The 72,089-nt window shown below is 41.9% G+C and overlaps 3 protein-coding genes and 3 long non-coding RNA genes across 6 annotated transcripts in view; 2 read left to right on the top strand and 4 right to left on the bottom strand.

Moving 5' to 3' along the window:
- Positions 1-116, top strand: part of LOC124286767 — a 9,164-nt gene extending 9,048 nt beyond the window's left edge. The window contains exon 3 of the long non-coding RNA XR_006901113.1: positions 56-116. This is a non-coding gene — a long non-coding RNA (uncharacterized LOC124286767). The remainder of the gene's footprint in view (positions 1-55) is intronic.
- Positions 117-13,884: 13,768 nt separating this feature from the next.
- On the top strand, positions 13,885-15,800 carry LOC124286792 (sulfotransferase 1B1-like). Its single transcript, XM_046723233.1, has 3 exons — positions 13,885-14,047; positions 14,735-15,052; positions 15,643-15,800. Exons 1-3 carry the CDS (start codon positions 13,885-13,887, stop codon positions 15,798-15,800), a joined length of 639 nt encoding a protein of 212 aa, XP_046579189.1.
- Positions 15,801-20,738: 4,938 nt separating this feature from the next.
- LOC124286695 (sulfotransferase 1A1-like) lies at positions 20,739-33,770 on the bottom strand. Its single transcript, XM_046723114.1, has 6 exons — positions 33,748-33,770; positions 29,856-30,048; positions 24,406-24,726; positions 23,643-23,743; positions 22,669-22,822; positions 20,739-21,999 (listed from the first exon to the last, which is right to left on the bottom strand). The coding sequence occupies exons 2-6, from the start codon at positions 30,016-30,018 to the stop codon at positions 21,884-21,886; spliced, it is 855 nt and encodes a 284-aa protein (XP_046579070.1). The 5' UTR covers positions 30,019-30,048; positions 33,748-33,770; the 3' UTR covers positions 20,739-21,883.
- A 7,772-nt stretch (positions 33,771-41,542) lies between these two features.
- On the bottom strand, positions 41,543-51,775 carry LOC124286786 (serine-rich adhesin for platelets-like). Its single transcript, XM_046723221.1, has 3 exons — positions 50,620-51,775; positions 43,741-43,851; positions 41,543-42,326 (listed from the first exon to the last, which is right to left on the bottom strand). Exons 1-3 carry the CDS (start codon positions 51,773-51,775, stop codon positions 41,557-41,559), a joined length of 2,037 nt encoding a protein of 678 aa, XP_046579177.1. The 3' UTR covers positions 41,543-41,556.
- LOC124286751 lies at positions 51,776-66,676 on the bottom strand. The gene is made up of 3 exons (XR_006901100.1): positions 66,446-66,676; positions 52,436-52,475; positions 51,776-51,861 (listed from the first exon to the last, which is right to left on the bottom strand). It is a non-coding gene; the product is annotated as an uncharacterized LOC124286751 (long non-coding RNA).
- A 224-nt stretch (positions 66,677-66,900) lies between these two features.
- Positions 66,901-67,948, bottom strand: LOC124286760. The gene is made up of 3 exons (XR_006901105.1): positions 67,803-67,948; positions 67,413-67,542; positions 66,901-67,074 (listed from the first exon to the last, which is right to left on the bottom strand). It is a non-coding gene; the product is annotated as an uncharacterized LOC124286760 (long non-coding RNA).
- Between the last annotated feature and the right edge of the window lie 4,141 nt (positions 67,949-72,089).

Here is a 72,089-nt window from a genome sequence, read left to right as displayed (position 1 = left end):
TACAACCATATTGTTGCTCATGCTCCATGATGTTGATCACTGGATTGTTGGTCAGACTCGATTATTTACAGACGGCAGTCATATGGCTCGAATATTGCTCGACTGCGGCGTTTAACACCAAACAAGCAAACCAACAAAACATAAACCCACACTTACACCCTAAGCGAAAATCAAAATTATTAGGTACAATTACCGACAAGCATGTGTTATGTACATAACTATACAGCGTGCACTGTAATGGTTACTGCTAAAAGTCATATCAGCAACGATTCGAAACATTCCAGGGGGGTGGGGGTGGAAGTGTGGGTGCTGTGGAAGGCCCGGGTGACACCAGAACTTTTGTGAAGAATCGTACGAAGGTGCTGGCATGACGAGCGACGATCATTACGCTACCTTTCAATACTTTGATAATAGGTCATCTTCTATAGCGCCAAGTCTCTGAAATTCACCAGTGATTGCTCCGCTGGCGCTTAATCACAATTTGGGCCCTTATTCTGAAGAACGTTCGTAGTCTCTAAAGAGTTACTTAACTTAACTCTTAGCTAATGTGTTAAGAATGGGCTTTAAGCAGTTCGTAGGGCTACGAACTGCTCTTGGAAAATAGCTGCTTACCTGATTATTAGATGCCCCCTGATAACACACAAACTGCCCGGTAGGGCGCTAGGTTATAGTCACGTGATTTTTTATCAGCCGGGTACCCATTTTCTGCTGGGTGAACAGTGGCAATTTGAAACAAACTCACTTGCGAGGTGTAAGGTAAGACCACGTGTATCACATGTGCTTCCCTACCTCCCGCTATAATGATATAGAATGTGTTTCTTGGTTAGGGATTCCATCACACATGCACGCAACAAGAAACAATCTGTTTTGCAAACAGGCAAATGTTGGACACAGACACTTCTGTTAAGCAGTGTGCAATTGTTAGAAAAATATTGTTGTACACTGTATTTACAGGTTAACTGCCCTCCCGGAAGTGCCCGGCTTTGGTCGGAGTAGAAGAAGATAATCCTGATGGTATCGATAGTTGAGGAGGGATAATCAGCATCCGGGACTCCACGTTTCCACTTCCAAACCAGGTCAGCATCTGTTCTATAGGTCTGGGTCTGGGTCTAGGTTTTAAGCTCCAGGTGAAGGTCTGGGTCTAGGAGTCTGTGATGAAGGTCTAGGCTTAGATCAAGGTGAAGGTCTGGATCTGCTGGGCCAGGTGAAGGTCTGGAGTCTAGGGTTTAAGTCTAGAGTGAAGGTCTGGGTCTAAGGGCTAGGTGAAAAGTCTGGGTCTAGGCTTAGAGTCCTAGGTGGAAGTCTGGAGTCCTAGGTGAAGCTGGGGTCTGGATCTAAGGCTAGGTGAAGGTCTGGGTTCCAGGTGAAGTTTTAGGCCTAGATCAAGGTGAAGGCCCAGGGTGTAGGTCTAGGTGAAGGTCTGGATCTCCATTTTTAAAATCTCATTAACACAAACATTTAGTAAAAATTCTGCTTCATTTGGCTCATTCATTCATCCATTCATTCATTCATTCATTCATTCATTATCCATTCATTTTAGTACCAAAAAAAAGACTTGGAATTGTTCTCCATTTTAACATATCATTAACACAAACGTTTTAAAAAATAATATTTAAAATATATGACGCTTATACTTAATTTCTTTTACCTATTTGTTATTGCTTTGTTTGGTTGTTGTTGTTCTTGTTGTTGTTTTGAAGCCTGGGGGTATGTATTTTGTAAAATTACATGGTACTGAGTTTTGTCTCGCCTACCCGCATTCTTGTAGCTGTGATGGAGATGAGAAACACAAATACTCATCAGAAGGGAAATGCCCGATGGTAACACAAGTCAATACCGAGCCTATGCCTCTTATACCATACCCAGCTTGCTGAAGACCAATTTTGTTATAATACAGTAATATTAACTTATTTTTCTTCAGGATGACAAAGGCGTGGTGTATTCAGAATGTTCGATATCGGGGAGAGATATCTGCAGCAATGATTGCCATGGCAGTCGCCTCTCTATCCTCATTCTCCTCTTGTATTGTGTTGATTGCACGTGCTGTGTCGTCACGTTTCCATAGCATATTGCATATTGATACCATTGGCACAATGTCATCAGCAGTGAAACGGTTTTGATCAACCAATTCTTCCTAGACTTATCGAAGCATGAAATCATCAAAACAAATCCTAAATAACCCCAAGTGCTTCTTGATGGGCAAGGATACAACATATCATCGAAGCCTATGAAGAACTAATCAAACTATAGACTCTATAAGCATCCAATCAGCTTGTTATTACAACTTTAATCCCCCTTGTTTTATTGGCTTCGTTCCCTAGCCGTCCCATTTGTTGTTCTTAGTCTCCACTGGCCTCCTCATAATTATGTACCAGTTAAGCTATTCAATTACATGTTGTTGTTAATGTTAATCTGCCGTTGTCAAATACATTAACCTGTGTATATATACTCCTCTACATCTTGGTTTGTATTCACTTTCTCAGCTTTGATAACGATGTAAGAATCTACATCAAAAACGTCGCTCTGTTGCAATAAATAAGAAGTTGTCATCCATAAGAGTTGTATATTCTATTTCTAAATAACCCTGTTATTAAATATTATTATATTAATCTTTGCTCACAAACCCGATAACTCAGATTTTAGTAGTAGAGACTGTATTCAACTGTAAAAGAAATGATGATCGAATTAAAAGGTTTTGTGTCATATTGTAATTAATAGTGTTTTGGTGATCCTTATAGTATTGCCTGTCAGTGAAAATAATAAAACCGTAGTTTATTTTGCAATCAAGGTTTACAAGTTAAAGATGGCGGTGGGGTAGCTCGGTGGTTAAATCGTTCGCTCGCCACCCGAAGACCGGCCTCGATTCTCACATTGGTACAATACATGTGGAGCCCATTTCTGGCGTCACCCGCCGTGATAATTGTTCGGGCTGTATATTGGCAACAGTGACTTTAAAGCGAAACTCCCCGCCTGACTGACCCTGACTGACTCACTTACCTCAATCACGCGAAGTTACGGGTTTACACTTTGATTCTTTACAGTAAAATCAAACTCAGTAACTCATATTTCCATTCCTTCTAAATGGAAGTATTTTATCTGATTATTAGGATAAATGAAAAATATTTGATAATATGAATTCAAATTTATGTCTCATTACACAAGTGTAACTCGTTGACTACGTAACTTGCACTTCAGATGCGACACCGCATAAATTCACTCCAACTCTCCTACATGTCCATTTATATGAGTTTCTCGAATTTCTTTTGGACAAGGGTCGCCCAGGAACCCGATAGCCTCAGTTACCTCCTCTTACCAAAGAAACCTCTGATTATGAGTTCCAATCCCCCAAACGCCCAGTTTCTTGGTTTGTCCACACCAGGCGGACTGGCGATGTGTGTGTGTGATCCAGAGGGGGATTCAGGGGCTTCAAACCACCACCACCACCTCTCAAAACATTCACTGGATCTTGCCCATTATTCACACACAGACACGTGCTATTGATTTCTGCAAGTAGGTAACACCTTACGGCATGTGTTACTTCGGGTTTCCTCCCCACATCAAGCGACGAAGTCACGCATGTGATAAAACTGAAATCATGTAACTGTTCATAGTATGGTATGAAGCCGGGCCTCATAGCATTCAATACAGTTGTTCTGACCTGCTGTGAAGGTCCGAGTTAGAATTCATCTCAGCAACCCATGCTTGTCGTAGAGGCGACTAACCGGATCGGGTGGTCAGGCTCGCTGACTTTGATTGACACTACGTCATCGGTTCCCAATTGCGCAGATCGATGTTCATGCTGTTGATCCCTGGATTGTCTGGTCAGACTCGATTATTTTATACAGACCGCCGCCATATAAGCTGGAATTATTGCTGAGTGCGGCGTAAAACTAAGCTCCACTCACCCAGTTCTGTTTGCGATGGTAATGATTTGGAAATTTTACGTGCGCCTCCACACATAATGCGTGTTTGGCACACAGGACCAGGCCATATAGTGTTTGATCGAAAAAGGGTGAAGTTTAGCCGAAAGATATAGCAAAATATGAAGGGGGATTAGGGTTACCTAATTAAATTTTTATGGAATGTGATGCGAGGTACCCATCTCTAATAGAATCAAGTCTCTAATGGACGGAGGTATGGTCATCGTGATGCTCTTGGAATCAGCTTCACCCCAAAATCATCTCACTCTCCCTCTCCTCACTAAATTTCTTAATTTACTCAATTGCCTCCAACGTTGCCTTTTTAAGGGCTTCTTCTTGTGTGTGTGGTTTTGTGTTTTATTATTACTAGAGGGTTCATTACGATTACATGCGTTTGATGCAATATTTCTTTTAATGAACTGGAAAAATTATCACTCCTGTTTGACCCATGAGAGGTATCAATAATCACCTCTAATTGTAACTTCTTCGACAGCCTCCACAGGGCAGAAGCTAATATCAGTAGAACCACTTACCGTTAGGTCTATCATTTGTGAGTTGTTTAACGCCGCACTCACCTCAATTCTATGGAAGCGTATTACTTTCACAGCCCTAATAGAAAATCTACGTTTAAGATACTTACATCTGCATTACAAATACTTACATCTACATAGATGATAATGGTACCTCAATATATATTATAATAATCATGCATACATGTAGAAAGTATGTTATGCATCTACAAACATGAAAGTATCTTTCACGTATAAAGTTTAAAAGCATCATCTACGTGTATGAAAGTCGCTTCTACGTATACGGAAGTATCTTTTACGTAGGTTTAAGCATCATCTGCGGGTATAAAAGTATCTTCTACGTATATGAAAGTATCGTCTACGTAGATTTAAGTATCATCTACGCATATGAAAGTATCTTCTACGTAGATGAAAGTATCTTCTACGTATATGAAAGTATCTTCCACGTAGATTGAAGTATCATCTGCGTACATGAAAGCATATTGTGCGTAGATGTCTTATCACCTAGGTAGATGAAAGTATTTCCTACGTGTACGTAGATAAAATCTCTTCTACGTAGATTTAAGTATCATCTACGCTTATGAAAGTATCTTCTACGTAGATTAAGGTATCATCTTCGAACATGAAAGTATATTGTACGCCGATGTCTCATTATCTAGGTAGATGAAAGTATCTTCTAATTGTACTCAGATTAAATCTCATCTACGGACATGAAGATTTAAGTACCATCTACGTACATGAAAGTTCATTGTACGTAGATATCTTATCATCTAGGTAGATAAAAGTATTTTCTACATATATGTAAATGAAAGTATCCTGTACGCAGATTTAAGTGTCGTAAGTACGAAAGTATCTTCTTCGTGTATATGTAGATGATATTTGTTTAGACCGTGGCACTCATACGCTTCCATCAAAATCACGCTATATGTTGGTGGTACACAAATTATCGAGCCAAGACCAGATGACCCTCGTGAAGTCAAGGGGATTACTTCTTTAAGCGGTATATGTAAGCTGATATGATGACGTGGAACAATTTGTTTAGTTCTATAATACTGACACTCACTTGGTCGATCCGGTCAAAGGTCAGTAGCATGATGTTACCAAACATCTGATATGAAGTATAACACAGTGTAATATACTAGAACACATAAAAAAATGACACAATACGCCCTAAAATGAAACAGGAAATTCATATAAAACGTGAAATCTGAAATGTCTAATATATTCTGTAAATACCTGATGTGAAAAAATCCCCTGATTTGATGTTGGGTGCAAACCATGATGTTTGTTTGTTTGTTTAACGCCGCAATCGGCTGTATGGGAGCCGACTATAAATAATCGAGTCTGACCAGACAATCCAGCGATCAGCATCATGGGCATCGATCTACAAAATGGGGATACGATGGCATATATCAACCAAGTCAGCGAGTCTATCTTACCTGATTCCGTTAGTCGCCTCTTACTACCGGACTGACTGACTGAGTTTGGTTTACGCCGCTTTTAGCAATATTCCAGCAACATCACGGCGGGGACACCAGAAATGGGCTTCATACATTGTACCTATGTACATTCGAACCTGGTCTTCGGCGTGACGAGCCAACGCTTAAAACCATTAGGCTACCCCACCGGCCCTCTTACAAGAATGGGTTACTAAATACTGGATACTAACCCGAACTTCAATAATGTGAATCAAACAAAATTGCATTACAATACTAGATAAACCTATCAATACACCTGCTGTTATAGATATTTATTTACGATGAGGTTTGCTACAATATATTTCTCTATAACAGTTACCTCTGTCGATAAATGGATATTCTTGATCAAAGCTCTTACTGTCGCACGTTTGTTGGTTCATTGTGCAGATGTCGGAACTGATAAAAGGGAACGCATGTTACGATGTCCATAAATTCAGCGTACAAAGTTACCAACTGGTGTCAAGAAACCTACTTTCTCTTTGAACAGAGACTGAGAAGAAATGTGAATTTTACATGTCATTAATATGGGTACTGAACAAACTGGAACAGTAAAATATGCATATACCATGCCAATAATGGTTTGTCAAATTCCCCTTCAAATTATTTTGTATTTTTTCACCCTATTAATTACCTGTTGTGTTCAAAACACCGTCAAAATATGTAATGCAAGTGTTGATGGTATGAATTTTACACAATTGCATATAATTATTTTCGCTTGGTTCATTATTACTTTCTTCTTTCGTTGATTATATTAAAGGTCAATATAAAACTAATATATAAAACAACGATTTAGTGGCATATTTGTGGCCTTAGCCGTACATCTTTCTTTGCAGGAGTTTTGATGGAACTCTTTAATTCAAAACGCAAAGGGGAATAACAATTACTTCCAGATTTTAGAGTCAAGTGAATAGGCGATAGTTCTGACGCATTAACTTGGCATATTAACATACCTCGATCCCAACTAATACAGATGAGACATCACAAAACGTGTATTACACCAGATGATGTATTGTTAACCTTCCACCTCCTGTACAAGTCTCCAAAAACTCAGGAATATAATCACACTCAACAGTCGTTGCTAATACAGAACAATGACGTTTCTGAAAACACTCCATCCCTTTCTTTGGTTGCATTAAAATCACTTGTCTACGAATGCACTCTGGTGGGCTCCACGTTGTTCAGTCGTCAGAAACGACGTCGAATCCATATAAAGGAGTGAGTGAGTGAGTTTAGTTTTTACGCACTGCTCAGCAATATTCAAGCTATATGGCGGCGGTCTGACCACAGACAATCCAGTGATCAACAGCATGAGCATCAATCTACGCAATTGGGATACGATGATGTGTCAGTCTGTCAACGAGCCTGACCTCCCTATCCCGTAAGTCGCCTCTTACGACAAGCATTACGGGTTGCTGAAGATCAATTCTAAGTCGGATCCGCAGGGGTCACCTATTGTGTAGATCGATGCCTCGCGATGTAAATCACAGGATGTTACTTAAAGACCGCCGTCATGCATCTACAACAATAGCTGCGACACACAAATAAATACCAAGTTCTAATTATAGTCGGCGATATACGTCATTGCCGCTATCGTGACAGTATCTGATAAAGATAGCCACCCAGAGGAGGACGCCGCTGACGTTGTTGGGCGTTGAATCTGCTGACGGCTGCGTTGTGGTTTCAGCCCACACGTCTCCGCTTTCTGCTCAGCAACAAAGCGTAATATCTTGTCTGTGACTGGCCTGCAATGAAGTCCCTTCGTCCACAACATGACGTCAACTTGTACTATTTTGGCACATACAGGGGCTGCTAGTATGGCATGACTAAGAAGATGAGTCGGCCACAACTTGGGGAAGGTGATGCACAGAAAAACTTTCATAGTAATCCTCAATAACATCAGCTGCTGTATCAGCAGGTGTCTTTCTGATGTTGGGAGCAGCCTGTCTCCCATCCTCGTCAAAGCCAGGTATCTACAACACTGAACATTAGAAAGGTACCACATACATTCTGGGTAGAATACATTATTCAGGATCCTGTGAAGATAACGTAATATAGCCACGTAGCAAGTCTTTGATGGTTTTCGTTCCGTGCTGCAAGTCCTGCGACACCCTTCTGTTGCAAACAGCAATCCAAGTAGGGCTTGTAATAAGATCGCCCTATCTTTTGGGAAGTTTCAGACTCTCAAGTTTCTTTTCAACCTTCCGTGCAAGGTCCTCCATTAGTGAGCTTTGTCTCTCCCATAGTGGTACATCCAGAGCAACAGGTTCCAGTAATGCATTCAGAGTATGACTGACATTGTAATTGAAGCAATCGTACAAATAATGACACAGGTCACTCATTCTCAGGAATTTCGACAAACCGCGTAAAGGTGTCCCTGAAAGCCTTTTGGGTGTCAATGATTGATGCATTCAGTGATAACTTGCATCTTCCCCAAGTACCATTATATCTGCATACGATCTTACTAACACTACCGCACCAACTCTATCCAAGAATCCTTACCCACAAGGATGACTAAAGATGGACGGTGCCAGCTGCAATCCTCTGTCGGATATCTAGCCAATAATCTTCAAAGTGATATTTACAATCAAAATCATTCAGATAACCCGGTTCAACATCCTTGAACATTATAAAAAAATCTTAAAATGTAGGATTCCTTGCATCAAATGATGCAGTCCTACGTTAAACAATGTCATTTCAATGAACCTTGGAAAGAGCACTGCTAACTTGATGAATAGAGCCTTAGCATCGTCATCGTATATGTCAACCATCTGAAAGACTGATTTGTGGTCAACAACATGGGCTTGTTATACGAGATCGTCAAATTCGAAAACAGCCACATTTCGTATTGCATATTTGAGGAGTCCTATAGAAAGAAGCTTTTGTTGCAGCTTGATTAATCACATTCGGGTGACACAGAGTACTGTTTCTGTAAATACCACATCTGAAGAGAACCTTGTGGAACACCTTGTCTCTGCAGAACAATGTCTGATGTGACCCATGGGGCTTGAAGTGTGTTCTTGCAATACAAGTCCAAAAAAGCTAGCTGAGTTGATGACTTGAGTGAAGCGGACTGCAGCTCGAGAGCAGGACAGAATAGTTTCAGGTGTCAGATAGAGGAAGATGGATTCCAGCAGCCCGTGGGTAGTTCCTGGAGATTAACTGGTGGATGACGTCTAGTTCCTTGCACAGACTGGGGGTCCTCAGGGTCTTGTGGGATGGATGTGCCATGGAAGAACTCTGACCAAATTCATAAAACTTTAAAAGGTATACAAAACAATTAGGTATAATATCAGCTTCCTTTGATGAACAGGAGAGTTATGACTCGGATATCAGAGAAAGATGGATCCAAACCATGAACTCCAAAGTTATATATACAAATAGGGTAATATATCAGCCTGTTTCACGAACAGGACAGTTGTGACTCGGGTATCAGTGAAAGATGGGCTCAATCTGTTCCGTCGGCTATACCGAGAGATTTATTTGTGGAGGAGATTCAGCTCCAGCCCACCTGATGCTGCCTTTTAACGACAGGCAGTTGCAAAGACCATCGAAGAATCCGGACGAAATGAATCTATATTTACACAGAGATCCGTCTTCTGTTCTTGGATGGAACATCACCGTCTATCGAGACTCCCAGCTCCGGTTGAATCCTAAGTAGCAGTAAGTCCCCTCACAGTTCCATAGGACGCATTCCTATAACTGAAATGTGAGTTTTATTGTTATAGTGATGTTTTGTTGCATGATAAAATAAAAATGAAATATAGTGAAAGCATTCGATACAAAGAAAAGAATGCATGCATTTCGAGATACACCAAATGAGATATTTATATATGCTTCCACATATTATTTAAGTACATAATTTTGAAATCTATTATTCTAAATTAAATTGCCTATGCCATGATGGCTCAAAGCCACATAACAAAAATGTATAACAGCATTCAGAAATAGTATGTTGAGAATGCTTGACCGTTCAATTAACGATGTTATTATGTTTTTTAACAAAACGTAAGTGATGAAAACATTCTGCTGTGGATCATCAGGCAATTGAAGAATTAATGATAACATATTTACTGATTGTGTAAAACAATACGTATCACAATCTCTTCTGGCAGACCAGTCTTATTGATCAACTGAATCTTTACAACCTGCAATCGAATGTAAAAGTGAGTGAGTGAGTTTAGTTTTACGCCGCTTTTAGCAATATTCCAGCAATATAACGGCGGGGACACCAAAAAATGGGCTGTACCCCATTGTACCCATGTGGGGAATCGAACCCGGGTCGAGTGAACGCTTGTGGGAGCGAACTCTTTTACCGACTATAGGCTACCAAACCGCCCCCATAACTGTCATCAATCATCTTTACGGGTGACGTTTGTAGAGAATATGTGTCACGAAATCTCTTGGCAGTTCAGCCTATTGTAGCCACAGAAACCTAGAGAGCGAGTGGAGTGAGAGAGTAGGCATTGGCTTTAAGGCCGCATCACCAGTTTATCCAGCTATTCGCGGCGAGAAACACCTAGAGAGGTTGCATGGCCGTAACAACGGCACTAACTCAAAAGTGAGTGAGTGGGTGAGTTAAGTTTTACGCTACACTCCAGCAATATTCCAGCTTCATATGGCGGCGGTCCGTAAAAATCGAGTCTGGACCAGATAATCCAGTGATCGACAGCATGATCATCAATCTGCGCAATTGGGATACGATGACATGTGTCAACCAAGTCAGCGAGCCTGACTACCCGATCCAGCTATTCGCCTCTTTACGACAAGCATGGGTTACTGAAGATCAATATTCTAGCCCGGGCCTTCACGGGTATCAAAAGACACCGTTTCCAGTGAACTCGATGAAGAAATTTCTGGTTTAACGCAGTTCGTCAGGGCACATGGGAGAAACATTACCGCCCTCGACGTGACTTAAGTTTAGTAGTTTTCATGCATCCACATACAAAATCCGGAAAGACGTGTTTCCTGATTTAAAGAGTTTGAACTAACGAGGTGTCGCCGTGGTACGACGTCTTGTTTCCCGACCGCCTCGGTGTATCAATGTTTAGAGCGTCCACCCGGAGAGCGGAAGGTCGGGAGTTCGATCCCAGGCGGCGTCATACCAAATGACGTTAAATATGGTACTTGTTGGTCCCCGCCTGGCGTTCGGCATTTATGGGTACAGCAAGGACAGGTCGGCGCGGAGTCAGTATAATGATAGTGGTTTGCTCTTAAAACATTTAGTTTCGAGTTCAAATCTCGGAATTGAGATACTAACCAGCATCTACATGTATATTCACAAACAGCTTCTTTTTTCGACACGAAATATAGATTGAAACGCAACATAAACACAAATAACTCTAAATAGAAGATTTTACAAGTAAATGTTGACATACCAACGGTGAAATAGGCAAATACAGACGAAGGTAAGGTGTTCACTGATTCAATAGTTCATATACAACATGTATGTACCGCTTTCTGTGGCTGTAAGTGTAATATGTATTTACAATAAACATATTCTACTTATGTATACATTCGATTAAATTTTTTATTTCCAGATGAATATATTTGATACATAGTGATAGGACTGAACAGTAGGACGATTTATGTTTCACCGCTGTTGTTTCCAGATTTTTGAACTTCGTTATTTCTAACTTCTTTGTAGTGGCATTTTAGAAGTTGGGAAGTAAAATATAGAACAAACTTTATGGATAACAACTTCTTTTATTCGTGAGTGCGACGTTTCGATACAGAATCTTGTACCGCTGTCATGCAGGAATAGAAAAGGAATAAGGGCGATGTATATAGATACTGAATGTAACAATGTAACAAAGAAAACAACATGATTAACATGTCAACGGTACAAGAATCTGTATTGAAACGTCGCACTCACGAATAAAAGAAGTTGTTATCCATAAAGTTTTTTCTATGTTCTATATTTGTTATTTCCTCAAATATTTTCATGGACACCCTCATCGTCTGTAGATATAATCAAAAAAGCAGAGTGCTTGTAAGCCGATCGTCATGTTTCACAATTCACACATCTCCCATAGCCGAAAAATGTTTTAAGCATTGCAGTGGGCACCTCACATAGACTGGCTCCTTGCCCGCCATGCGCGGCGTGATCGTAATGATGTGCATATGCTTATATAATAAACGGATAAATATCAAACCATATTGACCTGAGTGAGTTACATGGAGGTCTCCCTCGAACATCGGACACCCGACACCCGACACCCGACATCCGACAACCGACATCCGACCTGAGACTCACTAAAGCTATATAATAACCTGATATCGAAGTTACGTCCCTTGTCATGTTCATTATTAGAAATCTTCTACGTGTTGTGAATTGAGCAGCTTTCCGGAGAACGAAAGGTCAGTGTTTCGATGTTCAGTCCGCTTCAGACCAAAAGGCGTTAAACGACGGCAATTGTCGTTTCTGTCAGAACAGGGGGAGCCTAGTGGTTAAAGCGTTCTCTTGTCACGTCGAAGACCCGGGTTCGATTCCCCACATGGCTACAATGGCTGAAATATTGCTAGAATTCGTTCAAACCCAACTCAATCACATGATCACGATAGCTTTCCTGATATAACCAATAATGTGATATAGATCATCAAATATTTACAAATTTAAAAACAGCAAGTACGTTACCACTTTCTTTCTTACAACGATCCAGTATTGACCACGTATATACATGGAAATGCACTTCAATAACAGGGCGTTATGACATTCAGGTTGATTCGTGTTCATGCATAAGGTCAATTTGATTCTCACTGAACCACGTTTCTTACTCACTATTTAAGATTCAGTTTGCATTGTGTGCATTCTGTGACGTATAACAATCAAGTTAATAGTCACATGTTCTAAATGAAATTTAAAATACACTCCGAAAGTTAAAAAATGTGCACGTAAATTTATGACGGATCATTCGTAATACAAAAGGAACTTCAGCGTTCAGCTGTGATACCTTTGATGCATGATTCATAAAGCTGGTGATTTTGTTCGAGTTAATCGTTGTTGTCTACACAATAGCAATGAACGTGTTTAGAATTAATTCATGAGTTTAAATTTGTATTGCAGAAATTAGGTCTGTAGATAACTGAGTTTGATACAGATGATCTACGTTTGAAATAACAGAGCGACGCCATATATCTGTGTTGTGAACGCATTGTATAGTTTACCAGAAAAGGTTTGAAGAGAACTCGGTAACTCTGCAACTGCTTACCTACAACAGCTACTTGTGTGAGTCACCAAAAGATCTAAAGGTAAGGGCAGCTGTTTGTTTGTTTATTTATTTATTTCAATGAACGTCACAGCCAACAATATCCCAGCTATCTGACAGGGGTCTGTAAATAATCGAGTCTGGAAAAGACAATCTAGTGAGTGACATCATGAGCATCGATCCATGTAATTAGGATACGATGACATGTATTTGCCAAGTCAGCGAGCCTGACCACCAGTCACCAGTTGCCTCTCCTTGCACATGAGTTGCTGAAGACCAATCCTAAGCCTGTTCTTGACGGGTGTTAAACGCACGTCGTTTGCAGTATAAAGAGCTTTGAATTTTCAAATCACTAGATCAACGAGATTATTGAAAAACGTCCAATCAGCACTATCTTTAGTCTATAACTTTGATAAAACTGGAAATTTTCCCCGAAACTGTACTGTCCGGGAAAACGAGGTTTCACTGTATGTTTATCATATAAAATAATACTACTATTATCAGTGCATGTCTTTAACATGAAAGATGTGTTGCTACACTGTACATAGTGTCATTCCAATGTACCAGGTACCTGGAGTGCCTATTTCTATTTTTAAAGATTTCATCCTCAGACCTATATACGGAAAACATTGAAACATTGACCTATATACGAAAACCATTACCTGTATATGGAACCACATGTGTCAGAGGTAAATCTGTTTAATCGTTTCTTTTAAAGCCAATGATTCAATCGTCGATTGCACTAGCTCAGATGTCACGTGTTAAGGTGGAGGACGCCGGTGGCGACACCATCTGGCACACTGAACACGACGGTATCCGCTACCCAAACTTCCTCAACATCGACTCTTTCACCAACATCCACAACCTGCCCATCAGAAACGATGACATCTTCATCTGTGCTTACCCGAAATCAGGTAACCCTTATTAGAAACACAAACCCGTGAAGATCCGGGTTAGAATTGATCTTCAGCAACCCATGCTTTCCAACCCGGGTCCTTAGCAACTCATGCTTGTCTCCCGTGAAGATCCGGGTTAGAATTGGTCCTTAATAACCCATACGACTATATTCCATCTACATGGCGGCGATCTGTCAATAATCGAGTATGGACCAGATAATCCTCTGATCGACAGCATGAGCATAGATCTACGCAATTGGGTTACGATGACATGCATCAACCAAGTCAGCGAGCCTGACCACCCGATCCCGTTCGTCGCCTCGTACGACCAGCATGGGTTACTGAAGTTTGCTTTTCCATTGTAACCCGGAACTTCAAGGGTTCTATCCTTCTATTAGTGCCAGCCCTTACCATTAGAATTTGGTGCACGAATCTGTTCTTGCCCATGCGATTGTGTTAGATGTGTGAAAGAGATGATGTGTACATTGCTTCTTGTAATGTTCCAGACATATCATTGTCGGACACCAAGATTTGATTTCTCACAATCTGGGAATCGAACCAGCTATTTGGCCCTGAGGCACTGCATTTAGAACAGACTACCCTTCCGCACCACGTGACTGATCCGTGGATGTGCTAGGTCTCGTCTGCACATTATGTGATTACAATGTCAATGATCCCATCTTCCTTGGTCTCCAACTGTTTCAGGCACACACTGGGTCAGCGAGATGGTCCGACATCTTGTCGCAGGTCATACAAATCTGAACAGTGTGGAGACGATCACAAGGGTGACTGAATACCTTCCACAGAATGTGACGTCACTTCCGTTACCCAGAATTCTCAACAGTCATGACAACGTGAAGCTGCTCCCGGCTGACATTTTCAAGAAGAGATGTAAACTTGTGTATGTGATGCGGAATCTTAAAGATGTAACAGTGGCATCGTACAACCACACCCGAAACACACGACAGTGCAGGTACCAAGACAATTGGGAGAATTACATGGAATACTGCGTTCTCGGCAAATGTAAGAATGTAATGTCATTTTCTATTTTATATAATCCTTCAAACAGTCGGTGAAACTTGAAATGAACCAAGGCCTTTCGGGAAATCTTTGAACTGCTCCAATCCGAAATTTGAGATACTCTTTCCTTTTATATCACAATAGTGTTAGAGTTAGAACTGAAGTTTTCAGGGCGAAGTCTTGTAGAAGTGTGCAACTGCATTTAAGTACATCTGTGATAATCCGTATCAATTATTCGTCCGTGTAGCCGCATTGTTCAGAAACTGAAATTTGTTTGATGGGCTATGCATATTGTTTGGTTTGGTACTAAATGATCAGGCTATGGACACGTGGGATATAAGAAGAGGCTCTTTGTTACCCTTTAAAAATCTTTAAGAAACTTCATTCAATTTCGTAATAAGCACATTGCGCATTTAAGATCCGAGTTAACGCTGGTCTTTAGCAACCCATATTTGTCGTTAGATGCGACTAACGGGATCGGGTGATTGTTGTTTAGTGCGGCGTTCGTTAAACAACATACTTAAACACACACCATATCAATGAACTGACTGTTTCATAGGGTATTGACCATACGTGTTCTTCTTTTGCCACAGTTCACTATGGGTCTTGGTTCGACCACGTCCTCGAGTGGGAATACCTTAAGAAGACGCATCCTGATCTTCCGATACTTACCCTCCATTATGAGGACTTACAGGAGGCGAGTGATTATTTCTCAATGCTGCATATGCACTTTTGGAACTATTTGTATTGAGAAATGTCTATATATTTATCAAATTTAAACAAACGCAGTTATATATGAAACGTCAGTGTCATTCGAAACAGATTCCATTGAGTAGAATATCATGTGAAGCATTTCGAGTCGGAGGTCATGTCATATTTTCCTCTAGTTTTTATCTTAAATCCTCCCAAAGACACGAGGGCCTAAGGACTCGACTGGTGACCCCTGGTGCTTTAGACGGTTGGGTTTCCCGTGTCCATTCCGGGATCCATTCATGTTTTGCCCCTTTTTCTTGTCCGGTGTAAACTACAACGACACGTTCAAACACTTACATTTCAAGGTACACATGTATATTATTAATCAATGAAAACAGTCTAGGTCTTGGTAGTTTGTGTGATTTGATAATCGTGTTTACTTTGATTTTTATTGTTTCTAGGATCCTCTACGAGAGATTAGGAAAGTGAACGAGTTCCTGGGATCATGTCGCAGCACCGAGTTCCTGCGGGAGGCGATTGACCTCGCCCGCATTGGGAACATGCAACAGAAGAAGTCAAGATCCGCAGCCTACAGTGGAGGTATGTTTTACATAACTGGTCTGTTTGAGTGGAGGGTTGCTTGGTGGCCTCGTGGTTCGTCCCGAACTGTCAGGTCAAACGGGTTTTATTCCCACAAGTATAACTGCAGTATATCGGAGTAAGTTTTTACTTGAACAGAATGTTTCTTGTCGGTGTTTTTCTTGATGCTTCGAACTAGAGTTGCAGTGAACAAACTGTTATCTATTGTTTAGAAATCGTAAAGTTCTACTTTTAGTGTGAGTGAGTGAGTGAGTGAGTGAGTGAGTTAGCAATATTCCAGTAATATCATGGCAGGGGACACCAGAAATGGGCTTCACGCATTGTACCCATGTCGGGAATCGAACCCGGGGGTTCGGTGTGACGAGCAAACGCTTTATAACCACGTGCACTAGGCTACCCCAACGCCCCTCTACTTTCAGAAGTTCCCAAAGATATGAACGCACAATGTCTTTTTAGAAAGTGGTCAAATGTTCTATGAGTTATATGACACTTTCTCAGTAAGTAAGATTATAGTTTTTTAGGGGTTGAGTCTGGGAATGGAACTAACAAACAGACTGAAGCACATACTCGCAAGCACATATGTTTGTTCACACATGTTCCCAAAGCTGCTACAAATGTTCAGTATTATGACATCAAAATCATTAGTTTTTGTAACTTTCCAGGTGAAGTTGGTGACTGGAAGAACTGGTTCACTGAGGCCCAGAACGAGTGGTTTGATCAGCTGTACCAAGACAAGATGGCGGACTCTGACATCAAAGTTAGATTTACGTTACCGTAGCTCTCACAGAGATGTTTACCCTATGGTCATTATGTACCAATACTCATATACACGTAGATCAAATCACAGAGGAGTGAGTGAGTGAGTTTAGTTTTACGCCGCTTTTAGCAATATTCCAGTAATATCACGGCAGGGGACACCAGAAATGGGCTTCACACATTGTATCAATGTGGGGAATCGAACCCGGGTCTTTGGCGTGACGAGCGAACGCTTTAACCTCTAGGCTACCCTTAATCACAGAAGATGTATGTGGAAACGCGTATGTTGTACAGTGTAACGTGATCTGAAATTTCCAACAGGAGAGCCCTAGTTAAAGAAAACCACAGCTTACTGTACCAAACCAATCGACACGTACACTTACTGCAGACCACAATTTTACCCCGCTTTTAGCAATATTCCAGCAATATCACGGCAGGGGACAGCAGAAATGGGCTCCACACATTGTACCCATTCTAAGAATCGAACCCATATCGTAGGCGTGCAGCGTTAACGCTGTAACTATTGGGCTAGCACTGGTTAACTGTGATTATTCTTCAGATCTCAGGTGTAATCTTTTGAAAGAAATAACTAGTGTCCATCCTTAGTTCCCGTCTATATGTATGTCATCAGTAGACAAAATGGTTTTCTTACTTACTAATAATCAGGTCATAAAGCCCCTTGCCGCACTCCTTTGCGCGTGTGTGTATGTTTGGGTGGGTATGACTTTATTATCAATGTGTTTACGTAACTGTTATATTTGTGTCTCATAGACCATATGGCCGGATGCTGTTTTTAAATCTCTGGAACAACGAAATGTCTTTTATTGTAATTCAGCATGTGACACAACAATAAACTATATTTCTTCTTCCTAAACTTCATAATGTTTAACGACGGATACTCATATTGCAAATGATGATCGCCTTTGGTCGTTGCATGTGTATATCTAGAAAGCAGTGCTTGGTGGCCTGAAGGGGGAAAATAATCATTCCCCCCCGTGCATTGTTAGAACTGATCTTCAGTAACCCATGCTTGTTGTAAGAGGCGATTAACGGGATCGGGTGGTCAGACTCGCTGGCTTGGTTGACACATGCCATCGCTTCCCAATTGTGCAGATCGATGCTCATGTTGTTGATCCCTGGATTGTCTGGTCCAGACTCGATTATTACAGACCGCCGCCATATAGCTGGAATATTGCTGTGTGCGGCGTAAAACTAAACTCACTCACTCACTGTAGAAATACACGTTTGTTCGTAATCACCGGATTTCCGATGTGGTTCTCACATCCATGATAATTCACAAAAGGGAGGTAACTCCTGCGATTCCCACTGCCCACTGCTAAACAATGGGTCATACTCGATAAACTTACTGAAAAACAAAACAAATATGTAACAATAAGACCAGAGAATAACCTGTCTCGGAACAGATTCCATTGAGCGCAAACCTGCAAATTAGCAGTGAAAACTGAATGGATAATTGAAAATCAGTAACGAATGGTTGCACAATGTCTTGTGTTCATTGCCTGACTCCTAAAGGTTAGTGAAACAAAATGTTTTCCACAGACTTCTATAGTGACAATGTATTGTATGTAAAACAGCTTGGCATTCAACAGCTTTTATATATACGCATGTGCATTCTGGACCTTAAGCAGCAAGAAATGAAAACCAGACGTATTCTCTTTCCACGAGGTACTCGAGCCAGCCTCTCACCGAATATCACCGACTTGAAAACATGTGATCACATTCAACATAAGTAATAACGTCAAAACAGATAGCACAAATGTCAGTTTTAATTACCGGATGGTTGAACATTTAAAAGACATAATACTAACACAACACCATTTAATCGAAGCAGGTGAGGTGAGGTGAAATTGGGTTTTACGTCGTGCTTGAGAATATTTCGCTCATATGACGACGTGCATGCGTGTGTATGTGTATGTGCGGCTGCTTGTACTAGCCAAGACTGAAGCCGGTTTTATGGTGCTAGCCCACTGAGATACCATACCGCAGTGAAGCATGAATACCCCACTCAGACACATTATACTGACTCCGAGCCGACCAGTCCTTGTTGTACCCATTAATGCCGAGCGCCATGCAGGGACCAACAAGTACCATATTTTAACGTCTTTTGGTATGACGCGGTCGGGGATCGAACCCGCGACCTTCCGCTTTCCGGGCGGACGCTCTAACCACCACACCACGGAGGCGGTTAATCGAAGCAGAACGAACGCTTCAACCACTGGGCTACTCCCAGCGACCCTCACAAGAAATCCCGGCCTGTTTAAGCACTTTCTCACCAACTCAAGCACTGTTATTAAGCACCTTCTCTAATGTGGTATATTATGAGCAAGATAACTTTAATAGATATGTGCCATGATGAATGGTAATAAATATATTAACAACTGCAAATTCCTCTTTCTCTTTTCTTACTATTAAAAACAAATCCATTCAAACGATTCCCCGATCTGCGCACATTTCAACTTCATCGTTACGTGTACCATCCTTTTAATGAAAACAAAGAAATCGATGTAAAGAGTAGCGGCATTTAACGACACATGGCTTTGGTTATGTATGGATGTTTCAACCTGTAGGAGATATATCCTCTTTTATCAATGCCTTTAAAAATGTTGCTATTAATATGTTCTTCCAATCTTGGACTTGTACTCTGAAAAATAGCTCAAGATATTGTATTTATCGTGAGTATGAAAGCATTTTAGCTCCTGAGAAATATTTAGATTGCATTTTTGACAAACGACTTAGAAATATATTCGTTAATTTCAGATGTGGTCTATCAAGATTAAAATATAATGAAGGGAGGTGGTTAGGAATAGATAAATATCAACGTTTATGTCCATATTGGAATTTAGGTACTGAACACGAGTACCATTTTTTATTCATTTTCACATTATATAGCATAGATATGTCTCACTGTTTCCAACAACATTAAAACTTTCACATATATTATAGATATATAATAAATATTATGGTGAACAAACATTGTATATGTGATGCCTATCATCTCAGGTTTTACACATACTCTCTCTTAATTTATATGCATGCCATAAAATATACTTAAGGTTTTTAAAACTAGTACATTTTCCGTATTTATATATACGGTATATGTATACAATGTTTGTTCACCATAATATATATATATATAATATTGTGTAAACTAAGGCAATATTGCAATGTATATCTATTGTATACAAAACTGTATATATTTTGCATTGTAAATGGGCCTGAGGCCTTCGTACTGGAAATAAACACTTGCCTTGATAACTCTGCAACCACTTTGACAGATATGCACTTGCTATTCATGCAACCTTGTCCAAGTATATTTGTAGCCTGTTATATGTCATAGTTTTCTAACTGACATTGCGTGTGTGTCGAGTGTGATTGGCTAGGTGATGTCCCATGTAACAGTGCTATCGCCATTGCTGTAAAACACTGTCACCGGAAGTACTTAACAACGTAAAGTTTCGCGTAGTCCCGTGACCCATTTACCTGCCCTACTATTATGTGACCAACTATGTTACCAAGTATTTACTATACCTTGGGATATTATAAGCTTGATTATATGTATCACATTCACTAAAACACAACGAGGTGCGTCTGAATTATAAATATACAAGAAAGAAAAGAATTCAATTCACATGGACTTTATTTAAAAAAGGTCACACAATGTAGTAATTTGTGTTTAACATGAACATGAAGCAAGTCTTTCAAGCTGGTAAATACCCCAACGTTAACTGAAACAAGTGACAACAAACAATTCTTTCCAAATAGTAAAAAATTGCTGATGGTCTATTGTACCATTCTGACTATATCATAAGCATGTTGTGTATATAAAGCACCATCAAATTGTTGTAATTATACTAGGTGCCTACCCTGACCAAACTGTGGTACTCGTCACAATACACCAGCACACCCAATGTAGTAACATCTGTTTCCCTCCAACAATGCTTTATTATAAGTAAAATAAAGATATTCCACAAGGGTATTTAAAGATTGTCCATTGACATTCAGAATATATGAACGTACAAACGCAAACATGTCCCAAAACAAAACAAAAGATGGCTCATTGCAAATTTCCTTCTCTATTTAAGCGTCTTTGGAAGAAAATCAACACTGGCAATGGAATACGATTCGCTAAAACTAAACTGAGTTCTCATAAACACACTATACAACGATAACATAGGACGGTTCTGAAATGAATTGCATACACTTCTCAATATATGATAAATATTTAACTACTTGTTAAACATCTACAGGCAATATGACCATGAATGACATGAACAAAATGGCATTATTATAAGAAATCGCCATAGGGTGGGTCCAGTGTGTGACTCCCACTGTATCCAAGCATGTATGTATGAAGCACTGTCAAATAGTGATGATACAAGGTGCCCGCAAAGTATAGCTCTTCCCGTAGTTACATGGAACAGTTGTGGTCCTTTGATTTTCATTACACATTCCATGAAATTCTTCCCACTCAAGTGATACACCTCTGTGAACGGGAAACACAAGGCGTGCTTGAAGCCGTCTTGCAGAAACATTATCGAGAACTGTTCATGGTGGAAATATCATTTGGTCCTTTAAGGGAAGTACAACTTTGTTTGGTTTGCTGCGGTATAGGAGGTCATGTATATAAAAAGCAATGTTTCAATGTGTCCAACAACATATAAAACTTGATCTGATTAATACAATGCTTGCAGCTACAAGATGTTAGCGACAGAATGTGCCACCCTCATCCTGATAGCCATGGCATCTGCAGGCAACATAATATGCCTAATCAAGAGTAAATCGAACCTTCACGGGGCAATCTTTCATTTGTTCAGCATAATATTGATCAAACCACTCGTTCTGGGCCACAGTGAACCAGTTCTTCCAGTCACCAGCTACACCTGGAAAGTTACAAAAACTAATGATTTTGATGTCATAATACTGAAAATTTGTAGCAGCTTTGGGAACATGTGTGAACAAACATATGTGCTTGCGAGTATGTGCTTCATTCTGTTTGTTAGTTCCATTCCCAGACTCAACCCCTAAAACACTATAATCTTACTTACTGAGAAAGTGTCATATAACTCATAGAACATTTGACCACTTTCTAAAAAGACATTGTGCGTTCATATCTTTGGGAACTTTTAAAAGTAGAGGGGCGTTGGGGTAGCCTAGTGCATGCGGTTTAGACGTTCGCTCATTTTGTGTATGTCATATAAGTAACGATTCATTATCTTGATGTTTAGCTGTCATAGTTTTGGTTATATACTAATATGGTGAGTGAACATTGTTTGATAGTTATTCATAAAGTTAACTCATATTAATATGGTGAGTGAGTACTGTTTGATAGCTATTCATAAAGTTAACACATATTAATATGGTGAGTGAGTATTGTTTTACGACGCTCTAAGTCGGTATCGTAAAATGGGCTTTGATCTCAATAAGGATTTCTTCTGATTATTGAAAAGGTTTTGTCGTTTGTAATAATTCCATTTGCTGTTGCAGTGTTGTGTGTTTAATTCATGTGATGTTAAATCCACGTCACCCCTGTCCGCATCAAATATACTTGCCTTTCCGATAAGCAGCCTTGCCAGTTAGCTCGGCTGTAGCCTTGACTTTCTTCATGGAGTCAAAGTCGCAGTGGTCACACACTTGTCTGATGTAGTCGTCACTCCTTGATACCCCCAGAAAGTCACACAACTTCTTAGCCTCCCTGAATGTGTCCTGTGAAGACAAAAACAATATTAAACATAAGACGACACGCCAGAGAACAAATGCGGCAAAAACGTTTTTGTAATCCTAAAAGAACACAGACAGGAAACCAGAATGAAACATTGTCTGTGACTATATTCTAGGTCCTTGCCCTGAGTAACATTGCCTGTGACTATATTCTATGTCCTTGCCCTGAGTAACATTGTCTGTGACTGTATTCTATGTCCTTGCCCTGAGTAACATTGTCTGTGACTATATTATATGTCCTTGACCTGAGTAGCATTGCCTGTGACAATATTATGTCCTTGCCTTAAGTAACATTGTCTATGTCTATATTCTATGCCCTTGCCCTGAGTAGCATTGCCTGTGACAATATTATGTCCTTGCCCTGAGTAACATTGCCTGTGACTATATTATATGTCCTTGCCCTGAGTAACATTGTCTGTGACTATATTCTAGGTCCTTGCCCTGAGTAACATTGCCTGTGACTATATTCTAGGTCCTTGCCCTGAGTAACATTGTCTGTGACTATATTCTAGGTCCTTGCCCTGAGTAACATTGCCTGTGACTATATTATATGTCCTTGCCCTGAGTAACATTGCCTGTGACTATATTATAAGTCCTCGCCCTGAGTAACATTGCCTGCTGTCCTTGTCTTGAGTAATAGTGCCTGTGACTATATTAAGTCTTTTTCCTGAGTAACATTGCCTGTGACTATATTCTAGGTCCTTTTCCTGAGTAACATTGTCTGTGACTATATTCTATGTCCTTGATCTAAGCAGCACTGTCTGTGATAATATTTTATGTCCTTCTCCCGAGTATCATGGCCGACCTCTTTAAGGTCTTCATAGAAGAGTGTCAGGAAGGGAATGTCGGCAGTTTTCTTCACTTCTTCCCACCCCTTCAAATGGTCGAACCAGGAACCATATTCAACTGAAACATTGAACCATATATAACATTTCTATACAAAAAACATATCAAATAAACCACTGATACATATTCCCAGTTTGTGTGTTTATTTATTTTTATTTTTATTAAGGCCTCAAGGTGGTCTGTAGATAATCAAGTCTGAACCATACAACGGATCATCATGTTGCTTCTTGGACGTGACATAGAATCACACCTCATTGCAAAATATTTCCTCTTGTCCAATACGTTTTCAAAGAAATAATTATATTTCATATATAATGTTGTGAAAAAAATGTATTATTATTCATTTCTATCTATTAGTAAAAATCGCTTTTTTTGTCAAGTGTGGTGTTTTCCAAACACATCACCGCAAAGCACACGTGCCATATTTGGTCTCACCTTAGGCAAGTGAGTTTGCTCAAATTTGCCTCTGTTCACCAAGTAGAAAATGGGTACCCGGTGGTATAGGTCATGAGACTATTAACCTTCTAGCGCCTTGAAGCAGCTTGGGTTATACGGGGTAATATTAATGTCCATTATGTTATATGTTATATGCTTAGAGCTTTCCCCCGTTGAGTTTTGCGCTATATGTGGCCATATTATCTATTATACTCTACAGAAGCACCCTCCATTCACAAAATTTGTAACAATAAGTATTCATTGCCTGACACTACAGTGTAACTTACATCTCCCCTCTGTTGCAGGACGAACATAGTTCTCCCACTTCCCATGGTAGTCGTTGATGCCCATCTTTTTCAAAAACACGAAATAAGAAACAATGGCATCCTTGGGATTGCGAATTACGTGCACAATTTTTGGTTTCTTGACCTTGACCTCGTCTGGCAGGTGACCTAACGGTGCGTGGGAGTTGAGGAGTCTGGGAGATGGGAGGTCTTTGTACTTCTCCTCATCCGACAGTTCCAGCATGGTCGATGTCTTGTCGATGTCCGTTTTGTCCAGCTTGCCTGCCAAGAGAAGTCGTGACAGCTCCCATATCCAGTGTGTACCTGCATTAAAATACACGTCAGTGTAAAACAACCAGATTTCATATGCTCAGAAATAAAGCCACTTGCTGTGAAAAGAGTAAGTGAGTGAGTAAATTTAGTTTTACGCCGCACTCAGCAATATTCCAGCTATATGGCGGCGGTCTGTAAATAATCGAGTATGGACCAGACAATCCAGTGATCAATAGCATGAGCATCGATCTACGCAATTGGGAACCGATGACATGTGTCAACCAAGTCAGCGAGCCTTACCATCCAATCCCGTTAGTCGCCTCTTACGACAAGCATGGGTCACTGAAGATCAATTCTAACCCGGACCTTATCGAGTCTGCTGTGAAAAGATAAACAGCTGTGAAAAGATAAACAGCTGTGAAAATTATACGGATGGATCACTGAATATCGGGGATGACACCGGGTGTTCACGAAGAATGGAAATGATACAGTAAAAGAGTTTAACCCAGTTTAACAGCAGTTCAGTGAGAGAGTGAGTTTAGTTTTATGCCACTTTTAGCAATATTCCAGCAACATCACGGCGGGGGACACCAGAAATAGGCTTCACACATTGTACCCATATGGGAATGGAACCCGGGTCTTCGGGGTGACGAGCGAACAACTAGGTAACCCCACAGTCCAACAGTAAATAGTTCAGCTTGCAATTGTGTTTAGTATGGTAGGAAACCATCTTAACGTCATACTACTGGACGTCTCACATTAACCAGTGTAGAAATGTCGGTGGTTGAACAGCCAACAAAATAGTAATCTTTTCGATTCTGGGTTTCGAACCGGCGATCAGTGGATCCTGGCATAACTGAAGGGAGTAGTTCTGCACATCGTATTGCAGCATTTTAGTCCATGGGTCAACCCGTGACCTCTGGGACAGGGGGTTATGGAGACATTAGATGAGGTGAGGTGAAATTGGGTTTAACGTCGTGATTGAGAATATTTCGCTCATATGACGACGTGCATGCGTGTGTATGTGTATGTGCGGCTGCTTGTACTAGCCCAGACTGAAGCTGGTTTTATAGTGCTAGCCCACTGAGATACCATGCCGCAGTGAAGCATGAATACCCCACTCAGACACATTATACTGACTCTGAGCCGACCAGTCCTTGTTGTACCCATTAATGCCGAGCGCCATGCTGGGACCAACAAGTACCATATATTTTAACGTCTTTTGGTATGACGTGGTCGGGGATCGAACCCGCGACCTTCCGCTCTCCGGGCGGACGCTCTAACCACTACACCACGGAGGCGGTCTACATAAGATGAACAAAATGTCCATAAGATCATATAAATAGGGAACATACACTACAGATTCAGCTCCATCTATAATACCTAGGTTGGTTGGTTGATTAACGACACACTCAGCAGTATTCCAGCTATATCTCTATATGTAAATAATCCAGACTGGACCAGACAATCCAGTGATCAACAGCATGAGCATCGATCTGAGCAATGTGGATACGATGACATGTGTAAACCAAGTGAGCGAGCCTGACAACCCGATCCCGTTAGTCGCCTCTTACGACAAGCATGGGTTACTAACGACCAATTCTAACCGGGATCTATAATACCGAGGCGTATTATATAGAATTCAGAGCAGGATGACATAAGAAATTATTTCCAAAGTTCCAACACAGGGCCATTCCCTGTCCATTACACGCGCTGGTCAATTTAAAGCAAATTTGTTTCACTGTGTAGGTTAGCTAACTCGCACACACACAATGTTGCTGTGTCCACGTTACACTTCTATTCCTGACCTCGATTTGAAAAGAAACGAATTCATATGACTACTTAATATTTAAGTAGATAATAATGTACATACTTAAAACGAGTAAACACACCGCTTATTGAGACCTCCGCATGTGCATCAGATAAATACATTCAACTAAAAATGCATTAAAACTGTCCATGCGGAATTAATGTTACCAGCAGCAGAAAATAAACAACGCTGCAGGTGCTCACTAGCTAGTTATAGCCTCTGTATACAGTTAGCTCCGGGTGCGATTATCTAACGTTTTAACCACTAGGCTACCTCACAGCCCCTACAAACATCTGAATGAGTGAGAGAGTGAGTTTAGTTTCACGCCGCTTTTAGCAATATTCAAGCAATATCACGGCGGGGGACACCAGAAATGGCTTCCACACATTGTACCCATGTGGGGAATCGAACCCGGGTCTTCAGCGTGACGAGCGCACGCTTTATCCACAAGGCTACCCCACCGCCTCTATAAACATCTGAAGTCGACAGGGGATTATATAATGCCTTACATGTAAGGCGGTGTGGGTATGTGATATAAGATAGCCCAGTGGTTAAAGCGTTCGCTCGTCATGCAGAAGACGCTGGGGTTCGATTCCCCACATAAACTAGCATCCAAAAGAAACGCCACCAAATATTTTTCAGGTCTAAAACAAAACAAAACCGAATTATGGTAACATTAAATGTTTTATTGTAAAAGGCAATCATTCAGCAACAGTATTTAATGGGTAGCAAGAAGAAAAACGACGCAGCTCGTAATCTAATGGCACATGAATGACATCGGGTGCATTGCCCAGTATCACCAATGCAAAATTGACTGGGAGCTTTTACAACTTTCTGGGCAGCACATATTGTTCAATACCGGGTGTGGACACCTCTAGCAGTGATGCAGGCCCGAACCAGGCGTAGAACTGAGTAGGTGAGTCTTCTGACGTCTTGATAAGGGATCCGACGCCTGTTCTCTTGCATAGCAACTGCCAAAGCGTTCCTCGTATTGGCGTTTCCTAATACGACGTCCCAGTTGGTCCCAAAGGTGTTCAACTGGGGACAGATCGGGCGACCTCGTCCGTCAGACTTGAAGAGCTGGAACCTGCTTTCGTCACTAAAAAGCACTCTTCACCAGTTTCGCTGTTGCCAGTGTGACACGGTCCTGGTCCATCTCAATCTGGCACGTCGTCGTTGGCACGTCAACGTTATGCCCTTGAAAGGTCGATAGGCACTGAGACAATGATTGCGGAGTCGTCTGGCCACAGTCTGTCTGCTGACCGCATGTCCAAGACTGTTGGCGCTTGATGACGTCACAGTGACGTAGCGGTTCGTCAGGTGAATCACCCGTAACTTTAATCCGGTCTTCTTGTTGGGTGGTGACCTTTGGTCTACCACTCCTTGGCCTGTCTGCAGTAATGCCAGTCTCTTGTAGACGTGTGCAGCATCCCATGGTCCAAGCCACATGCTCTTGTGTCGCTCCCATCTGTAGCATACCGATTGCTCTCTTCCTCTGCTCTGCTGTTAAAACAGGTATGTTCCTGGTTGTCAATCAATTAAAATGATGAAAGAGAATAAAAATGGTCAGCTTTTACACCCTAATCTGATACGGGTAACTTTGTGCACAATTTCCATACTACGCGGGTAAATTCGGTTGTTGTTTTTAACTAAATACGAAAGTGAAAGAGTTCACTGGGAATACACATGTTGTGTTCGAGAGATGTGTTTTAGCTAATTTCGAACAGATTGACAATTATTTTGAAAATTTACAATCATTTATATTTTGGTGGCGTTTCTTTTTAGACGTTAGTTTGGTTACAATGTGTGAAGCCCATTTCTGGTGTCCCCTGCCATGATATTGCTGGATTATTGTTATTCACTCACTCACTAGATATAACACAAAGTTATACACGTCCATATCTGTGTCACAAACACAATCCATGCTAAATACATAAACAGTAAGTGGCTTGGCTCCGGGAAACTTGAAGTAAGATCTACTCAGTTACTTACCAGCTGAAAATACGAATTGTCTTTCTTAAGTAATTTTGATTGCACGAGAAATTATACTTTAGTGTTCACTTTCACCGACAAGACATGATTTACAGTTCGGCGAATCACTTCCACTGACAAGACATGATTTACAGTTCGGCGAATCACTTTCACTGACAAGACATGGTCAACAGTTCGGCGAATCACTTTCACTGATAACAAATGGTCTACAGTTCGACGAATCACTTTCACTGACAAGACATGGTCAACAGTTCGGCGCATCACTTTCACTGACAAGACATGGTCAACAGTTCGGCGCATCACTTTCACTGACAAGACATGGTCGACAGTTTGGCGAATCACTATCACTGACAAGACATGGTCAACAGTTCGGCGCATCACTTTCACTGACATGACATGGTCAACAGTTCAGCGCATCACTTTCACTGACAAGACATGGTCAACAGTTCGGCGCATCACTTTCACTGACAAGACATGGTCAACAGTTCGGCACATCACTTTCACTGACAAGACATGGTCAACAGTTCGGCGCATCACTTTCACTGACAAGACATGGTCAACAATTCGGCGCATCACTTCACTGACAAGACATGGTCAACAGTTCGGCGCATCACTTTCACTGACAAGACATGGTCGACAGTTCGACGCATCACTTTCACTGACAAGACATGGTCAACAGTTCGGCGCCTCACTTTCAATGATAGGACATGATCTACAGTTTGGCGAATCACTTTCACTGACAAGACATGGTCAACAGTTCGGCGCATCACTTTCAATGATAGGACATGATCTACAGTTTGGCGAATCACTTTCACTGACAAGACATGGTCAACAGTTCGGCGAATCACTTTCACTGACAAGACATGGTCAACAGTTCGGCGAATCATTTTCATTGACAAGACATGGTCTACAGTTCGGCAAACCCTTGGCGTTATAAGCGAATTCTGAGTGTGTGTATTCATGCGCGTACGATTCCTCACTTTCTGTAGGTTTTAAAGAATTCCAATATAGTGGTACATGGGTTGTGTTTTTCCTTTGACATGTTAAAGTTACGCACGTGTATTTTTGTTAATTATAATTTTATTAAAAAAATATTTTCCAACATGAAATGTCTACGAGGGAGTTATTGTGTTGGAAATTGATGTTGGGGAGTAAAATGCAGAGATGTGGTGAAAAGTAAAATGCAGAAATGTGGTGAAAAGTAAAATGCAGAGATGTGGTGAAAAGTAAAATGCGCAGAGATATATATGGAAGGATTACTGAAAGTCAGCGATGATACGGGGTGTTGGAGAAAGGGTTAGCATATCCTGCTCCGCCGGTACCCGTTCATCATACAATTTGTATTAAAAAAAACTGTTTGTTGTAGCAGTGGACATACCTGACCTGAAGTATGTCATTATGATGATGTCATCCGACCTGATCTTCACAGAGGCCATATTTACGATGGCCTTTTTACTGGGGAAGTTGGGAAAGCGATAGTCGTTGTGCGTGATAACCGACAGCCCGTCGCCGCCGTCGTCTCTCAGCCTCACCGTCGTCATTCTGATAATGTCTCTGTGGCCGTTATAAACCTGAAATGTCACAAATATCTGTGTTACGTGTATAACATTATGTATACAAACACTGATACTTTTGTTTGTTTGTTGTTTAACGCCGGACGCCAGCTATTCCAGCTATGTGGCGGCGGTCTGTAAATAATCGAATCTGGACCAAACAATCCAGTGATCAGTATCACGAGCAACGATCTACCAAATTGGGTGAGTGAGTGAGTTTAGTTTTACGCCGCACTCAGCAATATTCCAGTTATATGGCAGTGGTCTGTAAATAATCGAACCTGGACCAGAAAATGCAGTGATCACTACGCAATTGGGATAAGATGACATGTGTCCACCAAGCCAGTGATCCTGACCACCCAATCCCCGTTAGTCGACTCTCACAACAAGCATGGGTTGCTGAAGACCCATTCTAACCCGGATCTTCAAGGGAATGTCATCTTGCAGTTGGGGTAAGTGAGTTAGGTTTAACGGAGAGGTTGAGGAGGGAGGAAAGTCTAAAGTGATGTAGATGTCAGATGTCTACAACCACGGACAATCACAGATGTGATGGTGATACAACTATAATCATGGGGAACCGATACTCGAACCCATGATCATAGGGTCCTGGTGTATACAAGGGATGCAACTCTGCACAACGAATTTCAGCACTCGAAACGACCGGGCAGTCAACAAAGAAATGCAACAGCAAAACAGGACCTCAAAAACATGAACTAAACATGTCACGACAACAAAGTTGAAAAAAGAGAACGCAAAACATAATTTTATTACATCTCTGACGTCCAAACTTTAAAAGCCGTGCCGTCAAAAGCCATTCAAACAATAATTACCACAAGACCACAAAAATATAATTCCTTTAACTAGCATTTAGAAGCTGGTATGAGTGAGAGAGTTTAGTTTTAGCAATATTCCAGCAATATCAAGGAGGGGGACACCAAAAATGAGCTTCACACATTGTACCCATGTGGGGAAGCGAACCCTTGTCTTCGGTGTGACGAGCGAACGCTTTAACCACTAGGCTACCCCACCGCCCCAGAAACTGGTTTGATGAAGAATAATTTTTTATTGCAATAGGTGCGACGTTATCAGGCAAATGATGATCTGTACCGAAACGTCTCACCTATTGATATAAAGAAGTTGTCTATTAAACAAAAGTGTTCCTCTTCACAAAGATACAATTATTTTAAAAAAATACAATTCTGAGCAACACGATTCAATAGTCACTATACTAAAACGTGAAAACCAAGGTCCATTTGCGATGATGCCCTATGTTTACGTTGTATGTAGACCGTGTTATGTCGTCGTAACCTCTACGGACTGACTGACTGAGTTTGGTTTTACGCCGCTTTTAGCAATATTCCAGTAACATCACGGCGGGGGACACCAGAAATGGGCTTAACACATTGTACCCATGTGGGGATTCGAACACCGGGTCTTTGGCGTGACGAGCCAACACTTTAACCACTAGGCTACCCCACCGCCCCTAACCTCTACGGAGAGCGAGCCAGCCATTAATAGGTATAGTCATGCGCCTCGCTGTCAAAGCTGCAGTAGCTAGCATTCCTATACGACTAGGCAAAACAATATGTAAAGTGCATCGCAACCATAGCATTGGGTCAGCATGTACTGATAACAGTTTGTTTTCAAAATACAAAGAGAATAGTCTGGTCATGTGATATGCAAATTAGCCTGTGGCGGTGACTTAATGCAAAGTCATCACTGCGCCAGTGTGTTATCTGGAACCCGTTCTACCCGATGACGTCACAACAGCCTTGGAGAACCTGTTTGGCAGCGAAGAGAAATACTTCCACGAAACTGGAATAATATCTCTCAAACATCGTCGGCAAATGTGTACCAGTGCGGGGGTTTGTTGAAGGGAGAGGGGTACACAAAGTCCGCAGTCTAGACTACCAGTTGTCCGACTTCCATTTATTATAAGTCGCGGTGGCTGAGCGGGTTAGGCGGCTGATTTTGTGTGCTGGCGATTAGGTGCCTGACTCTGAGGGTGTGGGTTCGAATCCCGGATGGGACTCATCCCAACAAAAGTGCTAGAATGGGTACTTTACTAAGAAAGTGTAATCCCAGATATAATATATGTTACATTTGACCAGATTCTAAATGGCATTGTGTAATCATGGGCTGCAATAACAAATCGAGGAACCTTGAACCTTGTATAAAAATACTTCACTGAATCTGAAGTCCCATATGCAACAAACAATAACAAGTGAGTATGTTTTTGTTGAACATCAAATCCTATTGCAATATATTTCCAATATTCAAGTTCCGGTACAAACTCACTAGGCGAAATTGATTTGTATGTATCCACTCACCGTCGACAACGAGATTCCGTCCCTTGCATGCAGCACACCTCACTTACAGTTATCTAGGTCAGTGGTAACAAATATTAGTGACAGGCAAAGAGTTGAGTCGAGAAAAGTCGGGACCGGTCCTGTGGGTTATACTAAAATGGATTGTAGAATGCTAAACCGAAACGGGATTTCAGGGCAAATATATCATTGACATTTTAAAAGCATATTTTTTAAGGGTTTGAATTTGTATCTGAATGTGCATGCCACAATATGATGCTGTCACGTATCACTACAATCGGAGAGTCCTTCAAAAGATACAGTTTCTTGTTTCTATAACTTGTGTGTTTCAATCAACCTTTACCCATTTATCTGAAACCTACTCAGGATTGTTTTAATTACCATATTCTAACTTGTTCGAAGTTCTACAATCACGTACTTGTTAACCACAAGTTCCTGTTGACAAGGCAGACCCCCTCAAGCTGCATATGAAAGCCTACTATCTGTCACCACCCCTCATATACCTTCAACTCTCCCCTCATCACCTTCTCCCCATTTCTCTCTCTCTCTCTCTCTCTCTCTCTCTCTCTCTCTCTCTCTCTCTCTCTCTCTCTCTCTCTCTCTCTCTCTCTGTCTCTCTCTCTCTCTCTCTCTCTCTCTCTCTCTCTCTCTCTCTCTCTCTCTCTCTCTGTGTCTCTATCTGTCTATCTCTCTCTCTCTCTCTCTCTCTCTCTCTCTCTCTCTCTCTCTCTCTCTCTCTCTCTCTCTCTCTCTCTCTCTCTCTCTCTCTCTCTCTCTCTCTCTCTCTCTCTCTCTCTCTCAGGGGGAATCGGTATATCTACATGTATATGTTAAGAATATCATTACGGACAACGAAAAGTGTCTTACTTCACGTAGGCCCTATCTTTTGAAGGGAGCAGTACCCGGCTTGGGGTCCAGAGTGCAACTGCTGATAAAGTATATCATATCACAAGGGTAGGGTAGCATTAAAACGTTGGGGAGCCCACATGAATGTGGGTCAAATGTCTGATATAAACATTGGTGTAGAGTAGTGATGATTCGTTAGGTACGCCGTATAAGTTATTGTATGGATATAAGAATATTACATAGCAGTGATTGCATATATCATACTCTCATAGTAGATAATAGCGTCATGGCAATAACAAGATTTTGTCATCGCACCAGAGAAAAGCAGAATGAACGACATGAAGACTATGTACCCGGCAGGCCCTAGACGCAGTGTTAAGACATTGACAGGGTGTACATGTTTAACAGCTCGATATGATGAGGTCATCTCTTCAGACATTTACGCAACGTCTGAGCATGGACTCTCACCCCTGTGACCTGTTGCAGCCGCTCTCGTATGTGAGTAGGATTTGCAGCAGCTCGTAACTAAAACATGATCACTTACCTCTGTGTCACCGCTTGTCCCAGAATGTAGCCCTGGCGATGGTTGTGAAGGTCAACCAGAACCTCACTGTCAACAGAGTGGTGTGACTGCTGCTGGGTATCTTTGTGTTTGTTTGTTGGTTGTTTAACGCCGTACTCTACAATATTCCAGCTATATGGCGGCGGTCTGTAAATAATCGAGTCTGGACCAGACAACCCAGTGATCAACAGCATGAGCATCGATCTACGCATTTGGGATACGATAACATGTGTCAACCAAGCCAGTGAGCCTGACCACCCGATCCCGTTAGTCGTCTATTACGATAGGCGTGGGTTACTGCAGATCAATTCTAACCCGGATCTTCACGCCTAATTAGCTCATGACCGAACAGTTGAAACTGCTTAAGACATCATATTGGCCACTATGCTGCTACATTAGGAGGACAGACAAAGTGTATCATCATATTGGCCACTATGCTGCTACATTAGGAGGACAGACAAAGTGTATCATCATATTGGCCACTATGCTGCTACATTAGGAGGACAGACAAAGTGTATCATCATATTGGCCACTATGCTGCTACATTAGGAGGACAGACAAAGTGTATCATCATATTGGCCACTATGCTGCTACATTAGGAGGACAGACAAAGTGTATCATCATATTGGCCACTATGCTGCTACATTAGGAGGACAGACAAAGTGTATCATCATATTGGCCACTATGCTGCTACATTAGGAGGACAGACAAAGTGTATCATCATATTGGCCACTATGCTGCTACATTAGGAGGACAGACAAAGTGTATCATCATATTGGCCACTATGCTGCTACATTAGGAGGACAGACAAAGTGTATCATCATATTGGCCACTATGCTGCTACATTAGGAGGACAGACAAAGTGTATCATCATATTGGCCACTATGCTGCTACATTAGGAGGACAGACAAAGTGTATCATCATATTGGCCACTATGCTGCTACATTAGGAGGACAGACAACAGTGTATCATCATATTGGCCACTATGCTGCTACATTAGGAGGACAGACAAAGTGTATCATCATATTGGCCACTATGCTGCTACATTAGGAGGACAGACAAAGTGTATCATCATATTGGCCACTATGCTGCTACATTAGGAGGACAGACAAAGTGTATCATCATATTGGCCACTATGCTGCTACATTAGGAGGACAGACAAAGTGTATCATCATATTGGCCACTATGCTGCTACATTAGGAGGACAGACAAAAAGTGTATCATCATATTGGCCACTATGCTGCTACATTAGGAGGACAGACAAAGTGTATCATCATATTGGCCACTATGCTGCACATTAGGAGGACAGACAAAGTGTATCATCATATTGGCCACTATGCTGCTACATTAGGAGGACAGACAAAGTGTATCATCATATTGGCCACTATGCTGCTACATTAGGAGGACAGACAAAGTGTATCATCATATTGGCCACTATGCTGCTACATTAGGAGGACAGACAAAGTGTATCATCATATTGGCCACTATGCTGCTACATTAGGAGGACAGACAAAATGTATTATATATTAGCAAAGTAACTGAGAGAGAGAGAGAGAGAGAGGGGGGGGGGGTCATTGGTGTGTCCTTTATAGTCCTCCTGGGGCAATGTTCAGTACAAGGCCAAAACACATATGCATGCACGCATACAAGGTACAGGTCTATAGTGGAAGTGCTGCTTATTTAAACCCCCAAAACTCATTGGTATCGGTCACTGCCCCCTGAAGTAGGACATCTTTTGTAATGGAATAAATCAGTTCAAAAGTCTCAGGAAGTTCGCTCTGAGATTTGTAGGTCACGTCCATTATGACTGAAGTATGCTATCGGTCATGAATACTATTCCACAGCCATTACCGCTGCTATAAATGTGTGTGATCATTACCCAAGTCAAAGTGTCGTGTATGAGATTATAGAAGCGGTTCTGTTACTCTACTGCCTATATGGAAGATTTCTTTCCTTCCTTTCCTTCGTTCAAACGTTCGTTCATTGTTATTCTAGAGGGCGGTGGGGTAGCCCAGTGGTTAAAGCGTTGGCTCGTCACGCCAAAGACCCGGGTTCGAATCCCCACATGGGCTCAATGTGTGAAGCCCATTTGTGGTGTCCCCCGCCGTGATGTTGCTGGAATATTGCTAAAAGCGGCGTAAAGCCAAAACTCAGTCAGTCAGTCAGTCGTGCGTTGTTTGTTTTGTTTTGTGTTTTGTTTTGTTTATTAAGTACTAACTAACGGGCAAGATAAACGATACCAAGTCGACATCAGTGATATTACAAAACGACAAACAACCGATTATGGAAAAGGAAAGTGAATTTTAATACCAGATTAACATTAACTTACGACTATCTTAGCGCTGAGAGAGCTTCTAAAATCTAGGCCCAGTAGTATAAAGACTTGCGGGAGTAAATTCGTTTTGTGATGTTTACATTGTCAATTTACTTACCATAAGTAAAATTTACTTACATGCTCAAATATACTCACTCCTGTAAGTAAATGTATGCATGTAAAAACAGATGTATAGAGATCAGGTTTATCAGAGTAAACAACGTATCACTTGATGAACCACAAGAGCACAGTTATTTAACTAACAATCATAATCAGAGTTAATGAGATATTCGAACCGGGTATCATCGGTTCCTGGACACAACTCTACAAAATCGCGGACTTATAATACGATGGTTAATCTACGTTGAATCCAATGGGTTATGGTTGAAACCAGCTGATTCTGACGTGAAAGGGACATAACTCTGTTCAGTCTAAGGGACAGTACATCGTTCATTGTGTTTGAAGACTACTACAGCTTGTTCAGCTTGACCTGAGCTACTCTACATATGCATGACCCGTGAGGTCAATTGGCGCAAACGGCAGGTCGAGTTAACTTCATTAAATAGGGGAGCAGAGAATGTTAAACGGCGACCTTGTCTTGCCTGTTCGGACATGTTGACAATCAACTGACAAAGGTGCACCCCTTCACAATAATAGACTCAACCAGTTGTGACACGGTCACACGATGCATTAGTATTCACTTGATCAGGTCAAGCTGAACAAGTTGTAGTGTTAAATAAAAATGGTCCAAATTACTTAACAATAATATACATTGGAATATACTGCTATACGAACGTTACTTGTCAGCAAATATGTGAGAGACATTTATGAACTACACGAAAAAATTGACAGGCTCGGTGGATGTGATCGGTAATTCGTGATTAACCGCGATCGCGGCATTTGAAATCATTCAACTTAAACATTCATAGGACTCGGTTGCAGGCATTGAACTGGGAACATCATTAAATTCTCACAGAGGCTGAACTCGGTTTTAACACTGACACCGTCCCCTAGGGGACCTGGAAACTATTGTATAAATGTAATATTAAACCAACCTTCGTAAATTTGGCTTCGCCCGAGAAAGCTCATTGATGAGTTGCTGATGAACATTGGCTTGAACTTTTTATAACAATATTATTTGTAGGTCTCGAAGGCAAACTCTACAGCAGAATACTTTCAGTGCATCAGGGACTATCATGGGAAACAAACATAATGAGCAAAATATGATTTTGCAACAGGGCATTATATTTATAGCTACGACACACTTATCAGCACATGTTTTCTGCAAACGTGAATTGTTAGTTCAAGTAGCGACTGGGTGAGTTTTTGAGTTCATTGTGGTATGGGTCGAAAAGCCTATTACCAGGTACCCTACAGCTAATCGCCAGCACACCTCCTCGATCACAAGAATGACACCGCGATCTCCAGTGATGGCTCCCCACACCATTACGCTTTCACCACCGACTGCAGTATACACACGTGTCAGCGTGACGTCTTATCCGACGTCGATAACCACGGTGGCGGCCGTTGCAGTCAAGATATACCTCACTCACCCATGGAGAAGACTCCAGTCCTATTACCCAGATGAATATTAGTCGTTGTCATTACCATGACAGCCTACCGCTAGGCGGTGGGGTAGCCTAGTGGTTAAAGCGTTCGCTCGTCACGTCGAAGGCTCGGTTTCGATTCCACACATGGGCACAGTGTTTGAATCCCATTTCTGGTGTGCCTCCCGCCTTGATATTGCTGGAATATTGCTAAAAGCGTCGTAAAATCAAACTCACTCACTCACTTTGGTAAAACCCACCATGGATATGGTGTTACAGAAACTGGAAAGATAATCGGGTTGAACCGGGATTCGAACTCACAAATAAACCAATTTAAATTGAAAAGGAGCCCAAGGAACACCATAGATTCAGCCTGAACCTGAAGAAATCTAGACTTGCTTCTTTTAGGGTTTTAGCATTGGAGGCAGGGCTAGGCTGTAGGGAACATAAATATGGTTCAGGGACTATGAGACAGACTACACTGTTTTTACTTCCCATATAGCCATGTATATTCAAATCATGATTATTTTGGCCCTTCGGAAGCACCGTACACCGGTTTTAGATATGCAGTTGCTACGTTCAAATGAGAGCATTACATGCAATACATGTACGCATCACTGAGGAACATATCAAGGTTCAAGAAGCTGTTCCTGCTGCACGATAACTTGGAAATTTATTGATTTAGTTGTTGATAGGCAAATATGGGTCTCCTCAACTGACAACTGCTAAAAAATGACAAGTTGTTAGTATGCGGAATGTGGGCATATCATTCAGGGCTATTGTAAGAGATGTTGGCATTCGTCACCACTCGCCCCTTTCCGTAACCTCCAAGAAGCGCCATTCGGCTTGTCCCGGAATAACACGAGTGGGTCACGAATGGAGATGTTGGCTGTCATCCATCGACAATGAGGCTATTGGGCAGAAAACATCAGTAACTTATGACGTTGAAGACAACCCAGTCTTCAGGCTGTGTATGAAATAACCCCCAAACCGAGCCAGACATCAGGGCTGGTAACTTCAAAATGTTACCAGCGCAAATTGGGTTTAACAAGACCAGACAATCCAAAGAAAATAACTCAAATAATGGTAAAAGTAATTCAATGGTAATTTAAGGTACAGCTCCATGCATCGATAGGTGTCGCATTTCGGCAATATTAAAATGTACATGCTGTTCTTCGAGTTTTGCAGAACACCGCCCATCGATAGGATTCGCTTTTTTAGTGATAATATATGTCAACGTAGTGCTTTGAGCTGGCGATACGATAGTTCAATGTTCAAACAGTCAAGTCTAAATGTAACACTCAATTTGAAAAATAGATTTTAAGATATGATGAATCCACTCAAATGTATGGACCTAAAATGTTTACCAGATCATCGGGCTGGCTAGCTGTAAATTTAGACCGTCCGTCAGAAATCTAACCCGTCTTGGGCGGTCGGAAGGGCATCATTTCATACACTGCTTCAGGTCGACCTCGAATGACAACCAATAGGGAGGATAGAACAGTCCTCGGATACACAAGACTCCATCCGTTCAAATGGCGTGTTAAAAACAGACTGACTTCCAGTTCGTCGTTTGTCGGTCCCAAACTAACCGAAAGATCGGTCGGGCATAGAGGCCGACGACCATTGTTATCCCCAGAGCACAAAGCAGCACGACTAGATCGGTGTCAAACTTTACGTCACTGGAATTTAATTGTCATGGAGAAGGTCTATTGGTCCGACGAAAGTCGGTTTGTTTTGTTCATGGTTGCTGACTGAGTTCATATTTGGCGCTGCAGAAACACTGCATATGCACAACGGAATATCTGTGAGCAAGTACCGTTTTGGGGGAGTTCACTGATGGTGTTGGGGTGCCACTCACATGGTTGTAAACTTGACCTTGTGACCATCAGACACAATCTGGATGGACAACGGTTCATCACTGGACAGGGTTGTTGTACCATATTTCGCTGACCATAAAATGAACACAGGGTCAGTGTTCGTGGACGACAATAGGAGGCTACATTGTGCACGTGCCTTTGGTGATTTCTTACGTCAAAAGGCGGTAGCAGCTCTACCTTGGCATGCAGGAGTCCAGATCTGAATCCCATAGAGCTTGTGGGGACATTGCAGATCGCAGAGTACGACAGAGAGATTCTCTAGTACAAAATGTTGGTGCATTGGAATAAACCCTCAATCAAGAATGGAACGTAATACTTCAACGTCAGAGTCGGTGTGTTATCCATGTGTATATTTTTGTAAGAAAACAATGCTCAAAGCGAATTTGGAATTCGAACTGATGTTCATAGATTTCTGTAAATGGTCTTGACTAATGGGTAAGAGGAAAGGAATGACAATAAAACCAGTCAAAATGTTTTCTTTATTTGTTTGATAATTCACATCCCACACACCAAAATAACGCTGCATATTAATGGCAGAAGTCTATTAATAGAGTCAGGATCAGACAAACCACGGGTTGATAAAATGGGGATAAAACCTAGGTCTACCGAGGCACGGACACTGGCCATCTACAGGTAATCCACAAAGTCACCTTTTACGACAAGCACACTCTGTGGTGAATCAGTTCTAACCACAATCCCCACACAATAAGGTAAGTTTTGTTTTACACCGATTTCAGTAGTTTTCCGTTATACCGTGGTGTGTAAGGAGGGATACGGAATATAGAGGTAGGTTGTTTTGAAAAGGTACATTGGGTAAAGGGTGGTATGAAAGGGTTACATGTTACATGTACGAAGTAAATAGATTACATGTGTAAAAATATTCTGAAACATGGTCGAATGTCTAAACGTTATCGCTCGCTTTTCCATTTAAGAGAAGTGTAAACATATTGTTGTTATGTTTGGTCATTTGATTGGCCAACTAAGCATTTTTGCCATAAACCTTAAACACATAGACAACGCCTCTACAGGTCAACGTTATATTGAATGAATGACAATAGAATGGTCGGGGCTTGTGAACTATGGCATTGACGTCTAACTGTTATCTGCAGCATAGGGGCGTGTCTCGCTTAGAAACAGCGTTAGAAAGACATATAGGTGTATAGACCCAACCCTATTACTATATAAAAGGAAAGGGATGTAACGACGAAACCACACTCTCCTCAATCAAAGTTAGATTTCACCGCGTAAAATATGTTTAAGGCCCGCCGAGGCCTACGGATCGAAAGCTAGATGATTTCCCTACAAAATCGGGTCATTATTTCAAAAGTTATACGCCACAACTCACCGAAAACAGCTACCTCCACAATTCCAAGACAAATTCATGGATCAGCCCCTATGATCTGCAGTTTGTTTTTCAATGCCGCACTCAGCAATATTCCAGCTACATGGCGGCGGTCTGTAAATAATTGAGTCTGGACCGGACAATCCAGTGATCAACATCATGAGCATCGATCTACGCAATTGGGAACCGATGACATGTGTCAACCAAGTCAGCGAGCCTGACCACCCAATCCCTTTATTCGCCTCTTACAAGTATGGGTTACTGAAGATCAATTCTAACCCGGATCTTCACGGGTCACAACAATCATGGGTGTCGTCTACAGTTATCTGTGAAGGTATTATTGTTGATGTATTTTGTTATAAAAATAGCTTCCATTTGTTGAAATATTTATTGAGTTATAAACGGTAAACCCTGTGTGGGAAATAGGCGAATCTACACAATCACCATCATGTTAAACGTTATTTTCTTAAAACTCAATAAAGGAAAAAAATATTGAAAAGTTATTGGCAATTAAATGTCTGTAAAATGAATCATTCTACCGTTACATATTGCGCAAAAGTTTACTGTATTGTGCTTTTATATAATCGTTGTTGGTTATTGAAAAAAATATTAATGAATTCTCTTTTATACTAGATGTACATTTAATAAATATACTGAAGATGAGGCCCATCCTTTATAAAAAAAATAGTTTTTCAACACTCCCTGGTTTCAGTTACGGCGTAAGGGTCCGTGAAATAGATCCTTCCAGATCTGGACAACGTCGGTCAGGAGAAAGAATCCCAGCATGGAAACGATGACGGCGATGCCTGCCGCCCCAATAGAGGTAGCAGACCTTCGGGTATCCAGCACGCTTACCAAACGTCTTACTGACTTCGATAATACGCGTTTGTCTATGAACAGAGCTAACTGAATACGTTGTTTAATAAGTTCAATTTCCTCTTTTGTGACGTTCACTGAACACCTGCATACACACATCGTAGGCACCGGTGTTGTAGAGCCGACGGTGTTTGATGACGTGGTTCCGGTTGTAGATGCTGTGGAGTGAGTGTTTGTTGTTGAAGTTTCGAAGCTGCTTGCGGGTGTTGATATTGTTGCAAGGTCGGTGGTGTAGGTTGTGAAGCTGTTTCCAGACGTTGTGGTTGTAGTTTGCGGGGTAGGTGATGGTGTTAGCATCTCCAAGGACATAGATGACGAATCCCACAAGACCGATGACGTCTGTGTCATTATTGATGACGTTTCCAACAGGACTGGTGACGTTTCCACCGTGACTGATGACGTATGCGTCATTGATGATGACGAACCCATCGTGACTGATGAAGTGTGTATCACCACCGATGAGGTATCCATCTCGACCGATGAGGTATCTGTCGTGTGTGATGACGTATCAATCGTAAACGATGACGTTTCAGGCGTTACTAATGACGTGTCCAGTGTAACTGATGTGAAGACTGTCGAAGACACTGTTGCGGCAAGAGATTCTAAAAATATATTTCGAATAAATTAAAACCAGGAATATAGACTACCTTTGTCTCTAATATGTTTAAAAATTCTACTTACGCGGGAATCATATAACATTGTCCCAACTACCTTTTCGTTTATTTAAGAGATTGGGCAGTTCCTGGTTATAGAACTGTACACAAAAATGGAACTTAATATAATAGTAAAGCCACCGTTTTACTGTCAAATTCAAGAATGGCCCTCTGAACTTTACATGTTGTTGAACCTCAGCAACCGTCCCCAACCCATTTCTCTTTTGATGTGGTTCATCTACACACAGCCATCCTGTAAAGCTAAGATCAGGCCCCTATAACCCCTAGACACCACCACTCGCCATCACCATCATCCCCTTTCACCACACCCTCGGGCCCCTCACACATCTCCACGCCGAACCCAGGACCTCTTGTCACCTGTCATACACCCTCCTTCTAACCTCCCCGTACGTACCTTCACACAGAGACCCCATCGTGACGTACCTTCACACAGAGACCCCATCGTGACGTACCTTCACACAGAGACCCTATAGAGACATACCTTCACATAGCGACCTCCCTGTACGTACCTTCACGCAGAGACCCCATCGTGACGTACCTTCACACAGAGACCCCATCGAGACGTACCTTCACATAGCGACCTCCCCGTACGTACCTTCACACAGAGACCCCATCGTGACGTACCTTCACACAGAGACCCCATCGAGACGTACCTTCACATAGCGACCTCCCCGTACGTACCTTCACACAGAGACCCCATCGTGACGTACCTTCACACAGAGACCCCATCGAGACATACCTTCACATAGCTACCTCCACGTACGTACCTTCACATAGCGACCTCACAGTGACGTACCTTCACACAGAGACCCCATCGTGACGTACCTTCACATAGCGACCTCCCCGTACGTACCTTCACACAGCGACCTCACCGTGACGTACCTCCACACAGAGACCTAACCGTGACGTACTTTCACATAGCGACCTCACGTTGACGTACCTTCACACAGCGACCCCACGGTGACGTACCTTTACACAGCGACCCCATCGTGCCGTACCTTCACATAGCGACTTCACCTTGACGTACCTTCAGACAGAGACCCCATCGTGACGTACCCTCACACAGCGATCTCACGTTGACGTACCTGCATACAGCGACCCCACGGTGACGTACCTTCACACAGAGACCCCCATCGTGACGTACCTCTACACAGCGACCTCATGGTGACGTACCTTCACACAGCGACCCCCTTCACCTACCCATCGTGACGTACCTTCACACAGCGACCTCACGGTGACGTACCTGCATACAGCGACCCCACGGTGATGTATCTTCATACAGCGACCCCATCGTGACGTACCTTCACACAGCGACCCCCTTCACCTACCCATCGTGACGTACCTTCACACAGCGACCCCGTAAAGCCAGGTAGACAGGTGCAGGTGTAATTAAAGATATCGTCAGTGCACGTCCCGTTATTCAGACACGGGTTCTCTGGGCACTCGCTCCACACTGAAAAGTAACCGTCACGTGTTTACATTACTATTAGCTATCTGAAGACGAGACCATCATACCCACGCAGTAATACACTGAAATATAATTGTTTATCATTTGCCAATGTTCAAGGCTGAAAATGTGCCATGTTCTTTATATTCATTTAGAAAAATAAACGTTTGTGTGCATATCGTGATTAGATTTACTGTACGCGTGCATTGGTAAATGGTACATTTTACGTACAGAAATGCTACTTATTCGGATTGTCCATAGTAGTTGATACACTATTATAGTATGACCAGAAATTATTGAGAATTTTAGGAATATGTTTAATTGGATTTCTAGTATAAACAACCTTGACCAGCTATCAAGTGCTTGGGTTCATTCAAGAGAGACAACTCCGTTAATCCTTTTTCATTAGTTTGTGAAGACTTATCCCCCTTTGTTTACTTGCTAGCAGACGACATTTTCAGTGATCCTCAGTATGGATGATTTAGAGAAGAGGAAGTTGATGTAAGAGTATTATAACAAGGACATCAGATCAGCTAAAGTGATTTCAAGTAGAACAGGCATCCCTTTGTCCACTGTCCAAAAATATTGTAAATGGATATGGCATTGAGCACCAGGGAGGCGCAGGTAGGCCCAGAAAATTGACTGTCGGTGACAGGAGGCGGCTTGGTATTCTTGTTTCTAAAAACAAACGAAGGAGTTTAGAAAACTTCAGACTGGATATGATTGATAGAGAAACTGTGGCTGTCTGTAAGGAGACAATTAGAACTGAGCTGTATGCAATGGGTTGGCAGAAAAGTCGAGGAATTCCATCACCGATCATGAAACGTGAGCAAAATGAGCGAAGGTTGAACTGGTGCTTACAGCATAGAAATTTTAAACTGAAAAACCTATATGTATCAGCGCCCAAAGTACAGTCCGAAATTTAACGCAACGCTCCTCTGTGTATTTGAAGGGAATATGAACAGTGAGCGGTACACAGATATTCTCTCACGTGTTCTGTGGAAAGTTTTGGATTTTCCAACAGGACAACGACCCAAAACATCGTTCAAAGTATTCACAGGCCTGGTTTCGGACCCGATATATGACATTATTAGATTAGCCAAGCTATAGCCCTGACCTAAATCCAATAGAAAATGTTTGGGGACTTATGAAGGAAAGTGTCAATAAGAAAAATCTGACAAATATTGCTGAAATGAAAGAAGAGGTGGTCCGATATTGGGACAGCATGGACCAAGACTTTCTATCTTCTTTGATCAGTAGTGTGCCCCGACGCGTTGAAGCCTGCATTGCTGCCCATAGTGACTTTACAAAATACTAACTGTTCACCTGTCTTTGAATCTGGAGTTATGTTCTGCTAATATTCACATTTAATACGTGAGTAATGAGTGAAAAAACATTATTACAATCTTAAATTCTCAATAATTTCTGGTTGTACTGTACACAGAGAGACATGGGTTTACTGTCAGCCTTAACGACTACATCGGTGTGATTCTCTTTGCCGTCTGTCTTAGGTGCGCGCGCGTGTGTGTGTGTGTGTGTGTGTATGCTGTGTATGTGTGGAGTGGTGTGAGGAATGTGTGTTTGAGTGTTTGTTCTTGCGTGCGTGCGTGTTTATAAATTTGTTTTTGGTCCAGCCCACCCATTGTGCCAACCACAGCCACGTCCGATAATAGTTCAATCGTCCATTCATGCCCCACCTGGTCTTGAAACAAAGGAGACCAGAAAACAACACCACTTCTCAGAAAGACACTTATAAATTATTAACAAGAATTATTGACCAGTGACAAAGACTAATCAAATTACAGTCAACACAAAACAATATGTATGTACAAACAGTCCCAGTCTTTGATGTATGTATTTCACAGCTTAACCAAGTACAATAGAGCATCAATTTCAAGGAGATTACAAAGAGCGTCATTCAAGTCTTTCAAAGATATTAAAACGTGATCAATCAGGTTCCCTGAGACCTCAACAAAGCTACCACAGCATGGTAGACATATAGCAGGCATTTCCACTTTGTTTGTTTGTTGATAGTTTTGTTTGTTGTTGATCTCTACTATTAGGCTGGGGTGGTAAAAGTGCAGCGCTTTGAGTTTAGTTTGTTGTTTTACGCCGCACTCAACACTATTCCAGCTGTATGACGGCGGTCTGTAAAAAATCGAGTGTGGACCAGACAATCCAGTGATCAACAGCATGAGCACCGATCTACGTAATTGGGATACGATGATATGTGTCAACGACGTCAGCGAACCTTACCAATCGATCCCGTTAGTCGCCTCGTACGACAAGCATGGGTTACTGAAGATCAATTCTAGCCCGGATCTTCGCGGGCAAGTTCCAACATTTACGCATCCATGACAAAAATGATGCAAAGATGCAATTCCCTATTTTGACTAGTTCCATAGGTTCCCATTACAATGTGTGGAAGACTGTCTCCCTTTAAATGGGCTTGTGACAGGTACGTGGGTGAGGCACCTGGTGTCATCAGTATTGATAGCGAGTCATAAACATATGCTTATGTTATGGTCGGAAGCACACACAAGACTTATTGTGTGTGTGGCGGGTGCTACCGGTGGGGTGTCATGCCCGGAAAGCCACATTTCAATTACATGTCTGTAAAGCCACATTTCCAATGCTGTTTTCCCATACTGCCTACAGTTCCAAACTGCCTACAGGTTAAAACAACATGATACGGTCCAGTGATCAGGAAGTGAATACACCGATCTGACCTGTTCTACCCCTGCTAAAATGAACTTGACTAGTTAGCTGGTTAATTCTATGGTGTCTTCCCACTCTGCGTACAGAAGTTTAAATAAATGACAAGTGTTGGTTGGTAGGACATCTTTATTCATTCTGAGAATTCTCAGACTTTACATGGAGACATGGATTTATCATGAAAAACTGATAGGTTTTACAGTCTTTCAGTGGTTTTACAGTCTTTTCACACACAACTGACAATCACTTTGCAAACTTGTTGAGATGTCCAGCAGCATCAAGGTACTGAAGAGGCGTTTTTCTGCCGCTCTGGAGGTGCTCCTTCAGTCTCAGAAGTCTCGCATCGAGCTCTCTGTAAACACGCTTGGGTGACTTGGGGAGGGCACCACAGTCGAGCTGAGCACGTTTAGCTTTGTCTGCGGCTTCGATTTTCTTGATGTTGCAGATGAAGAGGTAGATGTTTGGGTGGGCTTTGGCAATAAGGTTTTTCAGCTTCAGGTGCCACCCCTCAAGGTGGTTGTTAGGCCAATATTTCCATACTGCGTCCAGATCCGTTCCGGAAAACGTGCCTCATAGTCCACCCATGTACTCGTGACGTAGTCGTTGAAGTTTCTGACCTTCTCTGTCTCCGGGCCTTCGTCCATGGCGGCGATCCAAGTGTCCTCAACCATGTCCCGTGGAAGTAGTGGAAGGGCAGCTGCTCTTCTGACATAGGTGTGCACCTGTGGGATGTCCTTGTAGTCGTTTGTCAGTTTTCTCAGCCAAATTTCGCCACACAGCCTGAGTGAAGTGGAAGAAGCATCCACGCACTTCACAATCCTTATGGATTTCCTCCACTGCCCTGATGGCTGACACCTCAAAATTTATCTGGATTTCACTAGGCGCAAGTTCACCCCCTACTTTGTCCCTAACAACATCATTCAACAACGTGAATAGTCTGACATAGGTAGCCCTCGTACGATTTGGCAACAGCGCATGCACGCATGGATACATATCCCCATTCACCATACAGTGAATGACATACAGCTGGTCCCATAGGGCTGGTGTTCCATAGAAAGTTCCATCCATATACCACTTGTCGGCACTGCGGAGCATGTTCAGCATGTCCTCTGAAGCAAAAGCCAGTATCTTGTCGTCGTCACCATCATCAATGCACAAGAATTGCTGTCCATCTATTGTCTGAGTCCACGGTCCTTCGAGTTGAACATCAGCTAGAGACTTGGGTAGGTTTGGTAGAACTTTGCTTCTGTGCCGGTAGAGGGAGGACTTTACTCTCGAGAACGATCGTACAGACGCTGGGTCAGCAACCTCGGACAACTCTTCATCGTACAGCTGCCGAATGGATGTGACGTCCTCCTGTACACGCTGACGCAGTCTGCTAAGGAGTCGAATCTCATCTTCAGATTCCACTGGGACATGGTTGTGCGGTGTTGTTGATTTCATGAGGTCTCCAGTTGTAGAACAGCGGCCTTTGCATTCAGAATGTACACACTTCCAATGTGTTGTGGTCTGTCGTCTGACGTTGGGGCGATATCGGTACCCAGCAAAGAAAACTTGTTCTCCTCCTGGTGGAGAAGTGATGAATTGAACGCGTTGAACATTTGCCATTGTGTGATGGGTGCAGTTGGTTCCCCTTCTAATTTATTAGGAGTTTAATTAACTGAGAAGATGAGATCTTCTCAACAATTTAGTCCTTACCATGTTTTTCGACATAATCTGACAAAGACAGACAAAGCCTGTAACAACATAGTTAAAACAAGCCTACCCAACTTGATCAAATAGGATTAAGTTAATCCTGCTTTGGAGGTTACAATATAAGCATGCTAACTGCTTCCAAAAACAAAATAAAACAATATTATTGTAGTTTTTATTGGATGAGAAGACTCAAAACATACTATACACAGAAGTAGATGCACAGATATATACTAATATAATCCCCCTAATTATCCCTTACTCCAAACGAAGCACCCCTTCTTCCTTGATACTTGGGCTGTTCCATTATTCTACAGGGCAAAAACCTTTTCCCACGCTGCCTACAATGTTTTTGTTGGCAGTTTGGGATGTAGGCAGTTTGGAACTGTAGGCAGTATGGGACCTAACCTTTCCAACAGATTAATTAATTAATGAATTACCGTAAGCGTTAAAAGACTGTTCCTACGCTAAACACCAAAAGAAACGTTACCGTCCTACCATCTATGAATTAACAACAAAAATATGTTAGAAGGTTTTAGTTTACAAGAAAACTTAACAACACAGCTTTATACAAATCACGAACCAAATTCTCAAACGCATTCATGTTTAGGTGAACTGCGTCGTTTTCAGAAGAGTTAAATTGTCCTATTTTCGACCATGCCGAAATAAACCCAATAACAGTGATTTAGATGTCCAAAAAAGGGTTGAAATAAAATTCTGCTAAAGACAGAAATAAACCATTTAAAGGCACCATTTTTTAATTATTAAAACAAGAAAGAACCGTTGTAGAGTTTGTAAAATTGTAAAAGAATCACCTATGATTTCAGTCTTTTAAAACATTTTCTGCTGATTTGTATTAGTGAAAACAAGTACAACGTGTCTTTGATATTGTGAAAAAGTGTTTAGGAACACCGAAAATGATCTTTGTTAACATTTTTGCTTGCAAAGTAACATTTACACACAGCAATCGCCAAAACGTAGCAATATTCAAGCAGTATTTGCATAAATTTCACGTGTAGAATGATTCTATAGGGTATAAAGAGAGGCTCAGCCTAGAATGCATGATATGATACACAAGTACGACAAATATGCCACGATTAACAGCGAAAGAAGGGGAAAGAGTCATTGGGATGTTGCCGATGGGGTCGACATACAATGCTGTTGCCAACGCCCTCGGATGCCACCATTTCACGGTTATAAGACTTATTCAGCGCTACAGACAGACTGGGGTCACCGTAGATAGACCACGAAGTGGACGTCCACACATCACAATGCAGCAGAAAGTTTTCATAAGAAATGTACACATGGCAACAAACTAAACTATTATCATTATTATTATGTTTTTACAGATTAAGATTTCTTATTATAATGTGATAATATTATAGTATATTATATTGTGCTAATTATAGAAATAAAATCTGTTGTGATCTGAATAAAATTATGAGGAAACATGTCTTGTTTTGTTAAATACGGTAACCTGTTTGAATCACTAAGCATGTTTTGACAGCATAGCCGGGAGAGCCACATTCCATGTTCACGCAACCATAACTAGTGCCGGGAGAGCCACATCAATTTTGGCTATCTGTTTCGGAAATGTGGCTCTCCCGGCCAGTAACCACCGGCGGGGCAGAACATGCTTACCCTTTTTCGGGAACACCTGACCCGTGAAGATCCGGGTTAGAATTGATCTTCAGCAACCCAAGCTTGTCGCAAGATGCGACTAACTGGATCGGGTGTCAGACTCGCTGACTTGGTTGACACACGTCATCGTATGCCAAATCGTAGATCGATGATGTTGATCACTGGATTGTCTGGTGCAGACTCGATTATTTACAGACTGCCGCCACATAGCTGGAATATTGCTGAATGTTGCGTAAAATTAAACTCACTCACTCGGGAACACCTGGTGTTAGTGGTTCATATTATTTTCACAGCTAGTTTGCCCTTTACGACATAGAATCTATTTCTGAGGAAAACTCGGCGTTATTTTACAATAACGTTATATAATTACGATTATTATGCACAAATCCACAGAAATGTTGTTTTGTATAATATGCAAACATTGCTTGCGAAAACTGAATTAAATGTTAGTGGGGTTGTTGTTTAACTCCGTAAACAGCAATATTCCAGCTCTATAAATAGTCTGTAAATAATCGAGTCTGGACCAGATAATCCCGTGATCATCGATCTACGCAATTGGGATAAGACAACGTGTAAACCAAGTCAGCGAGCTCGACCATCCGATCCCGTTAGTCGCCTCTTACGACAAGCATGAATTACTGAAGATTAAATCTGACCCGGATCTTCATGGGTAGAATTAAATGTCAGAAAGTTTAGTAGTAAGTTTATGACAAATACGATACTTACAGCCATTGGGTTGTCTAGCAGTTCCCATGGACATCCCATTTCCTTCATAATGTAAGTATGCATAGAGAAATGCGGCGTAAGGCATTCCAGGTCCCAGTCCAATGGTCAGAGTCCCGGCTGTCACAGGAGCCCTGGCAACCGAATACCGACATGATGGAACCTCATCGGTGTCATAATCCGCAGCCAGTGTCTTTGCATAGGAGGTCTTCGTAACCACCGTCACATGCGTGTCAAAATTCGTTCCATCGAAAACCGAAAGGTCCGTGGTGAAACCCTCCGTGAATCTTTCAACGGGGGGTACAACTATTAAAAAGGGGTCTCCTAGGTTACTGGGTCCCCCTGAAGCCCCCTTCCCATACATTAAGACCATTACAGGGCTGGATGCATATATGCATAGTGTTTTGTTCAGTTTGAGATCTATTTCCCAAAACGTTCCTTCCATCAGAACGTGAACAGTGTCTTCGGAGGTAGTTATGTTTGTTTCATCTTCTGTTGCTAGGATACGGAAAACAGCTTCCCTATCTCTACCTGGTCCGTGGAGAACGTACCTTTGCCCAAACATGTCCCTCGAGGGGATCATTTCTGCAAAGGTGTCCCTCCCGCCAACATTAACGGGAACAAAACTCCCAAGATGTCCAGACACAACCCCTAGGGGTTTGCTACTTAATACCATCGTCCCTGTGAAATCTCCTGTACAGCTTGCTTCAAACACGTCATGCTCATCAAGGGTGATGTTGTAAACGTAACCGTCCTTCAGGGCGTCGCCGTCCATTGTACCACAGTCGCCGTCCAACGTGAGTCGGAACTTGAATGACACAACGGTATTATTTTCAGTAGCTACTACACCGAATGTAGGTATATCGGCATTCTTGACGTACCCAAACGATGCCAGATAGTGCCGGGTACCCAAGGAAGCTGCAGGCAGCACGTTGAAGGAGTAGGAGGAGTAGCCGCCGAAGTTGAAGGCGTACACAGAAACGTCGGTCGTCGCTTGAACAAGGACGCCACGTTTTTCTATGACCAGCAAAGCCGCAAGAGCAATATCTTTGGTCACTGTAATGGTCCTCGACTCACCTCCAGGGATGGTTACAGTGGTGTTGATGTTGTATAAGGAATTGGTGACGGTCACGTCGGCGTCCGTAACAGCAGCGATCATCAGCTTGAGGGCTGCTCCGTCTTGGTTGAGACCTTTTGTGAAGATGACGACGAACTTCCTCCCGTACTGGCTTGGCAGAGGTTGTCCTGGAAAAGACCCCGAAATTATATGATCGTCATGGTCCTTTGTGAAAACTTCTTTAGAACATTTGTATTAAATTCCTTTTGAGATGTTTAACTTTCACGAACAATTCCCTTCCTATTATTTTAATTACATTGCAAGGCTGCTTCTTGTTACTTCGGGAAATGAAGTGAATGAGTTTAGTTACATTTTACGCCGCTTTTAGCAATATTCCAGCAAATATCACGGCGAGGGACACCAGAAATGGTCTCCACACATTGTACCCATGTGAGGAATCGAACTCGGGTCTTCGGCGTGACGAGCGAACGCTTGAACCACTAGACTGCCCCATGCGTGACTAAAACATGTATCTCTACGCATGACATTGAATATATCCCCATTGTTTATGCATAGAAACACACTTACTCAATTACAGACCGCCAGAAGTCAATTAGGAATACCCATTAAAGTTAAAATATTAAACATGTATGTTTCTTAATGAAGGAATGGTAACCTTCATTACACCGTACACAATAGTCGTACTTATTGGCTTAACACAATTACTCTGCTGGCGGTGAACGACCGCAAGGTCAGACCTACCTGCTACTGCAAGCACTGGCACCAAAACGACGATAATGGTCTGAAACGGAAAAAAAAACACTTTTGAGGGTACAGATGTACATCTAATATAATACAGGCAATATAGATTGAAGAAAATAATAAATATATATTTTATGGATTTTTATGAAAATCAGTGATGACACCAGGTGTTCGCGAAAAGGCCGACTTCTATCCTGTTCTTTCTTTGACCCCTGCCACACACTCGACTAAAAAATAAATATATGTGCGTTTTGTGGTGTATGACGACACAGTCCAAAATGTCAGCAGTCTGTACATAATAAGGTCTGGGCCTCACAACCAAGTGTTTGACATCATGAGCATCGATCTACGCGAGCCTGACCACCCGATCCCGTTAGTCGCCTCTTACGTCAAGCATGGGTGCTGAAGATCCATATCTGGAATATTGCTAAAAGCAGCGTAAAACTAAACTCGTGAGGTCCGCTGAGTGAGAAGATGTAGGAACATCATGTATCTCTAGTGAAGGAAATGTATCCAATCGAAGTATGAATTAAAAAAGGATTATTTGAAGGACACAAGACCAAATATTTATAAGACTCAGTATGGCCACCTGTCTAAACAGGTTGCCAAGAGCCCAGTTCACGAAGCCAACTTCAGCAATAGTCGCTTTGTGGAACTGGCCATGATCTTTAAACAGAAAATAGACAACCATTCAACTGATGTGGAAAATTTGGGGAAGACAAATCTCCTGGCCGAAGGGCGAAAGCAAGATTGCTTCTATAAAATGTTTTCTCTATAATCTGTTGCTACAAACATAACGTCACTCTTCAGGTGTGGAGGGGCGGTGTGGTAGCCTAGTGGTTAAAGCGTTCTCTCGTCACGCCAAAGACCCGGGTTCGATTCCCCACATGGGTACAATGTGTGAAGCCCATTCTGGTGTCCCCAGCTGTGATATTGCTGGAATATTGCTAAAACCTGGTTGAGGTTTGTGAAGACATGCTACAGGTGATTTAGATCATGTTCTTGGCCATGGCTGCCGGAGCCAATGTTCTTCGCATGCTTGGTCAGGGTTGAGCTGACACCAGATTTAGTTCTAGGGGGCTGGTAGGAGTTTGAAATGAAAGTACTGGTCGGAGTGGGTGGGTGTCCTGTAGACTCCGGATGCAAAGACATCTAGCAAAGGGAGCATATTGTTGTTCCATGTTTCCATAGTGAACTTGATTCGGGGATGTTCGTTTTTTGAGGTGCTGGAGTGGGGTGAAATTGGGTTTAACGTCGCGCTGGAGATTATTTCGCTCTTATGTCGACATGCATGCGTGTGTATGTGTAGGTGCGGTTGCTTGTACTAGCCCAGACTGAAGCTGGTTTTATAGTGCTAGCCCACTGAGATACCAAGCCGCAGTGAAGCATGAATACCCCACTCAGACACAGTATACTGACTCCGAGCCGACCAGTCCTTGTTGTACCCATTAATGCCGAGCGCCAGGCAGGGACCAACAAGTACCATATTTTAACGTCTTTTGGTATGACGCGGTCGGGGATCGAACCCGCGACCTTCCGCTCTCCGGGCGGACGCTCTAACCACTACACCACGGAGGCGGTCCGAGGTGCTGGAGTAGTGAGGTGGGATCCTGGTCTTTTCTGAGGATGACACAGATGATCGGGGAGGTGGTTATGGGTAAGGAGGGGTGACAGAGGGGATCCCACTGGGAGTCCGTGGATCTGATTGAAATCCTCTTCTAGGTCAAGGCTGTTTGGGTTGATGTCCTTTGCGCGCTTGTTTTTACTGATTTTGCTCCTAACCCCTCTTGCATATTGTTTTCATATTGTGCTATGTAGCTCTACTTCCTCCCAATTATGCGTCTTCAAGAATACCTATCAAACAATCAATACAAACGTTTGTACAATACACTCTATCCTACTGTCAGTTCAAGCGACGCAGGATTCACAACACATGACTGGCAGCGTTTAATATATTTTATGGCTTTGAAGGTATTACACCAAGACCAGATCACAAATCTGAAAAGAAATCAATTATGGTAAACATGTTTTTCTTCAAGTATTAAACTAAAATAGACTTCCTTCTAGGAAGTATTGGCGTGTTTAATCCATACTTACTGTGATGTGTGTTTGACAAAGGTCAGAAACGTGCAATCGCTTCAAGTCTGTTTATCTTGAAACCCTAGTCATAAGTAAAGGTTATATAATTTAGTCAAATTAGGACAATGACCTTTCATCAGTCGTATTGTGATGTCGTTAAGTGACAGAACCCATTTGCTGTTTTCTTTTCGAAGCGGGTTACTTGTAAATTGAATGTAAATTTTATTTGCAGCCGAAATAGGATTCGAGTATTTTCCAGATTCTTGGTATAATAGTCACACGTGTGGTTATTGAAACCTCTTGTGTTGGAATTCAGATGGAATTAATGAACATTGAAAGGCCACGCTGTAATCTGCCAGTATCAAGCTGAAAGAAAAAAACACTTCGTCGTTAAAGCGGCAGTGCAGCTACTAAAGTCCGTTTGCTTTCATGTGAGACCGATGAATTGCTCTCTAACACAAAATCTAACAGTGGTAACAATGCCCAACTTTGCACAGTCACATGAAATCGACAGACCAACTCTGATGATTTGTCTGTCTGATAATTTTGGACATCCGAATAAAAAAGTTGTTTAACAAACGATCATTAATTTGTTGTCACTTTCCGCTATTTCTTACGGGGGGGGCACTTGCTGGTAGAACAGCCAGGTAATCACCACGTGTGTGCAGTAAAATTTCAATTTCACAGGTACAACACGCACACATGGCTGTTCTTACTAGCAAGTGGTCACCCCCTTGTAAGAAATAGCTATTGCTTTAGAATTATTAAGTGGCCAAACGACAGTACCTTAGCACAATTTGCTTCACCGTTTAACCAAAGAAGTAAAACTGCAAAATTAGCAGTTCTGTCTAAAAAAGTTCACTGCATGGTGCTTATATCCATCTAAACATATTGCTTAGAAATGGCCCATTATTATGGCATTATGATTGAAAATCAAGCCGGAATTATTGTTGTTTTTTTACAGCTCATTATATTTTTCCTTGACTTCTACCATACAGAGATCTACATATACGACGAAAAGTTAGATTTTATCTTGCGCATATAGATTTTGCCAAGTATCTCATACCTGTGGTCTTCAGTTTGAATAAGCCCAGAAGTTGCTTCTTTGTCACTACTATACCTCACGTCTGAGGCCTGCTTCATATCGGACTACCCTTCCACATCAAGCTGACACCAGTGATCATCGTCGTTGTCATATTGTCTGTTGGGTTTAACGCCGCTTTTAACTGTATTCTAGTTACGTCATGGGTGCCAGCTAATTTACATAATAAACTACGACAACGACGATGATTATGGAGACATTATAATATGGAATAAACTTATTTACACAATAAAATACGACAACGACGCTGTCGATGATTATAATGACATGGATAGCATAAGACAAATGCAACGACGACGATGATGATGATGATCATCATCATCATCGTCGTCGTCGTCGTCGTCGCATTCATATCGGTTTAATGGTGCTTGCTTACTGAGATAGCTTGCCTAAGTACCGTCTTGATCGAAGGATCGAACTGGCCTTCCGCACAACAGACCAAAGCTCTATGCACCAGACAACAGATTCGCCGAACAAGACAGATGGTGTCTTCGAACGCATACATACGTTCTCATGTTATGTTATAAGCGTTATTGATCGAAACCACTTTGTAAAGAAGTAATAGACGTGTTAAGTCATTCCTGTCTCTTGTTATTCAACCTGTTGGAGGTACGTACCCACATTACAAAGCCTGGAATGAGGAGGACGATATCAGGCGTGAAGTTTCAATTAATATACCTAACATACTCACCTAGTGAACCCTGTTGCTATGGCAACAAAACAAAATAATATATGTAGAAATACGGCTCGAAACCTACTTGACATTGAAAACACGGAGATTGTCAGCTGAAGGCTCCCGCTGGTTCTTGCCGACACTTTGTGTCTTATATTAGTCATTAACACTCTGGGGCGGTGGGGTAGCCTAGTGGTTAATGCGTTTGTCGTCACGCTGAAGAAACGGGTTTGATTCCCCACATGGGTAGAATGTGTGAAGCCCATTTCTGGTGTCCCCCAACGCGATATTGCTGGAATATTGCTAAACGCTGCGTAAAACTAAAGTTAAACTGACGACACTCCAGTATATACAATTATCCATAAGATCAATAAATCAACGATACTTGATGTCCCATGTCACGCCAAGATTGCATACACTCTTGATGAAGGTAAATTCACGAAGCTTCAGCAGTAAACTAAGCAAGGTATTGCTAAGAAAAGCATAAATCTTGTTGCAAGTTTTTGACGGCCATCTTGAATTAAGTCTGCCTAAATTTTGTTTTACAAAGTTACGTTGGTTTTGTATAGTTTACGCTCAAAACCTTTGAAACGTTTACACTGCCTTCCTAAGACATTTAGAGCAATAACTTCATATCCATATATCAAGTAAGAGCATAAAGTAGACACTAAGATCCGTAGAGATTCTGAAACTGATTTTAGTTGGTTTAGTTTGCTTTCAGCAATATTCCACTTACATGGCAACAATGGTTTTCAGTAACTTCAAGGTAAATATGAATTTGTTACCAAACAAGTAAAAAAAAAGAAAATCTTGATCGATTTCCGATGTTTAGTTTCTTTTCTTAGTCAGTATATATAAATAGACTACGAAACCAGACTTAAAATGTTCTGAAAATAATGTGTTGTGGACCTGACAATCCAGTGACTGACATCATGAGCATCGATCTACGTCATGATGTTTACTAACCAAGTCATAAAGTCGCCTCTGGGTGGCTAGGATCGGTGACATGGCTGTTTGCGTGGACTTGGTGTTCATGCGATTAATCACTTGCTTAGGGTCATGGAACGGTTAGTTAAGCCCACCTTGATATAGCGGGCGATAAACAAGACGAACTTGTGAATCTTTCCCAATCCCACAGATATTCAACGATTTGTAAAACAGACAGGCATTCGTGTAACTTTTTGATTTCACATTACATTTTTAGCGTGGAAACTACTGCAACAAACCAACTATATAGCTTAATCATTATATACCAAATACATACTTTGCTATAGTCAGAATATAGTCACCACACACTGGCACAAAGGTACATATATTTTGATCAAATCATATATTTCTTTCAAAATAATCAAAACAACGTTCATCAAAACAAAAATATTATAATTTCTATAGACTGGTGTGCAGTCTTCGTACGTTGTCATCACCATCACCACCACCATCATCATCACAGTGGTCGACATCGTCGTCGTCGTCATCATTTTGTTCATCAGCAGCAGCAAGTTCATCGTTATCCTCATCATGATCGCCATTGCAATCACCACCCCCACCATCATCATTCGTCGTTATCCTCATCATGATCGCCATCGCAATCACCACCCCCACCATTATCATTCGTCGTTATCCTCATCATGATCGCCATCACAACCACTACCCCCATCATCATCATTCGTCGTTATCCTCATCATGATCGCCATCGCAACCACTACCCCCACCATCATCATTCGTCGTTATCCTCATCATGATCGCCATCGCAATCACCCCCCTTATCATTCGTCGTTATCCTCATCATGATCGCCATTGCAATCACCACCACCCCCACCATCATCATTCGTCGTTATCCTCATCATGATCGCCATCGCAACCACTACCCCCACCATTATCATTCGTCGTTATCCTCATCATGATCGCCATCGCAATCACCACCCCCACCATCATCATTCGTCGTTATCCTCATCATGATCGCCATCGCAACCACTACCCCCACCATTATCATTCGTCGTTATCCTCATCATGATCTCCATCGCAATCCACCACCCCCACCATTATCATTCGTCGTTATCCTCATCATGATCGCCATCGCAATCACCACCCCCACCATCATCATTCGTCGTTATCATCATCATCATCAGCAGCAGCAGCAGCAGCAACAACAACACCAGAGCATCAGCAGTAGCCAAACAACATCGCAACAAATACAAAAGAAACCCAACACTATAACCGCTTTTTGATATTCATCAGTAATGCTGTTTCAATTACATTGTAAGCTGGAATTGTTGAATTTCACATTTAATAAAACTTAAGCGACCACGGCTGATAAAGGATGCAAATAATCCATTCTGAAGCCAATTAAAAGTTAAAAAACATTTCGGGGGATCGGACGAGCCAACAGTTTACTCAATCAACATCTTCCCCTAGTTGTGACCTGCTGCGTGCATTCACCGTTCTTCAAAGTCAAGTACAATATAATTGCCCCTCTCTGGTCTGTTGTGTTGTCTAAGCTTTGGTCACAAATACTCTTACGAACGGATGCGAACGCCGTACGAACAATTTTTTAACCATTTCGTTCAGCCTTCTTAAGGTGGCCGTGGGAGAATCCAGCGTTGGTAGACCGTTCGTAAGCTCGTTAATGACGATTGAGAACAGCAGGACATCGACTGTTTTGTCTGTCTCATGTTCCATTGATGTGTTTGACGAGCGACAACGTAAACATAACGGGATCCTTATCACGTGGACACGAGTACTCAATTTTTGATACGGTCAGAGCGACCTCGTCTTGTCACCGTTCGAAAACAACTATTTCTTGTTGTCCTGTACCAATAGATAAATATATGTGTTGCCGTAAATACACTTTGGGCACAAAACTTTGAAGAACAAACAAAAATGTCATGCAATTTGTAGCGGGCTAATGGGCAATTGATCGTTGGGGGTTTATTGTGAGAAGAGTCTGTTTGTTAATCAATAGGGATTAATCACTGTTTGATCCGTTGAGGATTACAAGTGGAATATACTTACCTGGATTGTCCGAGCTTGTCTTAAATTCGCATGCTTGTCAACCATCCCTACTGATAACAATCTGTATTGTTATGTCGGGAGTGCATGTTGATAATACAAGTCGGAGATGTATCTCCTAGGATGGTGAATATGTAGCCGTTATCATCACTGTTAGCCATCATTGATATTTGGCAGTGATTCACAAACCCATGCTCTCAGTGTAATCGGAATCCAACAAAGGACTGCAATTAGCAGAAAGTAGTAATGGACCTGGTGTGGGTGGGGAGGAGTCGGGTACTCTACCGTAGAGTGAGTGAGTTTAGTCTGGTCCAGGGTAAAAACTTCATCAAACCGTCAACTCCGTCAACATTACTGATGAGACCCTGCATGAAATCTAAGACATAGTTTGCGCTATTTTGATTTTTGAAAGTTTCCATATTACTTTGCAAATCATTTCTTCTTGATCTCCCCGTCAGTGAGGGGCGGTGGGGTAGCCTAGTGGTTAAAGCTTTCGCTCGTCACGCCAAAGGCCTGGGTCTGATTCCCCACATGGGACCAATGTGTGAAGCCCATTTCTCGTGTCCCCGCCGTGATATTGCTGCACTATTGCTAAAAGCGGCGTAAAACTATACTCACTCACGCACTCACCCACTGGGTGGGAAGGAGTCGGGTACTTATCGCCGAAGAGTCACAGGTTGTATGAGTTATGTTCCCTTGATTGGCAAACGAAAGTTGTTGGTAATGTGGCTTGAGTGAGTGAGTATGGTTTTACGCCGCATTTAGCAATATTCCAGCAACATCACCAGAAAAAGGCTTCACACAATGTACCTATGTGGGGAATTGAATCCGGGTCTTCGGCGTGACGAGCGAACGCTTCAACCACTAGTCTACCCCACGTTGGCAACGAGGCGTCTATAGAGACAATAAAGTTCTAAAAAAAAAAACCAAAACGAGCGAATACGGACACATTGCATCCCTTTTTCTGGCATAATCAAGATAAACTACAGTTAAAAGGTGTTGTTCCTATCTCTCAGCTTCACAAAGAAAAAACGATCATGCATCTTAAAAATCAGCTGTTTAAGCCGACCAGCATTCTCTTCCCACAGAGGTTACTTGTCACACCTTCCTACGAACCTCTGTTGTAATATGGCCCTTTCATGGAGCGAGTGTTCAGGATTCGTGATTGGTTGCAATCAGATTTAGTTGTGCAATCAGCGACGTTGTTTCAAAAGTGACCATTCGCAAGGCCTGAGTAATTTCCGTATGTTTCGTTAAAACTAGAACCACTTCCCCTGCGCGATACGCAAACGTTTCGTCTAGACAGAACTCAGTCATGTAATGGTGGATCAATGGAGTCGCCATCGACAAGCTAGCCATTAAATGTTTTGTGTGTCACATCAACACAAGTCCCCGGCAGAGAAGGGACATTTGTGGCCCAACATTTGCTTATATGAGTCAAGCTGGATCTAAGTCGATATCGATGTAACACGTGTTCTGATTGGGTAGAAAAAGAAGATACTTCGTATTGCAATTGTTTGCTGCTAAGGGATTTTACCAGAACCAGGGAATAGGAAGATTATAACAAGCAACCTCTGTGCACGGGAAGAGAATGGCCGACCAGCTGATCTTGACAGTTATAAACAAGGGATACTACGCGGCACATGCAATACGTGTTTGCGCTGTTCCTCCTTCCGTTGTGCTCCATCCGTTAAATATGTAGTGAGTGAGTTTAGTTTTACGTCGCACTCAGCAATATTCCAGCTATATGGCGGCGGTCTGTAAATAATCGAGTCTGGACCAGACAATCCAGTGATCAACAGCATGACCACCGGTCTACGCAATTGTGGTCAACCCAGTCGTCGAGCCTGACCACCCGATCCCGGTAGTGGCCACTTATGACAAGCATGGTTTACTGTTGTTTTATTGTTTTGTGTACTTTTTTTCAGTTTATGCATTCTGCAAACGAGTGAGTGAGTGGGTGAGTGAGGTTAGCTTTTAGCAATAGTCAAGCAATATCACGGCAGGAAACACCAGAAATGGGCTCTACACATGGTGCCCATGTGGGGAATCGAATCCGAGTCTTCGGCGTGACGAACGAACGCTAACCACTAGGCTACCCCTTCAAACACTAACAAAATCGCAATCAAATGTAAACATTTCCCAAAGAGAATGCATTTTACTAATGTCACTAATGTTCCAGCAACAGTTACTTTTTATTCCCATTAAAGAACATGAATAATCAACAAGATGGCATATAGCTTTTAATACCAAGGCAAATTCAGCGTTGCCAAACATACATAAACCTATATGTGTGTACTCAGTTCTTATAGGAACAATGTGCACGCAGCTGTCAAGTTCCACTTAATAACACGTAAATATTTGATGCTGGACACTATCTGGCACTCAACAAGCAGGTTAACTGAAAAGATTACTGATTGGATGATGAGCACGAAACTTGGTGCTATATTGGGCAGAACGAACTGAATGGTTTGCTTGTGTTCTACATCGATGTGCGCTTTACGGTGAAGTAAGGCTGATAGTATATACTGAGAGAAATGCATTATTTATTTTTAGAGAAGAGTGGGGTGAAATAGTGCCTTTAACATCTTCATAAACGATGCAGCGTTCGAAATACCTGCCTGCCCGACCGCCCGGGACGGGTTATTTTCAACACGGACTGCCAGATTCTCAAATTCACCTGCCCGACGGTCGGGTTAACATTTAGACATGTATATGAAGATATTCAACATATTTTAGTATTAAAACACGATGAAGTGATAACATGAATTCAAGCATTAAACACAAATCTGAAATAAACAGTTACATTCTTTTCTTGCAGTGGTATTCGTTTTTTCAATATTTTACAAGTTTTTATTTAATTATACTAGGTAAATTAGTATTTTGTGTGGGCAGGCAAGTTTTGGTCAGGGCTGGCAAGTTTTACATCTAACCAGCAGTAGTATGACACTAGCTATAGGGCACCGACAGCAATTGCCTTGGAAAATTAATTAGACTATAATTCCAGCCCAGCAGCTTATGAAAAAAACGGTGATTAATGTTTTGTGCGCATGTTGGTTTTCCATCTGTAAGTCTGATTTTTGTGTGGAAAACTTAAGGCTTCCATAAGGATGAGCCCGATGGGACTCATCCTTATAGCTAATCTGTTCTATTGATATCTATAAAACAGCTTAAGGTTAATCTTTGATGAGATCGTTGTTCTTGGTAAGGAAGATTGGAATAATTTGTCGTCTGCCTTGTTCGATTAACTGTTTTTTCTCCTCTTCGCTGCTGTCAGCGGTTTTCCTAGACTGGGTTCGAATCTATTCTTTCATCCGGTGGTACTTTGCAATTTCAGACATCACCAGACGAAACTCTTCCTCAGATATTTTAAAATCGGTAAGGGCTTTGGACACGTGATCAGAGATCGTGTTTAACTTCGGGTAGAATTCTAATTTCGTCATGCTTCAATGGTTTTTCATACAACACCAGCCCTGTGGTCTGGCTGAATGTTTTGGGAGTTTCATACCCTGAAAACAATATTACAAACCATTACCCAGTCGTGACTATCCTCAACACCAGGTGTTCTCGAAATGGGCACCGGTAGCTCCCGCCATTCACAAAAAGTGCGGGCGGTGGGGTAGCCTAGTGGTTGAAGCGTTAGCTCATCACGCCAAAAACCCGGGTTCAATTCCCCACATGAGTACAATGTGTGAAGCCCATTTTGGTGTCCCCCGCTGTGATATTGCTGGAATATTGCTAAAAGCGGAGTAAAATTAAATTCATTCACTCACTCACTCACAAAAAGTGCTGGAATGGAAGTGTTCTTTGCCTGACACTTCTTCAGGGAATTCACAATTATGTATCTTTTCAGAAGATTTAGAAGCAAATTTCAGCACCTCCTGGTGTAGAACTAAGTCTACATAATCCAGAACCCACTTGGTTTGCGCCCTGTTAACAGATCGCCGGATAGCTCTTATACATGTCAATTGTATTCCAGAGAATATTTCGTATGGAACCGTTTCTCTAGAAACGTGTTTCCTTGACGGGAATCTGTTTCCACAGATTTCTGTATTTGTTGTGTGAGTCAGTTGGGTTTTACGACGCTTTTTGCAATATTCCAGCAATATCACGGTGGGGGACGCCAGAAATGGGCTTCACACATTGTACCCATGTGGGGACTCGAACCCGGGTCTTCAGAGAGCGATGCTTTAACCACTGGGCTACCCCGCCGCCCCAGATTTCCTCGATTGATTGTTGTTTAACGCCGCACTCAGCAATATTCCAGCTATATGGCGGCGGTCTGCAAATAATCGAGTCTGGACCAGACAATTCAGCGATCAACATAATGAGCATCAATCTACGCCGTTGGGATACGATGATAGAAAATGTAGCTAACCTTATTCTTGATTTGTAAATGTAACAATCCGCGCCGGTAATGCGGAAATTGATTTCCTGGAAGCACGTCACATCTGATCCACCTGCACGTGCTCAACGTCACAGGATGAGACGGAACAACTGCCACGCTGGAATATTTGGAAAAGCGGCGAAAAATCATACTCACTCACACCTACCATGACAAAGCCTTCGGGACCCCTGAAGGCCCGGGTTAGAATATTGATCTTCAGCAACCCATGCTTTTTCACGATTACGCAGATCGATGTTCATGCTGTTGATCACTGGATTGTCTGGTCCAGACTCGATTATTTACAGACCGCCGCCATATAGCTGGAATATTGCTGAGTGCGGCGTAAAACTAAACTCACTCACTCACAAAGTCTTCGACATGTGTCCACGCCGATGTTTCAGTGACCAGCATAAGTGGACAGTGATACATGAGCGATGGTCAGGGAATAACTGGTCAGGGAATAACTGAATCATATAATGAAGTCATATTTTAGCAGAATATGTCTTATGAATTTCGTAACCGGTTCCTTTAATAACTCTGGGACTGTGGGATAATAAGAAAAAGTAGGTACGTTTTTTGTGTGTGAATCTTAGATGTGCCAGGTTTTTTGGGAGGTTCTAATAATAATTGTCGACACTTTGAACGGTCATCAACGACAACGGCAGCTGAAACCAGCAAGCCAAAGGGACCAAATGTACATCCCCCTTTTTGAAATTTACTGAATATTTGTACTTGTTGAACTTTTACATGTGACAAAAATAACAAGTTTGGTGATAAATTGTCCAAAAATACACACGATTATTGTACGAAATGTTCCAAATCGCAAACACCCGTGAAGATCCGGGTTAGAATTGGTCTTCAGCAACCCATGCTTGAGGTAAGAGGCGACTAACGGGATCGGGTGGTCAGGCTCGCTGACTTGGTTGACACATGTCATCGTATCCCAAATGCGTAGATCGATGCTCATGCTTTTGATCACTGGATCGTCTGGTCCAGACTCGAGTGCGGCGTTAAACAAAACCAACAGACATAAACCGCAAAAACGCTCTCCTCGGACGTGCGGGGTTGTGGGACATTTCAATCGGGTCACCCTTTACGTGGAAAACCTATGACAACGAAGATCAGCGCTACGATAAGGGGATGTCATGGTGGCAAAATCGACAAATATATTTTCACGAATGACAGAAATGATTATAACTGGTCACTAAACTAATGGAGCGCACCATGCCGTTATAGGCTCCAATATTGACGGACTATGTGACCAGCTTTGTGACAACTGCATACAGATAACGAGCTGGTGTTGATCGTTTTCCTTTGCATGTGTGATGCCCCCGAGTCTGTTGGGATAACCTCAGGTCAGGAGTGATGAACGAGCCAGAAGATCATTACATGTGTCCTCGGGCAACGGGCCATCTGTATCACGGCGGAGACTAATTACTAGTTGTTGCTGCAGGGCTAGGCGAGGTGTTATATACGTTTGACTTTATTGATATATGTGATCGATCTTATTTTGGTTTATTGTACACAGCTATATGAGTGAGGTGAGGTGAGGTGAAATTGGGTTTTACGTCGTGCTTGAAAATATTTCGCTCATATGACGATGTGCATGCGTGTGTATGCGTATGTGCGGCTGCTTGTACTAGCCCAGACTGAAGCTGGTTTTATAGTGCTAGCCCACTGAGATACCATGCCGCAGTGAAGCATGAATACCCCATTCAGACACAGTATACTGACTCCGAACCGACCAGTCCTTCTTGTACCCATTAATGCCGAGCGCCAGGCAGGAACCAACAAGTACCATATTTTAACGTCTTTTGGTATGACGCGGTCGGGGATCAAACCCGCGACCTTCCGCTCTCCGGGCGGACGCTCTAACCACTACACCACGGAGGCGATCTGCTATATGAGTGAATGAATATGGTTTTACGTCGCTTTTAGCATTATTCCAGCAATATCACGGCGGGGGACATCAGAAATGGGCTTTACACATTGTACCCATGTGGGGAATTGAACCTGGGTCTTCCGCGTGATGAGCGAACGCTTTAACAACACGGCTACCCCACCGCCCCTCTGAGTTTCAAGTGATGACCCTCGCTACAGCTGGAAATCACACCAGATGGCAACGCCCTGATAATGACATAGATTGAACCTACACTGATATTTCCCTTGCACCACAACAAATATGAACCCCCAAATGACCAAATGACAAACAATCCTCGAAACTTAAAAAAGACACACACACGCACGCACGCACGCACACATAAAGAAGGTATTTTGGGGTATACCTTCGTGTTCACTAGCCAAAACCTCAGATACTACCGTAGTATATATTCTTTTGGTTTCTGGGTTTAATCTTTCGTATCGTCATCGTCATAATCATCATCATCAAATGTTTATTGTGAAAGCCACAGGCCCATATACATATTCATATGCATATTCCAAACAGGTATGAAGGGATGAACGAAAAAATGAAACAATTTCTCATAAATTCATGGCATTTACCGGTCTACCTGCATAGATTATCGTACACCACCAGTAAAATATATAAGTAGCATATAAATATATATATATGTGTAGCTGGACTAAAATCGTAATACCTACTTTCTATTATTCTAACTTGACTTTCATTTCGTATGCACAATAGATAAACGAGCTAGACTGGAAATGTCTTTAGTTTTGTTTTTGGTTATTGCTAAATGATATCGTGAAGGAATTTAAATACGACAAATATAAAATACGTTCAATTAAAAAATATATTACCTTCAGCGCTCTTGTATCCATGATATCTGGTTCAGTGCCGCCTTTAAATCTTGGCGTTGGAGATGTTTTGGTCGGTCTCCTAATCACAAACACTGGTACCTATCTGGTAAACACTTGCAAAGGCCACTTACATAGAAGATATCCCGGTACCTAAGTAATATACTCCTGGTATCTATGCGATAAAACGTGAAATGGTAAAACGTGTCTTGGTACCTTAGTAATGGGGAACTTAAGGTAATGCTTTCCAGTACATATATGGTATATTCCTGGCACCTGTAATAAAGTCCGAATATATATGCGAGTTATTGGTACCAGTGTTGGTACCTTTGGTATAACGGATCTCCTAGTACCTTTGGTAGAGAGTAGGTCTTGGTATCTATGCTATAACGTACCTCCTGGTACCTATGTTATAACGTACCTCCTGGTACCTATGGTATAACGTACCTCCTGGTACCTATGCTGTAACGTACCTCCTGGTATCTATGCTATAACGTACATCATGTGTCTCTCATTAAGTCCTGGCACCTGTGTCTCTCATTAAGTCCTGGCACCTGTGTCTCTCATTAAGACCTGGTACCTGTGTCTCTCATTTAGTCCTGGTACCTGTGTCTCTCATTAAGTCCTGGCACCTGTGTCTCTCATTAGATTCTGGTACCTGTGTCTCTCATTAAGCCCTGGTACGTATGGCTCTCATTAAGACCTGGTACCTGTGTCTCTCATTAAGTCCTGGTTCGCATATCTCTCATTAAGTCCTGGTACGTATGTCTCTCATTAAGACCTGGTACCTGTGTCTCTCATTAAGTCCTGGTACCTGGGTCTCTCATTTAGACCTGGTACCTGTGTCTCTCATTTAGTCCTGGTACGTATGTCTCTCATTAAGACCTGGTACCTGTGTCTCTCATTTAGACCTGGTACCTGTGTCTCTCATTAAGTCCTGGTACGTATGTCTCTCAATAAGACCTGGTACCTGTGTCTTTCATTAAGTCCTGGTACGTATGTCTCTCATTTAGACCTGGCACCCGTGTCTCTCATTTAGTCCTGGTACCTGTGTCTCTCATTAAGACCTGGCACCTGTGTCTCTCATTAAGTCCTGGTACCTGTGTCTCTCATTAAGTCTTGGTACCTGTATCTCTCATTAAGTCCTGGTACCTGGGTCTCTCATTAAAACCTGGCACCTGTGTCTCTCATTTAGTCCTGGTACCTGTGTCTCTCATTAAGTCCTGGCACTTGTGTCTCTGATTTAGTCCTGGCACCTGTGTCTCTCATTAAGCCCTGGTACGTTTGTCTCTCATTAAGACCTGGTACCTGTGTCTCACATTAAGTCCTGGTTCGCATATCTCTCATTAAGTCCTGGTACGTATGTCTCTCATTAAGACCTGGTACCTGTGTCTCTCATTAAGTCCTGGTACCTGTGTCTCTCATTTAGACCTGGTACCTGTGTCTCTCATTAAATCCTGGCACCTGTGTCTCTCATTTAGTTCTGGTACCTGTGTCTCTCATTTAGTCCTGACACCTGTGTCTCTCTTAAGTCCTGGTACGTATGTCTCTCATTTAGTCCTGGCGTCTGTGTCTCTCATTTAGTCCTGGCACCTGTGTCTCTCATTAAGTCCTGGTACGTGTGTCTCTCATTAAGACCTGGCGTCTGTGTCTCTCATTTAGTCCTGACACCTGTGTCTCTCATTAAGTCCTGGTACGTGTCTCTCATTAAGTCCTGGTACCTGTATCTCTTATTTAGTCCTGGCACCTGTGTCTCTCATTTAGACCTGGCACATGTGTGGTATGGTGGACATACAACGGACACCCGAGAGTCAGCTCCCCACCCTGCTACTGCTGATGTCGCTATGAAGAGACTGACAATCAATATTCAAACGTGTGTATAAATACGTGCTGGCGGTGATAGTGCTTATACGGGTGGCAGTCCCAACTGCTTGTCCTGCGCATGTGGAGCGTGCTCAGCCGCGTGTTACAGACGGGTACACGTGAATATCCAATGTTTAACAATGATGGTTTGACACACGAACACGTAGCAATAGTTGATTTAAATATTTCAAAATACAGTTTGAAAATATTGTGTCAGTAGTAACTACTGATTCTTGATGTAGACTTCGTGACAACTTCGTGAATTGAAAGTGCAGTAATACCCTTGTCAACTCGAATATCTTTTAAGACGAGGCTCGGCCCGGTCTGGATCTACATGAGCAATGCTTAATAGATTCACTCCGTATGTGTCGAAGCTCGGAAGATTTGCTCGAGGGATCGAAATTCAATGAATTTGATAATTTTCACTATGCGAAGGCCATAGATTGAAAGCGCCGTGATATATAGTATAACTGAAATACCGTTCAAAGAGTTAAGCCTATCCAGGGCTCAATTTAAGAGATGTTATCCTACTTGCACTAGGTGCAACCTAAGATAAAAACATAGTTGCACCAGCCAAATTCCAGTTGCACTGCTTTTATTGCAATATGTAAAGAAAGAAATGTGCTATTGAATTACTTAGATGTTTTATTCAGCAGTTTACCCACTCAAAATTGACTTGCACCTGGTGCAAGTTAGAGTAATAACTAGGTTGCACTTTATAATATTGGGTTGCACCAGTGCAAGTAACAAACCACTAAATCGAGCCCTGCTCTCTCACGCTCACTAAGTCAAAGGTTTAGTTATTTTTCTGGGCATATGCGAGTTTTATTCAAGCAGAGAGTATGGGAACGTTAGTCGTCTAATTCACTGTAATGAGTTGCGTCCCTTTGCCATTGCAGGATTGTATAATATTGAGTTCGATCGTGGGTTCGCCGTGCTTCTGTCCCTTGGTTTGTCAAATCCATATCCATCCTTGGTGGTTTGACCACAGCGGTCAGCGTCCAGGATCGTTCACACGTCACGCTGTCCGCCCACACCAAGCGGACAATGCTGTGTTAAACATCAACTGAATGTTTTGATGAGTGCTCTGAGCCGAAATTATTGAACCACATTGATAGTAGAGTTCTGAAGCGGAAAGGCCTTATACGTTAAATACACACTTAGGAGCTTGGAACCACTGCATTATGTATGGACCTGGAATATTATTGACTGTATGAGTGTACATTAAGTATTGTTTACAGGATTCCCTGAACGTCGTCCAGATAGTCATTCACGGGTCATTATCTGGCCCAGACCAGGGCCCCGTTTCTCGTAACGCTACGACTATCGTAAGTCAATGTTACAGTATAGGGCCCCGTTTCACAAAGCTCTCGTAGCGCTACGACTATCGTAAGTCAATGTTACAGTATAGGGCCCCGTTTCACAAAGATCTCGTAGCGCTACGACTATCGTAAGTCAATGTTACAGTATAGGGCCCCGTTTCACAAAGATCTCGTAGCGCTACGACTATCGTAAGTCAATGTTACAGAAAGGGCCCCGTTTCACAAAGCTCTCGTAGCGCTACGACTATCGTAAGTCAATGTTACAGTTTAGGAAGTACGAATGCTACGAGAAAAGTCACGAGATCTTAGGCTTACGAGAGCTTTGTGAAACGGGGCCCTGGATAGTTACAGGTTACAGATATGTGTGTGCGTGTGCGTTCATACGTACGTGTATGCGCGCACACGTACCTGTGTAACTGTGCGTATATTGTGTTTGTACTGTACTTTTTTTCTAGTGTTAGCCCTCAAGGATACCATATCAGATGCTTGATGGACATTTAGAAATTGGAAGGTAAAATAACAATGATGGAGAATGGCGAAAGGAAATCTTTCTCAGGTCAAGCAAAAAAATTCACTTCAAAATGTCTTGTGCACGTCTTTGTGAAGGGTAAAATTGTATATAATTATTTGAACTTTTATTTATTTACAAAATGTGTAACTTCACTAATGATTCTTTGATGGGCCAATTAACAAAACTGCACCCACAGACTTTAATTCTTACACTGGTTTGGAAGGGATGTGATGATTTATATCTCTTAATGGTTACAATGTTACATACAAAAGAAGTAATTTAGAAAGGAACATTTAATTATGAAAAATAAGATTTATCTTTAATGGAAGATTGACTGGCATCAATTTTGTGGATCACATGAAAGGAGCAATGCTAAGGTAACAACATTTTAACATTTCACTTGTTTGCCAGTATCTCCATCACAAAGTTTAAGAGAAAGATGATAATGCTCTTTCATTACCACCCATATTCATTGTTTTCTCATCCTTTAATGTAAAAAATGGCTTTTGTTACAATTTATGACTCCTGTTAGCAAAATTGCAACATCAGTACAACACCTATTTAATTTAAAATAAGAAAACTAAATCTGACAGAATAACAACAAACTTCCATTGTTTTGCAGGACAATGTCAAACAGTTTGATGTCAAGAATGAATGTTGATGGGCAAAACGGCAAGTTTTCTTTAAGAATACAAGACTGTATTCAATCTTCTCTGGTATGTTAATTACCAAATGCTCTTTGTCAGCGTTTTCATCATGGCCATAGCAAATAATATATGACAGTAAAGCATCGTCTAATTCATCCTAATTCATAGTCTAATTGAAGAATCAACTTGCAATTGAGGATTTTCTTTGAAAATGTTTAAGAAGACTTCCATTCCTTTAGTTAAAAATATAAATTGTTTACACTATAAAAGCACTTTTCCGCATATTTTGTATGGGTGTTGTTCGTATGCTTGTTACCTATGTTCACGTGGCAAGTTACAGCAGTGAAATGAACCCTTCAAGTGATTGATTAAACAAATACTTGAATCATTTAAGACAATATATCCTGTATTTAAATATAAATATTTCAGAATGTGTCCTATTTCAGGATGGAAATGCATCCGAAGCAAATTTGAAGAAAGTGTTAGGAACCTTTCTGAAGTATCCACCGTCAGAGCTGGGAGTGGCAGAAAGAAGACAAGCTAATACTTGTGTGTTTGGAGTTGTAATTGTGTTGAAAGATCTGAACTGTGGTATTGAAATTGGTGGCGTAAATGTCAGTGTAATACTATATGCATATGATATTGTGATATTAGCACAACAGAGATCACCTACAGACTATGTCATGTATGATGTTTTACATTGTGCTTTAAATTTAGTGACCGCCTCCGTGGTGTAGTGGTCAGAGCGTCCGCCCGGAGAGCAGAAGGTCGCGGGTTCGATCCCCGACCGCGTCATACAAAAAGACGTTAACATATGGTACTTGTTGGTTCCTGCCTGGATCTCGGCATTAATGGGCACAACAAGGACTGGTCGGCTCGGAGTCAGTATACTGTGTCTGAGTGGAGTATTCATGCTTCACTGGGTCGGTGGGGTAGCCTAGTGATTAAAGCGTTCGCTCGTCACGCCGAAGACCCGGGTTCGAGTCCCCACATGGGTACAATGTGTGAAGCTCATTTCTGGTGTCCCCGCCGTGATATTGCTGGAATATTGCTAAAAGCTGCTTACTCACTCACTCATGCTTCACTGCGACATGGTATCTCAGTGGGCTAGCACTATAAAACCAGCTTAAGTCTGAGCTAGTACAAGCAGCCACACATACACATACACACGATTGCACGTCGTCATATGAGCGAAATATTCTCAAGCACGACGTTAAACCCGATTTCACCTCACCTCACCTTTAAATTTAGTCTAAAGTAAACAATTTCTCTTTATCTAAAGATGTCATGAAAAGTGACTTGTT

Source organism: Haliotis rubra, unplaced genomic scaffold (genome assembly GCF_003918875.1).
Source record: "Haliotis rubra isolate DU_JTF1 unplaced genomic scaffold, ASM391887v1 Scf1101, whole genome shotgun sequence".
Classification (NCBI taxonomy): Eukaryota; Metazoa; Mollusca; class Gastropoda; order Lepetellida; family Haliotidae; genus Haliotis; species Haliotis rubra.
The sequence above is the reverse complement of the archived record's forward strand: the minus strand, read 5'-3'. Positions and strand labels throughout refer to the sequence as shown.

Bases quoted from the DNA above. Each gene is read 5' to 3' on its own strand.
- LOC124286786 (XM_046723221.1), bottom strand. From the start codon at position 51,775: ATGATCGCTGCTGTTACGGACGCCGACGTGACCGTCACCAATTCCTTA. The intron at 43,852-50,619 runs GTAAGTATCGTA...GTTACTTTTCAG, and splicing joins TGCTAGACAACCCAATGGCT to TGTGGAGCGAGTGCCCAGAG. The intron at 42,327-43,740 runs GTACGTCACGAT...ATATATTTTTAG, and splicing joins TACGGGGTCGCTGTGTGAAG to AATCTCTTGCCGCAACAGTG.
- LOC124286792 (XM_046723233.1), top strand. From the start codon at position 13,885: ATGTCACGTGTTAAGGTGGAGGACGCCGGTGGCGACACCATCTGGCAC. The intron at 14,048-14,734 runs GTAACCCTTATT...CAACTGTTTCAG, and splicing joins CTGTGCTTACCCGAAATCAG to GCACACACTGGGTCAGCGAG. The intron at 15,053-15,642 runs GTAAGAATGTAA...CTTTTGCCACAG, and splicing joins ATACTGCGTTCTCGGCAAAT to TTCACTATGGGTCTTGGTTC.
- LOC124286695 (XM_046723114.1), bottom strand. From the start codon at position 30,018: ATGACGACGGTGAGGCTGAGAGACGACGGCGGCGACGGGCTGTCGGTT. The intron at 24,727-29,855 runs GTATGTCCACTG...ATTTTAATGCAG, and splicing joins AATGACATACTTCAGGTCAG to GTACACACTGGATATGGGAG. The intron at 23,744-24,405 runs GTAAGTTACACT...TCAATGTTTCAG, and splicing joins TCCTGCAACAGAGGGGAGAT to TTGAATATGGTTCCTGGTTC.